Below are 72,089 nucleotides of genomic sequence, written 5' to 3' on the forward strand. Positions count from 1 at the left end.
ACTAGCAATGAAGGACCAGGAAGAGGGGCAACAGATACCATATTCTCCTCGGGCAGGACTGAAATTGGATAGTTGGCATCAAGTGATCCTCCATGATCATTCAACTTCGGGATTTTGGGGGTTTTGCCCCTCTGTATGCCCTCTCCTCGCTTCCTTTTTGAAATTGTCCCAATCTTCTTTACAGACTTGTCCCGTGGGGCTTCCGGGGTTCCCCCTAGAGCTGGGCCAGTAGGAGCGTGGACATCGAAGGTAGGAGCTTGGGTATTCTTACGCATAGTTCTACTAGGGCGATCATGCTCCCCCCGTAGCGTGGCGCACCACCTCCCCCAAGGAGGGAGATCTACCACCCAATTGCGGGGCTTGATGGACCACAGTCCCACCATTAGCTCTCACTGGTGTTCGTGCTATGATCAGCTCTCCCATTGACATACGTTTGGCAAATTCGAACTCTTGGGATACTCTGTGCTCAGTCAGAGCAATTTCATGTTCCAAAACAGAGGTAGCCTTGTAATAAATTGATCCAAGGTTCCAGCTACATGACCCCCAGCCCCCACTATCCTGCTTTTTCCTGTACAACAAGACATTAGGTCTAGCTAGTGAAAGCACTGGAAAGAGGTGCAAACATGTTTAAATCGCCAACAGGGATGGAAATACAAATTGCTGACCTTATCTTCCAGGAGTTAGAGGGGTGGCCCAGCCCAGCCTCCACCGGTCACCAACGGGCACAAACTGGCCCGCCCTTGGCCCGGGCTTCACCCGGCACGCACCCACACGCGTCCCGCGTAGCGGGGGCCGCGAGCAGTATGTAGGCGGCGGCAGGCACACAGGTGATGGTGATTACGGGGCTCCTGGTCCTTGGATTTCCGAGTCTCCAGTCCCGTGGCAGCAAAGAAAGGGAACAGCACAAAACCTGCTACAAGTGTTTCAATAAATTGTGCACAATATATGAACCTGTGATTGTTGATCAGTTCATTTGAAAAGTCTCTAGGAGTTTTGTGATGGGGCTGACCTGTCCTCTCCGTTAAAATAAAGGAATCTTTTCTGGAAATCCTGACGATTCATTATTAAGTCCCACAATGCTCCCATTGTGTATAACTATATTTTTCTGTGATGAAAACTGAACAACTCTTGGGGATTCTCAGTGTTTAAACAAGAATCTTCAGTATCTAAGTTAGTACACAAGGAAAATCAGAAATGAATTGTTCAACAGCATTTATAGCACAAAAATTTGCAAAGGAGCCAGGAATTATAACAACATCGAGAGAGTCTTTAAAAAAATATGAGATATAAGACATTTCCTCTGGAACCATCATTAAATAAGGGACCTTTTCCCAAATAAAACCATTTACCACAAGATATGCAGTGTTATTCACAGCATAACAATAAAAACGTGATCTATTAGAAGAAGAATGGGGTTACATTTGCTAAACCATAGAAAACTGCACTTCTCATGAATATAGGGCCTCATTTGCAGGGTTTTGGCACAGGGCAGTGCCACAAAGAATCTTGCCGAGCTACCCTGCATCCAGAAAAAAGGCCAGGAATGCCATATGGCACATTCATGTCCTTTCCCCTGGTGCTGATGCACAATGGGCTGCCATGCGCCAACGCATGCACCCTTGCGACAAAGAAGGTTAACCTAAATTCTCAGCAGCAATTTCTATATGCGGAAACTATGGAATAGAATGACCAAGATCACAAGAAAGACAGTTGTTATGCCATTTATAAACCCACAATAGTGTGGGTCAAGTTTAATACTAGGTTCTACAAATCCTATCCCAATTCTTCATACATTACATAAGTAGAAATACTCAGTGGAAGTCTAAAAATGCATTGACAGGCCTGATTTTCTTCAACATGTAGGGTGCTAACATTGCAGTTACCCCATATTCCAGCCGCAAATGTAAATATTTTGGAGACATTTAGGATTGTAAACTTCCAAGTGGGGAATAATAGTTTTTTCCTTTCATTTTTGGCATGAGATAATATGATACCCAAAGCAGGAAGCAAAACACTTGTTTCTGACAAGCAGGCAGGCGCCCCAAGTACAATTAGTGTCAAATGTCACCCCTACATGTGGAAAATATGGGGTCCTTGCTATATGTTTGCCCTGAATCGCAAGGGGATATCAGATTTTAGGACGAAAGGCCATAGTGCATGACTTATTAACATTTGTCTCCAAATGTAACCTCTAAATATTCTGATCAGATGAACCAAGGAATGTTTTAAAGCCATTGGGGGTTCTGGACATAATAATGGCATCATCTGTATTTAGCAGGACTGGCACAGGTCTGCTATTGATCATTGGCATATCCTGCCTATCTGTTAGCAAGGAAGTGTTGGAGGGCGGATTCTTATCCAGGTTTTCTCTTACCAATCTTAAGAATCCTTGGTCGACTGGACCATCTGGTCTGCTAAGAAGTGTGAAGGGAAGAACAACAGGTTCATAATAACTTTAGAAACGACCAAATTAATCCAGCTCAAGAACCACTGACTACAGAATAAATTTTTAGGGGTTTATTACAAAGCCAAAAATAACTGAATATACAGGCACATCAGCAAGAGGTTGAGAAAATAAACGGCACTAATACAAACATAATCCTACGCAAGAGTCTCAGACGACTTAAGATAATGACTAAAGTTATCTCCAAAAGCATTACACAAATGATGACAGTCCCTGCTTGAAGCTTTGACTGCATTCGATCAAAGGAAAGAAAAGAACATTAGTCTGTCCCTACACTAATACTAAAGTCAAGTGGCATCCCCACATAGCATCCCTTCCAGGCAAGGGAAGAAGGTGTCACCAATGAAGACTTCCTAAGAAGTAAACTCACTTTCCATGGGTAAGCAGCCTAAGCTACTGAGCTTGTTCTAAGATGCTCCTTCTATTCTCCTGCCCTTCTCCTGCTAATCTAAACTAACTAAGAACAACAACTGACTCTCCTCCCTCAGGGCACTGTCCCTAATACGAAATCCCAAAAACTGTAAACACGCCCTAAACACACCCCTTCGGCAGGTCTTCAGGCTGTGCTTTTCCATCGAAACTGCATCTTTGTCCAAAAACCGTTGGTGTGTCCTTGGGTCCCAGGCACCTTCTCCGCCAAAAGTATCTTCTCCGCATTCCAGTACCTTCCCACATCTCTCGCTCCTACCATCCTAACTCCTAAAATGAAGAGTTATTCTGCCTAACTAAACGTGTGTCCTTGCACCTGCAACAGGAAGCCTGTGAACGAATTAGCCTTGTACACACACAGATCTGCAATGCAAAATTCGACTAAGAAAAGAGCCATCCCAAGGAAAAATAAATTTTCAGGCCTACAGTTTCTCAGCAAGCTAAGAACCACAGTTAGGCCTCTTATTAATGCTTTCATACATTTAGGCCTTTACACATCTTAAACACATTTCTAAACTACATTATGAACGTTAGATTCAAAATCATGTTAATGCATTACAATTTGCTCACAATAAGCAACCCTACATGTGCAACTTGTAACATGGTGCACGTTTAAACTTAATGCAACATCTCATACAAGTAGCAATAATTTCTACATTACTTAAGGCACTTTTTCATGTAAACACTGTTGGACTTGGCCCTTTTTCTCAGAATTTTTTCGCTTTTGTTGGACGCAACATGTCATGTGGATGTATTTCAAATGCAAATGTTAAATGCTGTGCAATGGTGTACACACCTATATCTCCCCCATGGCAGAGGAATGTATTGGCCATGTGTGGTGCGAGATGCAGTGATACATGCTGGCCAGTGGCGTGCGCAGAGTCATTTTCACCATTGTAGAAATGCACCTTTGTAAAATGTCACTTTTAAAATGGACGCCATTTCTGTCTGCTTGTGCCGCCTGACTGAGGTGGGTTAGCGGTCTAGTGTTTGAAGTGACAAGGTGCTCTATACTCCCCACAGTGACAGTTGAGGCTGGAACTGCCAGGGACCTTCTAGAAGCTTCCAGCCTTTCTGGTATTTGTAGAGCAGTAGAGATACAATGTGCTCAGTCAGAGCGTGGGCTTGAGAGTGAGGGGTCCTTCTGCCAGGGGTGCCGCCGCATGGGCCTGTGTGCTGACCCCTGAGCCCATCTGTACCCCTCCACAGTTCACAGGACCAGTGAGAGCCCACTGCTGGAGTTCAGGCTGCTGTACCAGGAGGAGTGCCACGTTACAGGGGATGATGGTTCCGAGGAGCTGCTGCCCTGTACTGATGAGTACCCACTGACCGCTGACCTGGCCTAGCACTGCCTGCCTGCTCTCCTGCCCTAGCGCCTCGTGAGCGCTACACCTGGGCCCTGACTGCTCCCTAGCGCCTGGAAAAGGAGAGCACTTTGACTGACTGCCAAGGAGCATCTTTGACTGCGCCCAGAAAGAGGTGAGGAGCGCAACCTGTTGTTCCTGAGTCTGCTGGTGGAACCTAGTGCCTCGTGAGCCATCTATGTGGACAGCCTGTACCCTCCCCCTGCCTGCACTCTAACGCTGGCTGCCCAAGTGGTATATGCAGATGGCCAGAGAGGAGCGTGGGCCCTATGTCCTTAAGTGGAACCCTTAATCTGTGGCAGCTACCCAGCGCCTCGTGAGCGCTATATTCGCATTGCTGGTGAGGAGCACTACCTGCTGTCCCTAAAGCCCCTGGTGGGACTGAGCATATCGTAAGCGCTATATTCAGGGTGCCAGGGGAAGAGGAGCTGAGGCCTGCAGCGCTGTGCTGTCAAAGCGCTATTTTTCAAATCCCCTGCATGTGCGTCGCATTGTGGTGCTGCCAGAGTTCCTTCTTCGTATTGACTGTGCTCTGCTTGCTGCCAAGGTGCTACAACTGTGCCCAGGAGAAGAGGAGCGGGCGTCTGCAGCGCCGGGATTCTAAAGTGCTACGAGGGGATCCCGGCGTGTGGGATTCCCCTCTGCCTGCTTGGTTGACAGGGGGCAGCTTCAACATTGTGGGGCACTCTTAATTGCAGAGTCCAGAAGAGGGACTCCATTTTCCCAGGCGCAGTGGCGCCAGACGTTACTCTGCAACTTTGGGGCCTTCGTGAGGTTAGAGACCCCTTTGTGACTGCGTAGTGCGCCAGAAATTCATCTGCCGCGTAGGGGTCAAGGACTGTAGGTTTTGAGGCCAGCTGACTGCGTGGATGTCTATGCTAATGGCTTATGCCCCCCTACCAATGTGATTTAAGCTAACGCAGGATGCCCCCATGTTGAATGCGGTCAGGCTAATGAAAGTTTTAGGCCTAGAGTTCACCAGCTGCAGAGATTGCTGATGTTATGCATGATAATACCTGATGCCTGTGCTAATGTGGTTAATAATGTATTCCTTTCAGGCTTGTGTTTATTGTGTTCGTGGGCTGGCCTGACATCTTATGCGAGGCTCATGCTTAATGCCCTATACCCCAAGAAGTTATATGCCTAGGGGAGGTCAATATTATTGACCTCGGTATAATCTACCTTCGATATTTCCAACTCGATATTTCTGTAGGTAGATATTTAGGAATCGATATTTAGACTGTGCACCCAATGGACTCTCTGTATACCCTTGAGGAATACGACACCAAGTTAACACACGGTTTGCAAGCCGGAAAGCAAAAAAATACTGATCAATCACGGTGAACTGCTCTGCTTCATATGGGATCTGAAACAAAATCACTGCTGGATTTGGTACTACCAGACAACATGAAACAACCATGTTGTTGACCTTTCTCAGGTCCTGTACAATAATTAATTTCCCACTCGGTTTCTGCAATCCCATAATAGGCGAGTTACATGGACTACCCATTATCTCCTTCAGTATCCCCTGATTAATCATGGAATCGATCACAGGTTTTATCCCTGCAACCATTTCTGGTGTCAGATTATACTGGGGCGTTCTTGGGAACTCAACATTCTGCTTAACTTGATTTTTGATGGGTCCAACTCCTTTGATTAATCCTATATCTTCCCCTGTGAAGTCCCACACCTTTTGCGAGACTGAATCCCACAAATCAAGTGGAAGTTCTTCCACTATCACTAGAGGGTACATCTCCACAGACAAGTGCTGGTTCACAACCTTAAAGGTGGCATCGTCGTCGTTGGTTTGCAATTCCACTCCCTGAGGGGTGTAATATATTGTGCAATTGAACTTGCACAGGAGATCTCTCCCTAACAGACAGACAGGACTTGAGTCGCACACCACAAATTGATGCCTTTAGCGAAAAGTTCCTATTCTCACAGGAATCGGTTCAGTCAATGGATTGGTAATGTATTTATTTGCAACGCCTACAACTTGGATTGATTGTCCCGCGAGGCATCAACATCAGCTTCTACAAACGGTCCCCTCTGGTCTACCTCCAAGACTGCCCCAAGAGTGTAGTCTTCCTCCCCCTTCAGGCACCGTCATAACAACGGGTCTGAGTAGTGCTCATCACTTTACTCAAAAAGAGGCATCTGCTAGTAAGCCCGAGTCCCTTGCGGAATCCTCGGTGGCTGGGGTACTTGTACTTGTGGGGCCTGCGTCCCCCCTTTCATCGATCTCGGCTTCATTGAAGTGTTTGCCACTTCAGGCACCTGTACTACTTCTTCTTCCTGCTGCAGCTGATTTAACGGATTTACGGGGCACTCGCGTCTCCATTGTCCAACCTGGTGACAAAGGTGACAGACAGTGGTCTTTTTCAATATCGTCACATCTACTCTTACTTTGGAGTCCTCAGCACTTCCCTTCCCCTCGTTCTGGCTATTCTGTTTCCTCCCTAGGGTTCCTCCACCTGACTGCGTCTGAGCTCCCCTATCTGCCGCTTGCATCCGAACTAGCATAAACTTGTCCTTAAGCTTCCTATGCTTCAAATTCACTTCATCCCTGCAATACCTAGCATACCGCAGTATTTCATGTATCGGTTTCAGCAAATCAAATGCTGTTGGATCATAAGGTCAATCTCAGGTCTCAAATCCAGAACAAACGAAGAAACAAACTGTCCCATATCCTTGGGGTTCATCGTATCCGAGCCACTATATTTCTTAAAGACTGTCTAAAGCATCTCATAGTATTTATGCACTCTTTCCTTTGGATCTATCTTTACCCAATCAATATCCTGTGGAGACACTTTAGATTTCAACCATGTAATCGCTTGCTCATATTTTTTCATAACAATCGGTGATGGGCCATTCGTGATAGCATCTCTATCCGGCTCTGAAGCAGGTCACTCAACTGCAATTTTACATTCTGCCCACAGATCACTTGGGACTACAATGCCAAACAGTGTATTCAAATTGATCCACAACACTTTCGAAATTTTGACAAACCACTCAACCTGCTTGTACCACTCGACTGGACTCTCCCTCAGCTTAGGTAGGGAAATCATTTGTGAATGCTGCTTAATCACCTCTACTCCAAGGCACATGCACATACCCTGCACTAGCTACTTCTCGTAAAGGGTAGTTCCCTATTTCTGACCTAGCCCTGCCACACTCTTCCTGGTACTCTTTTTCTTGGACCATCTTTTTTCCCAGTTGTCAAGTCTGTTCCATGCTCGTATCCCTATGATCAGTTCTCTAGTGTGAGTCTTTAGCCCAATGATGCTCTTTTCATCCAAGTCTTGGTCAATGTACTGCAACCTGTGACTACCTTGTAACATCTTTATTTTAGACAGAGCCACCTCAAACCTGTTTGCCAATTCAGTTAGTTTCTCATGTGCCGACCTTGCTTTGCGAGTCAAATCCTTTGCCACAACCAGCAATTCATCTGGGTCATAAAGTTCCACTCTCTCCAGTGGTAAATTTTCCTCAATGATCTCATCCGCCTCTGCTTTTAACCGCATCACATCTAACCTCATTGCCTTTATTGCTGTTTCAGTGTACCTCGACTGCATGTGCCACTCGCCTCTCTACAGTTGTTATCCCGTTCTCGGCACCTATTCACTTCAGATGTATCTCTAAAACCCATCCTGTTCTCACACCATTCCCTCCTATGCTAGACCTCCCCTCAGCTCTTGTCTGGGATGCATTTCCACTCCTCACCTGGTCTGGATCATACATCGACACTATGGGACCAATGGTGACCGGCACCGTAAGGGCATCCAGTAACCTCCTAGTATCTGTGTTCTCTGGATTCTGCGTTCCCATTCCTCCCATCAAGAGTTTCCCCACTGCACTCGGCGGAGCCTGTGATTCAACTGGCTTCCTCCAGCAGGGCTGATTTTTCCCCCTCTGACTCTGGGTTGTATGGGGTGGTCTCTCAGTTAGCAGCCTTTCTATCAAGCTATCGTCTGTATCACTGTCATCTAACTCTTCAGCCTTCTTCTGGGCATTCCCTTCCTTGACTATCAGTGGGTACAGCTTGTCTCCCTCAATTGTCTGTACTCTCCATCTTTTCTCCAAGGCATCCCACCTTGCATTGTGAAATGCCCTGACCGACCTTTTCACTCTTTCTTGTCTCCTGTCCCTGTTTCTTTCATTTGCCACCCTAATCCATTACACATTGCCTCAAGAAAACATAAGCCTCAGTTACTTAAGAAGGCACTGCGTTCTCTGAGAAACAGAAGCTCACAATGACCAGGTTACCTTTAATTAGCCTACACAAGAGATTTCCCAGGTATGCATTTTTCTATGCTTGCCTATGTCCATTATTTTTGGATGAAATCCCCCTAATTCCCCCTACTTCAAACTCTTTCAACCTACTCGATTAGCAAATGAAGTATCAAGTGGATTATAATCACTAAGAGCTTGATTTAGATCTTGGTGGAGGGGATTATGCGTCACAAACATGGCATATATTCTTTCCATCGCATTACAAGTGCCATAGGATATAATGCACTGGCATCCTCCAAGATCTAATCATGCCCTAAATGTTTTGGGATTATTAGCAGCCTCCGCTATGATGTTGACTACATCCCTGGAAGCAGAGATGTAATCAATGTTCATACAGGTTCGTCAACCAATAAAAGTGGTCACCTTGGGGAACAAAGGGCCCACATATTAAACAGCGATACATAAATTGTGTGAAAGTACGAGATTGTACAACTACTTGCCTCTGAGATATCTAATAGATGGCTAATCGCTGAGATCCCTCAAGGTAAAGGGATTAGTTGCTGTTAGCAGGCTGGTGGTCCATTATTTAGCATTGATATCCCTCCATCAGTACATTAAAAGGCTGACCTAGAGAAAAGTGCTTATTGCACAACTCAGTATTCAAATCAAATTATACATTAAAATTCAAGTTAAATCTGTCAACAAAATCATCATTATAAAAATTGATCAAAGTAGGGCTAAAGTGATCAGACTTCTGACGGTTGGCTGGAGACATAAATAGGGTAAATAATGTCATTCCTGGTTGCCCCCTCCATGTTGGTAAAGGTGTTGAAAGTTTACTAAAACATACACAGGGATAAAAAATGCCCTCATCTTGTGCTCAGGCCTTTTGTAGCAAACCTAGGTCCAACCAATGGGTGTAGTTGGTCCAGTCCTCATTATTTAATTTAGAGCTTACCACTGCAATGTTCCAACTAAATAATTTAAGTTCCCAGTCACTTGATGACACAAGGCTTTCGGTGGCTATATCAACAACACCTTGCTCCCTTGATTGAGCAATGGCCACAGATTTGCAAGGTTTAGGATGTAATAGTCACTCATTATGAAAAGAGCCAGCACACAAGGCAAATTGGTTGGATGCTGGCATACAAGCAATGTTCTCCTCCAATGCTGATAGACCCCTGAGATGGTACATCCAAGGAAAACCGAAGGAATCCTTCAGAGCTGAGTTCAAGTGTCTATGAAAGTAGCCCGGGATAACAGTTTGACAGTCCACAGAGACAAAAGGCCAAATTTTACTGCGTCTAACAAACCACCTGCCAGATAACATTTTCTAAAGTTAACTATGACACAGTCACCTTCAAAAGCATTGGCAACAGGCCAACTTATGCTGATCTCTGCACCATTAGAATATCACTGTAATCTTAACTCTTGTGCTTACCATTTCACTAGCAGCCAATGTCAGACTTTATTTTTTAATTGTTCACTATTTTCTGTGGCCTAAAGAGTTTAAGGGGGTACATCTATTAAAAGGATAATATAGAGGCATGCAGGCAGTGGAATATGAATAAATGAAGGTTCTTCATGAGATGACTCCACCTCATCAGCTGGCTCCGCTCTTATGACCAATTCCTCCCCAAGGGACATAAGACCCCACAGGCCAGGGCAGTGAAGTTGCAAGCTCCCCCTAAAACTATGAATTGAGGGAAGTACTGGAGGAGCAACTACATGCCTAGATGTTGTTCCAGGGGCAAGCAGTATTGGACAAGTGTAGGAGTGCCATGGAAGCAGGGCATGATATACAAGACCTTGCCCCCACGTTTTGCAAGCAATGTATTAATAGCCCCTAAATGTTCATGCATGGGTTTGAGACTAACATCTAAAACATATTTGAGTTCAGTGAAAGCATTTAAATCTAGAAGTGGTGACACCAAATCTACCTCCTTAGATGCTTGACAAGGCTTGTGAGGCTTTCAGCTATGTTCTTCCAAGGTTTTTTAGAGCGCCTGGCATCTGGTCTAGTGTTTGACATAGGTAACCAAACGGATGAGTGAAAATTTGCAGGCATTGCCGCTGCACATAATTTAGCAGTTGAGTTACCAGGGCGGTGGATGATTTGGGCTTCTAATGCAGTTGTGTTTTGACCAGAGAAGGCAGGAATCAAAACAAGGAAGGAAGTCGGGGCTTCACAGCTTAGAGAAAGTAATCTTTCTGCAATTTCAATTTATTTTATATTCACCCCCACTGTGTGATTTAGAAATTACTTATTCATTGTTGAAGGCTACATCAATGGGTCGACCCTGGGGTAACTTACACTTGCCCATTCCTCCCAGTGATGAAGAAAATTGTGTAAAAGATGGGTGACCAAGCCAAGCCTTGCCTGACCATAGATGGGAACAGACAGAACCACTTTTGGCCTGGTCTTGTCCCTTGCATTCTCCCATGTGCAATGCATGCGATTCCTCTACCGTAGGCTGGTAAATATTTTGTATGCGCCTGACCGGCCCAGCAATCAGGGGCCTCACCTCCTCGCAAACAATGGATTATGGATCATAGAGTTCAGTTCTCCAGTGCTCCTTTTGGTGTCCTATGACTCAGTGTGGTGAACACTTTTTTTATGTGCTACACTGATGCAGAAATCAACAGCCCCACCTCAAGACAAACAACAGATTATAAGCTATAGAGTCTAGCCCTCTACTGCTCCCCTGGACGTCCCACAGTGAATGCAAAAAGAAGCAGTCCACCATCTCCTGCCAAATAACGGAATTTGGGCTAAAGAGTCTAGCCCTCCACTGATGCACTGCTAATGTTGGGGTCCCAAAGATTTGCATGGCTTTACATGGGATTTTATCCCAAATGTAATGAAAGGCAGGTCATAGGTTTGTCTTGCATTACCTTGCATCTGGGAGGCATAACATGAGTGTAGCATGGATGGAGCAATTGTGTTCCTGTGCATCCACTCATGTATTTGACACAAACTCATATTTACTAAGGTCACTAAACATGGGTATGCACCGCAATGGTGCACCTATCAGAGGCTGAAGTTCGAAGGTGAAAAAATCTTCATTCCTCATTCCTCGTTCCTTCCTCTTTGCATGTATGCGGCATTCTTCACCATCTATAAAAAGTGGGTAAGCCTCTAAGAATAGCTTTTGTTTATGAAGGTATCTCTTCCTGCACAAAATCTATTCAGACCACAATAAAGGCATTCTTGTGTCACGGTGCAAGGGCACCTGTGTTGGTATTAGGGAACTTGTTTTGATGCAAGGCCGCAAGAAGTATGCTAGTGCTACGAGAGAGAAGAACTATCTATTTCTTATTAGATATGGTACATTTCTGCTCTCTCTTTTTGATGCAATGCAGCTGAACTCCGTACAGGCTATGTAGCCAACAACATCCAATACCCTAGTGGTCAAAGCATGTTTAATCATCTGAAAAGTATTCAAATATAGTAGTTAAATATAACAGTTGTACTCCCAGACCAGACACGGAATCCCTGTACACCTTAGGGGTGAAGACAGGATGGTTGTATGAGTTGAAGGTATGAACTGCTCCCACTACCACTAGTGATTGCAGGTCTTTCAAACCGCTCAGACAGTGGCTATTTTTCTGTGGCCAGACCCAAAGGAATCTAGAGCAAGTGCCAACAGCAATCAGTGTACATTTGAACTGGATTACACTTGGGATTGGCCCATCATAGCTGAGAAAGATATCCCGAAGGGTTTATCAGAGATAGTAAATGGAGTCTGCACTGGTGTTGCAAATGTAGAGTGTTTTATCTGTTGACAAATAAAGCACTGTGCACATATTTCTTTGTGATGTATATGTCCACAGGTATCAAAATAATGGATACATTATAGGGTTAGGAGTATTTAGAAGGAAAACGATCAGGAGTTTTTTCTCCTTTCAATGTTATTTGTTTTCGTGCCAAAATGTCTGCGTTGATCTCACTTTGAGATCAGGTTACAGCAGTAGCAATCTTGAAGGTTTGAATTGCTCTCCTTGCTTCTAAATTCTGCTGAACAGTTCCCTTTAGTGCGAATTCCTTCCCATATTTCCTTTTATGGGCCATGCTGTGCTGTACATGGACCAAAGGAAGAGTATTCTTTAAGATAGTCACCTTTCCCTAGAGTTGCTCACTCTTTATTGACTTCCCTTTTGAATTTCTGAAACAGATTAGGTACCAAAGCAGTGAATCTATGTTATATATATGAACACAAAATGCGGAATCTGACATAAGAAACATGGGAACTGATGGAGCTTTTTGTGTGGCAAATAACAGGGCATTAATTTCTGCGAACTGTGCAGTTGAATCATCTTAGACGTTAGTGTGTGTATGCGTATCAGCTTGAAGTCTTTAAATATTACCTGTAGTCTTTGTAGATCTGTCTGTGTAGATCACACTCTTGTACTCATGTATAGGTGAAACTTCAGAGTTTGTGATGTTTTTTGTGTTTTTTGCAAAAACGTTTGAGTAAAAAGCATGGAGTCACATTCAAACTTTCCATAATTGTCATTGTGAAGAAGAGGCTCACTGCGTTCAACACAGGTGTGGAGCCTGAGCATTTGAATGGCTTGCCTCAGTGGCTACTTCTAATGTAGATATTGGAGAGACAATAATAATCTGTTTTGCCTGAACCAAAGGATTCTCTTTTAATATTACTACCTATACTTCAATGAGAGCTTTTTCGGTTAGAGTGAAGCACTCCTCCGCAATAGAGCAGTCCCATCTTTTATGTGCGGAGTCTGAGCAGCCATAAAAATACTACTAGTAAAATACCTTTGCGAATAGCAAGCAATTGTGAATTTACACAAAAGTGTAACTTTACCTTTGTGAATCAAGCCCGTAGTCTATAGCATGTCTAGTTGCAGTCCACGGAAGATAGCAGTGAACTCAGAAAACCTGGGAGTCATTTAATCATTTACAGGGTTCACTCACTCAGCATTCTGATGCAAGAAAGCTCTACTGAGTTGAGTAATCCCATTAGGGCTTGTAATATTTTGTGTGTGAAGAGGTTGTAAATTAGCACAATTCATATTTGGGGGCCAATCCTTAAGTCTCACTGGCTAATTCATATCCAAGAATAATCATAATTAAATATGTAATTTTAGATTTCTTAAAAGGTCATTTTATAGCAGTATTGAGCTACCAAGGTGACTATTTTTTTTTGGGGGGTGGAAATTTTATATAGCATGAACTTGACCTGAATGTATGATAGAGCGCTTTACATGAGCATCAGATGGACATATTCATTTTGTTAGGCACGGGGAAATTAAGTGACTTACCCAGAATGACAGGATGTTAAGCATCCCTGCCAACACTCAAACCTGGTTCCCCAGATTCTAGGTCGACCGCTGTAGCCGTTAGGCCACATCCTCTCCAAAGTCCAGCCAGCTGTCTAGTCAAGTCATAATCAGCAATATACATGTCATCTATATATGGTAGCACCTCAGGAACTTCTTGTGAGATCTCTATAATCCTTGCTGCAAACAGCCCAGGACTTTTCGTATACCCCATGGTCAATCTCGCATAGGAATACAAAATAATTACTGCTTAAAAAAATGTTATGAACTGCGATTCAGGTGCTATATTTTAGCTTAAGAATCCATTCGATATATCTAAAGTCTTTTAATATTTTTTCCTTACTACGTCTCTCATCAGCCTAGTACAATAAGCGTTTTGTGCAGCATATGCGCATGTATGTGTATTTACATTTTTGTAATCTAATATAATTCTGTTTTAGCTATCAGGTTTTAATATGGCAAAAACAGGGCTATCCTTTGTGGATCTACATAGGCATATCTTGATATTGTAGCTGATTGAAATAACTTGTATAGAATCCATTCACTGCTTTCTGCCCTTTTACTGTACCCAAACCCTTGAAAAGAAAGAGAGGAATACTGACACTAATCCTGCTTTTTATTTTATCAGGTGCCTGAAATTTATAACACTTCTGCTGGACAGATACATTGCGTAGATCCTGTCCTTCATTTTTGTTTTGGTTTTTGCTTCTTTTTAAAGTCTGGTGCTGCCTTCTCATTGCCCGAACCCTCAATCTAATTTTTAGCTTGGAGATGCAAACCTAACATACCACAGCACACAGAGAAATACACTTCCGTCTTGAATATTGCCCAATAATTGTATTCCTTTGCAGTCTCATACTTATTCTGTATTTGCTTTGTAAAAGCCATTTCCTTCACCTATCAAAAATTAATTAACAATATGCCTGACCCCCTTTTGCAACTACATATGTATTGGGAGTAAGACTGGCAGGAGACCCTGACCTTCCCGAAAGAGGTAGCAATCTCTTCAAGGCTAAGGCTGAAACAACTTAAAATACTACACAGAATATATCTTTCAGTTATTGCTCCTAGTCAAAATGGGAGACAGGGAAGATTCTGCATATTAGATCCAGTGTAACCAGGAGGGTACATTTATCAACATACTCTGGGATTGTATACATGTTAAAAGATATTGGGCGGGTGTGCTCCGCTACTTGGAAGAAGTACTTGGAACAAAGATGCGTACCAGAGATCTTGAGGTGCCTCCTAAATATCTGGGAGCCTACAAACCTAAGTAGTACAGATAAAGTCTGGGTGATGCAGGGAATAGTAGTTGCCAAGAGAAACATAGCAAAAGCATGGGGAGCAAAAGAGGCATCAACAGTGAATGCCTGGAAGACGGATATGGACTGGTGCATGGTAACAGAAAAGACAGTGTACGCATCTTGGACTGCCCTAAGAAATGGGCATAAGTATGGAACAAGTGAAACTTGTACAGCGGGAACATTTGTACGCCCCCTCACTCTAGGGCCTCCTCCCCCTGGGGTAGTGAGTAGCAGTATAGGTAGGAGACATGAAATAGGTGAAGTAAGACACTATGTGATGTGATGAAGCAATGTTCAATAAATATGTGTCACTCTCTGTATGCATCTAAATGAAAAATGACTGTAATACAATAAACTTTGTTTTCAATAAAAAGAAATGTAAAAAAAATAATGCAGAAAAAATGCTAAATGTGCAAATAAATAATTCTATAAAATTCTCAATGAATCTCGTGACCCAAATTGCCTAGAAGCAGCTCATCCTGTTACTCAAGAGTTTACAGACAAACTGGCAAATCATTACATGGACAAAGCAGACAAGTTGGACTCATACTTCAAACAGAGACAAAGCATCAGCACTAACCCTTTTACAAAGCCGCAATCCAAGAATACTCTAACCCAGCCTCTCCGTTCCTTCCAACACATTTCACATGATGAATTTATGGACCTGGTCAAAGCAAGCAGGCCTGCAGGCAGCCCTTCTGACCCATGTCCACCGCAAACCTTCAAGACAATTCTAATAACAACCTCTGCTGCCACTCCAGTCAGGAGAATCACCAACAACTCCTTAAATACCAGAATATTTCCAGAAGAACTCAAAAAGTCATACATACCCCTATTACTAAAGAAAACTAACTTGGACCAGCTGAACCCTGAGAACTACAGACCGATTTCAAATGGACCTTTCATGGGCATACTCTCAAACTTCCAAACGGGATTCCATCCAGGAAGAGGCATAGAATCTGCCCTCCTTGCCATCTGGAATGACCTGAGGAACACAGTTGAATGCAACAAGGTTGCTGCACTACTTAGACCTCTTGGCTGCCTTTGACACAGTTGACTATGACATTCGGCTACATAGACTCTACGAAGCCAGCATAGAGGGGACTACTCTAGACTGGATTGTGTCCTACCTTCGCAACAGAACTAATGTCATCCATACCCCACTTTTCTTGTCCAAACCATACTTCATAAAAGCAGGGGTCAAGGCTCTATTATCTCACCAATGCTTTTCAACATCTATATGGAATCATTACTGGCACTGATCAATCAATTTCACCTCACTTGTTATTACTATGCAGATGACAACCAAAATACTTCTTCAACTGCAATCTCCAAAAGACATTGAAAACTCGCCAATTTTCAGCTGTTTCAGAGCTGTGGATCAATGGATAACGTGGAGCCATCTCAAACGGAATGCTTCCAAAATGGAAATACTCACGTGTGACAATTGGAAACATCACGGCCCGCTCGCCGCGTGGTCTGATGATCTGGGAACACTGCCTAAAATATCAAAGGAAGTAAGAAGCATCAGAATGACCATGGACTTCAAGCTGTCAATGAATTCCCAAGTGAACAAACTAACAAGATCACACATTGTTACTATAAAAACTCTCCGACTAACCTTCCCCCATTTTGGATTTCCACTCAAGGTTCAGGCTACCATCTCCCTTGTTTTGTCCATACTGATTACGCCAATAGCCTCTACCACTGATCACCTTTGAAGACCATGTAAAGACTACAACGGATTCAGAACTCGGCTGCCAGATCTATATAGTATGAAAAAAAGAAGCCTTTGAGACTAAGGAAAGCACTATACAAAGCTTCTTGCCTCATAAATATTTGGTAGGTAGAAGTAGTCTAAAACTTCTAGGTGTAACTACAATGAAGAAAAGCATCACATTTTTTAATAAAAACTTTATTGTTTTTCATACTTTATAGACAAAAGAAAAAGGCCCTGATGAGAATCCAGGAACTGGTTTCCTGGCTTCGAAACGCGTCGGCAGACCAGAGGAGTCAATGGCCAAATATAGCTTAAAATAACATCAGTTTGTATATTAAAAAATAGTGATTAAGCTTCATTTATTGGCATACTCCTCGTCCTTGCGATTTTGTCTTACATTTATTGAAATCAATTGTATATGAACTCATGATGTGTTGTCTTTGTTTGAGAATTTTCTTTTGGATGTATGATGTTAGAAATCAACTTTAATGTATATGTGTATTGCTTTTTTGAATGTGTATAAGTTGTAATGTACAGTAGTGTAAATATATAAATGTACAGTCATTCCCTTTTGCCATTTAAAAAAGAAAAAAGGTTTTGAAAGAAAAAGTAAAAATCGAATGGTATAAAATAAAAATACCTGGTCAAACTACAAGAGTCAGAGTTTGGCCTCTATAAATTGAATTGTATAAAAGCAAGGGTGGTGTAGGCATACTTCTGTAACTTTCAAAATATGGCATTTTCGGAATTGTGTTTTAACATCCAACTTTAACATTAAAGAGTGTTTTTAATTGCCGTTGTTTAGACACCAAACTCGCCCTGCTCCCAAGTGAAATGTAAAAAGGAAACCCAATGCTATCCTATGGAAGAGCTATGATTTGCAGTATTAAAACATTAATTTAAGAGTTTTTCACTACCAGGACATGTAAAACTTGAAGGCACATGTCCCATTTTTTAAATACACGACGCCCCTGCCCTCTGGGTTCCTCAGGAGCTACCCTAGGGGGGGATCTATATATATTGAGAAAGGAAGGTTTGTGCCTGGTATATGTTGAAATGGCAGTACAAAACTGCATACACAGACTGCAATGGCAGGCCTGAGACACGGTTTCAGTGGGGCTACTTAAGTGGGCGGCACAATTAGTGCTGCACACCCACTAGTCAAGGAACAACCAAGGGCCTTGACTCTACTCAGAAAAGCTGAGTCAATATAGAACAAACCAAAACAAGTGCCAGTACTGAGCTCTATTTACCACTCACTATATCTCTGGTGCCAATGCAAATATGTCATAGGTCCCACGCAAGATCAATTTCTCATGACTTTTTATTTGGAATCTTTAGTCTATTTTTCAATAAATACATACAAATACAAATGAATAAATGATGAAAATAATACAAATAATGCAACAAACCATTTTTTTAAAATCCACTATTTATCAAAAGACACCACAACCACTCAATACTCTATGACAACCATTCAACATTCACTCCTGACACATAACCAACTCCACACAATCATCAAGTTCACCTACGGGTTGAGCCGGAAGAATTCACAGTTATTTTAAAAATCTAAACCCAGAAGGGAATAATACGCACTCAGCCAAACAACACAAAGGATTTGCCACCAATTAGAATCAAGGAATGCACAAAAACACAATAAACAAAGTTGGCAAAGAATAAAGTGCATTACAAACAGCAACTAAATTCAAATATGTTTGTTTGACCAAAAGTGTGCAAGGTCGACGCGTTTCGAACCATGTAGTTTTCAGGGTTCTCCTGAGGACCATCAAACTCTTATTCGTAAGTGAAAGACGATACAACGTTTTCAGTGTGTATTATAATGTCTTCCATGATCCTTATATCTGCACCCAATCTCTTCAAGTCAATAGTGTCTGGTTTCCAAAAAATTTCAGTTCGTCAGAAATCTGCGATCTGCGGCAAACAGTTGTTAGATGTAAATCACTAGATAGCCCACGCTATAGGAATCAATCTGAAAAAGCAGGGGAGTCCACTGTGCAAATCACCATTCGGCGTCTGAAGCCAGCCGAAACAAACCGCTGTCCTGCGAAGGATTGTGATTTGCACAGCGGACTCCCCTGCTTTTTCAGAATGATCATTATCAACTCAGCCAGTGATGGCAGTTTTTTGACACAGGCTTTATGATTTGATTTGATTTGTGGTTTTGTAAAGCACGCGTATGCCCATGGGCGTCTTGGCGCTAGAGAAACATATGACTAGTGCGGTGAGGGGAGGTCTCACTTTAAGGTAATTGCCATTAATTTGCAGAAAGCGCTCTTTGTGTTTGGGCGCTTAACATGCTGCTTTCATTCCTTAGGTCAAGTACAACTTCAAACTCTTGTGAATCTCAACCGCTTCAGGAAACTGCATATTCCAAAATGCTCTTCTAATGTGTGGTATTTATGTGCCAGCAGTATGCTCCAGACACGCAAATTGATAGATTGCTCTTTGGGAGGAGGAGGCTGATGCGGCTAATGAGTCATTTGGAATGTACCTGAGCTTGGAATGGGCGGCTGGTCCCGAGAGCCATAGCAGTGCAACAGGTCTGCGAGGCAGGGGCCTGCCAGAGGAAGCCTGTTCCCTCTTATTATTTAGGAGGTGCGGTTGCTTGAGGGACAGACTCTGGGGCCAGGAGGCAGTGCAGCCCACACACCCAATCCTGCCCTATGCCATACCTCCTTCCCCACCGACATAGGGCAGAGAAGTCAATCAATCAATCAGTGGCACTTATAGAGCGCGCTACATACCCGTAGGGTCTCAAGGCGCTGGGGGGGGGGGGGTGCCGCTACTGCTCGAACAGCCAGGTCTTCAGCTTCTTCCTGAAGGAGAGGTGGTCTTGGGTCAGGCGCAGGTCGGGAGGGAGGGAGTTCCAGGTCTTGGCGGCCAGGTAGGAGAAGGACCTTCCTCCTGTCGTCGCTCTTCGGATGCGGGGGACGGCGGCGAGGGCGTGGTTGGCTGATCGGAGGTGGCGTTTCGGAGCGTAGAAGTTGACGCGACTGTTGAGGTAGCTCGGGCCTTGGTCGTGTAGGGCTTTGTGTGCGTGGGTGAGGAGGCGGAAGGTGATTCTTTTGTTGACGGGGAGCCAGTGAAGGTCTCTCAGATGTCCGGAGATGTGGCTGGTTCGTGGGATGTCGAGGATGAGTCTGGCTGAGGCGTTCTGGATCCGCTGGAGTCTCTTCTGGAGCTTGGCGGTGGTACCGGCGTAGAGGGCGTTGCCGTAGTCCAGTCGGCTGGTGACGAGGGCCTGGGTGACGGTCTTCCTGGTCTCGGTGGGGATCCACCAGAAGATCTTCCGTAGCATGCGTAGGATGTTGAAGCACGCCGAGGAGACGTTGTTGACTTGCCTGGTCATGGAGAGGGAGGAGTCCAGGATGAAGCCCAGGTTTCGTGCATGGTCTGCCGGTTTGGGTGCGGTGCCCAGGGCGGGAGGCCACCAGGAGTCGTCCCAGGCGGAGGGTGAGGAGCCCAGGATGAGGACCTCCGTCTTGTCCGAGTTCAGCTTCAGGCGGCTGGTCGTCATCCACTCGGCTACCTCTTTCATCCCTTCGTGCAGGTTGGCTCTGGCGGCGGCGGGGTCGTGGGTCAGGGAGAGGATCAGCTGGGTGTCGTCGGCGTAGGAGATTATGCTGAGGTTGTGTTTGCGTACGATGGCCGCGAGGGGGCTCATGTAGACGTTGAAGAGGGTGGGGCTCAGAGATGATCCTTGGGGGACGCCGCAGATGACGTCGGAGGCCTCTGACTTGTACGGTGGTAAGCGGACTCTCTGTGTTCTTCCGTCGAGGAAGGAGATGATCCATTCCAGCGCCTTGTCCTGGATTCCGATGTTGCCGAGGCGCCGTACTAGGGTGCGGTGGCAGACCGTGTCGAATGTCGCGGATAGGTCTAGGAGGATGAGGGCCGCTGTTTCTCCATTGTCCATCAGGGCTCGGATGTCATCGGTGGCGGCGATGAGGGCGGTCTCGGTGCTGTGGTTGGCTCGGAAGCCGGACTGTGAGGGGTCGAGGGATCCGTTCGTCTCGAGGAAGGCGGCCATCTGTTTGTTGACGGTCTTCTCGATGACTTTGGCTGGAAACGGGAGGAGCGAGATGGGGCGGTAATTCTTGAGGTCGGTGGGGTCCACTGTTGGTTTCTTGAGTAGAGCGCTGAGTTCGGCGTGTTTCCAGCTCTCCGGGAAGATGGTGGTGTCGAAGGATGTGTTGATGATGTCTCACAGGTGGGGTGCGATGACGGCGTCGGCCTTGTTGAAGACGTGGTGAGGGCAGGGGTCGGTCGGTGAACCGGAGTGGATGGAGTTCATCGTGCGGATGGTGTCTTCGGTGCTGATCGGGGTCCAGGCGTGGAGGGTGGTGGTGGGGGGTGGTTGATCGGTCATGGTGTGCGTTGGTTGGTTGTTGAAGCTGTTGTGTATGTCCGCGATCTTGTTGTGGAAGTATGACGCGAGGGAGTTGCAGAGGTCTTGCGATGGGGTGATGTCGTTGTTTCCTGCGCTGGGGTTGGAAAGCTCTTTCACGATGTTGAAGAGTTCCTTGCAGTTGTGTGCGTTGTTGTCCAACCGGTCCTTGAATGCTGTTTTCTTGGCGGCGCGGATCAGCTGGTGGTGTTTCCGGGTGGCAATTTTGAAGGAGGTCCTGTTGTCCGGTGTCGGTTCCCTTTTCCAGACTTTCTCGAGGGCTCGGCAGTTCTTCTTGGAGCTCTTGAGTTCATCGGTGAACCATGGGGCCTTCTTGCTGCCGGGTCTGCTAGGCGGGGTCCTCAGTGGGGCGAGTTCGTCCGCGCAGTTGCTGATCCACGTCGTGAGGTTGTCGGCGGCCTGGCTGGGGTTCGCTGAGCTGGTGACTCCACAAATGTGAGAGTAGTCAGCTGGGTGCATGTGGTGCAGGGTGCATGAGGGCTGTAGCTGCAATGCCACAACACCAGGTATGCTACATTTCTAGCAGAGTGGCAGATGCGTTCCAGCCACCTTGTCTCCTAGAAATGCCCTGTTTGGCAGAGTTCATGGCGCACAAAGGAAAACCTGGAGCCTGAGTTGGGTTGATAACTGGAGTCGAGCATGTGTATCAAAACTCTTTTATTAGCGCTATCACCAATTTTGCAATGCATGCCTCAATGTGGATGCAGTCACATGCGAAACACTCTTTAATGTGTCCTAATCGACAATGCAGTCACATGCAAGCAAACTTTTCTTGTGACTTTGCATTTATAGCCGGCATCTTTTCCCTCTCCACGTCACACTAAAATCACTTACGCCAACACTATCTCTCATCAATTCCTTCCATATGCCCAACATTAATTAACTGCTTTTGACTTTTATCATTCTGTACGCAAAGGACTACCTTTAACAGAGTGCTAAACACAATTTGAAATCCATTGAGTAAATGAATTCCTTCTCTGTACTCGCCTGTTCGCAGAAAACAAATCTGGCATCCTCTGATAAGACCAATACGAATATATATCTCTAAAGTAGAAAACACCCAACAATTTAAGCTTTTCCTTTAGAAGTGAATGCGAAGTTTTGTAGTGATCCTGGCCTAAAGTTCAGTCAAAGAAAATGCTTGGACGTGCAACAGTTAGTATACCAGTAAGAACATTTATGTAATAGACAATTATGTGCCCGTGTATTGGACTTACTAGAAGCAACAACTCAATAGGTTTTGGAATTAGGGAACAAATGCAATTTTAAGTGATGCACCACTTTTTCATGCTCCTCACCCTGGAGGCTAGGTGCAAATGAAGATTCCTTCACTGGTCTATTTCTCCCCCTCTATCAACCTATTGTAGTATTTACGCCAAAAAGACCACAGGGCTTGGTTCCATTTAACTATGTTGTTTTAGAGTTCGACGATTTTCAAACTTTTGCTTCAGTCTTTGCATTGCTGCATTCCATCTAACTTTTCATCACCCTAGAAGTTCAGTGTTTCTTTGCGAAAGGATAGTTCTGTTAATAAAGAAAAGAGATATGTATGGTTATATATAGCCCTGGCTAAAATATATTTGTTCTAAATATCTGCAGCTTTTATGTGATGTTTTTGGTAAAACGTGTATAAGGGATTGGTGTAAAGGAGGTCGGAAAAAGAAAATCTATTGTTGAATAAGGATTACTTTCCACTCTTAAAAGACTTTTGTGGATAACCAATAAAGAAGAAATAAGGAATACAGAACAAGGGGGTACCATGCGATAGTCTGCCGAAACTGTAACCAATGTCTGCGATACAACCACCTCGACGGAGATAAAAAACAAACCTCAACGCGAAAAAAAAGCTTGATGAGGAAATCAGTGAAAAGCAACGCCCGGCCTGTAATACACACATGGCAGACAGGAAAAATCACTATAAAAGTAGAAAAAACACCCAAACACAAACTGACCAACACCCAAGCACCATGGAGGCAGCCGGAGCAGGCGCAGAGGGCGAGCGCAACCCCGCAAACACCCCGGACGACCAGCCTGGGACCTCGGGGACAGGGAAGGGCAAGGACAAGAGGAAGACGGAGTTCAGGACACAGGAAAACAGGATCCTAGTCACGAGCTGATGGAACACCATCAACAACTGTTTGTCACCTCCAACGTGTCATTGGGCACCAAAAATGGGATATGGTGGGATATCGTGGACAAGGTGAATGCCCTCGGAGAGCGCAAGAGGTAAATGGACGAGGCTAATAGGTAATGGATTGACATCAAGCAAAAGCCCAAGGAGAAACTTGCAGCCAACCAGAAGGCAACAATGCAGACTGGAGGTGGAAGCCCAGTACCACAGATCATGCTGGATGACATCGAGGAGCTGGCGTCGACAGTCATCATTTTGGAGACTGTGGCTGGAGTCGGGGGACCAGACACTGCTTGACATGACACAACACAACCGCAACAGGGTGAGTGACCACCAGGTACTGGGGGGACGGGTGGAGATGGCCACAGTGGCACACATGCACAATCAAGCAGAGCACAGTGCACACCCACAATGACTCTGGGTCATGGCCCTGATCTACACACTGTCACAATGTACAATGCCATGCTGTCTGTATGTCAACATGTACCATGCGGCTACATACATGTGGACACATTGTAATACACCATCTCCCCTTCACATTGCAGAGGCACCGTCACCACCTCCTGCACAGCAGTCCCAGCCACTGTTCACTGATGGCTACCAAACTGGACGCCATCCATGTGTGTCTAGGTCCCATCAGGGACCAGCTTCCTTCGTCCCTAAGGGACACCCACGGTCCGCTCCATGGTCTCCAATGAGCCCTGACTGACATCGCTGGAGTCATGACTTGGAGAGAAGAACACCTGTCTGCTCAGACAGGCTCCAACAATTCCTGCCATCAGCTGGCACACATGCAGGGGCTCAAGGAGGACATGGTGCGGATGGAGGTGGAAAGGATGGCAGCCACCGCTGCACATCAGCGAAATGTAGTTGGGATCTACCATGCCCTGCAGATCCCCATCATGGCATTGCTGCCACAAGGCGTGGTGCTGATGAATGCTGCTGCCCTCACACTGTCCACATCTCTGCCACCTGGTGTGTCAGTGCCAGCACCTGATGTGTCACTGCCACACAGTGCGGCCGACAATCCTCCTCTGGCTCCTGATGTGTCAGTGGCACACAGTGCCGCAGCCGGTACTGCAACACCTACAGGTGGGGCAGAGCACACCTACGAGGACGAGGACGTGGAAGGCATTGTTGTCAGAAGGAGGTACTATCATTCATTTTCGCTACCTGGCCTGTTTCTGCTTGGTGCCGCACATGGCCTCATGACCTCCCACTGACCCCCGATACACCCCGATGCACTCACCTTGGACCACGACATGGTCTGCCATATACTGTTTGATTACCAATGACACAGGGACCAGACTGCGGACTGCACCCTTCCTCTTCCGCAGTACCTATCATCCCCGGATGGACTCTGGCTGACCCTACATGGGCCCATATTGTGTGGTGTGCTTGGCATGGCCCCTTACCAATCCAGCTGTAAAACTCCACTGGATTTGCAATAAACATCCAGTAACACACTGCTGTGTCATGTCTTTCATCATTCATGTATGAATGTGTCGATGAAAGTAGGGACAGTGATTTCCCTTACGTCAATGATGCTCATCTAGTGGGATGCCAGTCACTGTGTACTACATTGTCTATTGTGTTCCGGGTGCCGTGGACACTGCAACAGGGTAACAGGCATTAGTCACTTCCTTGTCTGGACATGGACTAAACCACACCCAGAGACCCAGAGTCATTGTTTTTTTTTAAACCTTTATTTTTAGTTTTTTTATCAGAATACAAACATAGGTACATATCATCATTGTCCAGTACATGTGGTATCTCCATTCCGTTATTCACATAGAGCAGTCTCAGACATATCGAATCTCATTAGCATAGCCCTTTCCCCCCCGCAGGTCTGCATCAGTTCAAGACTTCACTACAGAACACATCTATGAGCCCCATGCCAAATAACTTTTCGAAACACAATGTGCCAGCAGGTCAAAGCAGCAATCCATTACATCCACCATTGCCATCATACACCAATTTGGAGATAACATATTACATCTGTTAATTACAGAGCATCAATGTATAGCATCATCCTCGTGCTGTCCCTTATCATAAACATCATAATTATGGGTTACATTCTTCTCTACAGAACCTCAGCATCTTCGTCCCCATCTGCCTCTACCCTGTCCTGTTCTTCTGAACTGCCTACATGGTATGTCTGAAGAGGCCCCCAGATATCTTTAGGCCTCCTCGCTGTAGGCAGTGTCTCAGCATGAACTGCGTGTTGCTCCTGGCAGTAGGTTAAATCTGAGGGCCATTCCTTAAATTTCGGTGCTCTTCCCCTCCCCCAATGACAGGCAACCCTTTGTTTTCCATGCAGTAAAGCGATGTCAAGTAGTTTCCTGGATTGCTTAGGTATCTGCATGGTATACCCCAATAGCATGATGAGTGGGTCCCTGTCAAATGTGTGGTCTATCATGGTCAGTAGCCCCCTCGTGTACCTGCGCCCAGAAGCCCCATACCGCAGGGCACTCCCACACCAAGTGCATAAACCCTGCTCCTTCTGCCTTACAGCGTGCACATCTGTCGTCAGACGCTAAGTAAAACCAGAGTTTCATTGCTGGCGTATAGTAAAGTCATTGTAGAATCTTAAAGTGGATTATCTTAAGCCGGCAGCTGGTCGATATGTTAGCAGTTATACCACAACAATAACTCCATTGCTCCTCCGATATATCGTGTCCCTAGTCCACGCTCCATCGTCTGCGAGCAGTGCTATTGACCCCCTGACTTTGAGCTCTTATACCCGCATAGATACCAGAGACTGTGTGTCTCCCATCTGACGAGCTCAACATTCCATGCAGTGGAATGACGATCTCAGGCTCCTCTGGGTAATCTGGCAAGACCTCCTTAAGTCCTTGTGTCATTCGAACATAATAAAAAATGTCTAGTGGTGTGGGATGTGATCCTTGGAACATCTGTTCCCTGCTGCGAATCTGCCCATTCAAGAACAGATCCCCCCATGTGGCAATCCCAAGGCGCCTACACATAACTTTAAATCCAGTTTCCTGTAACAGTGCCATCTTGGGATGGTATTCCAGTGGCATATATGGGGAGTACAAGAACTTTAGCTGTAGTTTTTTCCCTATCCTCCTCCAGGCATCTATCATGCTTGTCACTGTGGTGAGCGGTGTCTCAACTGCTTCCACCGGGCCATGTATACCCCCGAGTCATTGTTGCCAGCCCTGTGCTGGTCCGGCGTATGCCAGGCTAGACCACTCCACTTATGCTCTGAGGGGGGCCACATAGCTACCTGTCACAGGCGTACTCGCTGGTGGTGTGCAGGTCACTGGTCTAGTTGTCAGCATGTCACGGCCACTCCCTGAGGGCAGGTTTGCACACACACCACACCCATCCAGCACAGGAAACACAGGCCATGTGACCCCGCAAATATAAGGGGCCGACAACATCACATTCCCCTCTGCTGGTGGTGACTGGATGATGGATGCTCCACGGTGCTCAATCATAAAGGGCCCATGAGTTGCTGCGCACAGGGTTGGTGGCACCCGAAGCCTTGCAGCCGTCATGGGCCTACCACCACGTGGCGATGACTGGTGTTGCACAGGGTTGGTGGAACCCTCAATAGCTGAGCGGGGGTGCTGCCTGGGATGATGACATGTGCACTGATGTGGTCTCCGCCATTGATGACTCAGGACTCAGCATCATGTGTGGGACCTGCTGGGCCTCGGGTCGGGCCCGCATGATGTGGACCATGCCATTATGGCGTGACTGGGCCCTGGAGCTTGCACGGGCATGTGGTGTGCCTACGGATTGACACACCGGTGGCAGCAGGTGAACAGTGGGGCCTGTGTTTGCAGGTGCAGCGGTGTCGCTCTATCTCTCTCCCTTTCTTTCCTTCTCTCTCTCTCACTCTCTCTCCCTTCCCTCTCTCTCTCTCTCCCTTCCTTTCCTTCTCTCTCCCTTCTCTCTCTCTCTCTCTCTCCCTCTCCCTCCCTTCTTTTCCTTCTCTCTCTCTCACTCTTTCCCCCTTTCCTCTCTCTGTCTCTCTCTCTCTCTCTTCTTTCCTTTCCTCTCCTCTCTTTCTCTCTCTGGCTCACTTTCCTTCTCTGTTTCTCTGTGTCTTGCTCCTTTGGAGTGCACATGACACACGTCCTGAATTTGTGCTTTCTTTTCCAGGCAGTGACGTCGAGATTGTCCCTGACAGACCCGACAGGAGTCTTCCGCATTGGTGTTTTGTGTTGTGCTTCAATAACGTTTTTGGTTGTTACTTCAGTGCTGTGTGACAATTTCTCGTTCTTCTGGCCAAACATGTGTGTATTTATTCTGGCAATGTGCGTCATCATGCGTTTCTTGTGGCTCTTGTGTCATGCACGATATGTGTATGTCCGGGGGGGGGGGCGGGGTGGTGGAGGGGGATGTTGAGGCCCTCATGGGTATTGGAGCTGCATGATCATTGTCTCCATGGCATCTGTGGGTCTTCAGGTGTGGCCTTTGGCTTGGCACCCTTTCATGTTGTGGGTAGTCATCCTGCTTAGCACCAGCAAAAGGCAGGTGTTAAATCCCTGGTACTATTGCAGCTTATCACATGTTTTTGTGCAGCTTTGCAAATCTGGCAGTTCGTTGTGAAAGTGGTGTTGTGGTTACCTTGTGTATTTTTGCACGGGAACATCTACTTTGCATCTCATTAGAGTTTGTTGGTGGTGTCCACCGTGGAGAAACATTTTGGGGCAGTTATCACGGGAATACAGGTGATGTCTGCAGTTTGCTCCAGCTTGTGAATGAAGTGTTAGATCTATCCCCACTTTTGATGGGTTAGAGTGGGGATAAATCGGAGTTACATCCTTGTTAATATCCCCCATCATCTTTCCGCTGACAGATACCATTTCTTTGATAGTATAGTCTCCTTTAGTGTTGCCTGTTGAAAGAAACTATAACAAACCCCAATTATGTTGTACTTATTTGAAAGTGATCCAATAAAGCCCTGATCCCCGTCCCCCGGCTTATTATTTATTGGGTTTTCTCATTCTCTAATCCCATACATTGTCTCCTCCATTTTCAAGAAGCAGTCCATGTTTCTTAGAGACGCTAAGAGTCCATAGACAGACGGAATTTAAGTGTAATTGCTATATCTCTTTCATTCAAGCAACGCGCCCAAACCATTAAAGTGCTGCCCCCCCTCCCTCTGTGACCAAAAACATAATATTAAATTGGGCACAAATAGAAATACAAACGATTTAGATATGTGAATGAGCAGAAGTTTTTGCATGCTAGCTCTAAAATGTTTGTAATTATGACTGCCAATAAGAATAAGTAAATATACCAAAACGTGGGGCCTTATTTGGATCTTGGCTGTCAGTGCTTAATTTGAGCTATTGGTTTCCGGTGCACGCAACAGCTCCTAATTGTCAATATGAACGCTTATAACAGTCTGCAACATGGTGGCACTATTTGTGTAATACACACATGAGCACAACAACAGTTTGTTATTAATTCAACATACTTTAAAATAGCTATTACCTGCCTTCCAAGCCATTCCTTCACTTTTAGGGGCCTGGAATAGTCCGTATGGCCACACATGTAGGGACTTCATGGTTTGTAATTGTGCTGTTTCTGTAATAGGCGGAGCTGGCAGGAGCTGAGGGATAAAACAACGATTTCCCCTATAGTAGCAATATAAGTTATATATGTATCTTTGTTAGCATGATGTATCTATATATTCTTAACGTTTTAGTAGGCATGAGGCCTAACAAAATTTGTTTTATTTAGGTTGATAAGGGCATACGCTACTCGTATGTCCTGTTCACATTGAGTAGGCCGAGAACCACACAGACGCCATCTTTGCCCTGCCTTTGTTAGACTCGAACAGCGATCACGTGATTACTCTCCAATAGTCGTTAGGTCCCTGTCTGGTTCAGGTACTGAGAGCAGCTGAATGCACACTATTCTTCTCTTCCCTGGGACTCAAGGTTGCATCTGGCTTTGGGTGCGATAAGCGCATTCCTTGATGCGCCATGCCTGCACTCCCAGGCACCGGGACGAAGTGAGTCACCCCTCCTGACCTTCCCCAATAATAGCTAAGCAGAGCTTTGAACTAATCATGTGTGCCATATATGGTCTTTCCTCAGGGTCCAAGACCTAAGTAGTATTCTTCCATTTATGGTGACTTCATGTGTTGAACTGAAAGTATATATGTGCTGTATTGACTATGAGCCAGCAGTCGTCTCCGCGCACCTGATGGGTGAGGATTGGAGAGGCTCCTCTATCAATCAATCAATCAATCAAAGACATTTATAGAGCGCACTACTCACCCGTAGGGTTTAAAGGCGCTAGGGGGGGGGGGTGCCGTTACTGCTCGAACAGCCAGGTCTTGAGCTTCTTCCTGAAGGAGAGGTGGTCTTGGGTCAGGCGCAGGTCGGTCGGGAGGGAGTTCCAGGTCTTGGCGGCCAGGTAGGAGAAGGACCTTCCTCCTGTTGTCGCTCTTCGGATGCGGGGGACGGCGGCGAGGGCGTGGCTGGTTGATCGGAGGTGGCGCTTGGGAGCGTAGAAGTTGATTCGGTTGTTGAGGTAGCTCGGGCCTTGATCGTGTAGGGCTTTGTGTGCGTGGGTGAGGAGACGGAAGGTGATTCTTTTGTTGACGGGGAGCCAGTGCAGGTCTCTCAGGTGTCCGGAGATGTGGCTGTTTCGTGGGATGTCGAGGATGAGTCTGGCTGAGGCGTTCTGGATCCGCTGGAGTCTCTTCCGGAGCTTGGCGGTGGTTCCGGCGTAGAGGGCGTTGCCGTAGTCCAGTCGGCTGGTGACGAGGGCCTAGGTGACAGTCTTCCTGGTCTCGGTGGGGATCCACCAGAAGATCTTCCGTAGCATGCGCAGGATGTTGAAGCATGACGAGGAGACGGCGTTGACTTGTCTGGTCATGGAGAGGGAGGAGTCAGGATGAAGCCCAGGTTGCGTGCGTGGTCCGTCGGTTTGGGTGCGGTGCCCAGGGCGGGGGGCTACCAGGAGTCGTCCCAGGCGGAGGGCGAGGAGCCCAGGATGAGGACCTCCGTCTTGTCTGAGTTCAGTTTCAGGCGGCTGGACGTCATCCACTCGGCTACATCTTTTGTCCCTTCGTGCAGGTTGGCTCTGGCGGCGGCGGGGTCGTTGGTCAGGGAGAGGATCAGCTGGGTGTCATCGGCGTAGGAGATTATGTTGAGGTTTTGTTGGCGTGCGATGGCCGCGAGGGGGCTCATGTAGACGTTGAAGAGGGTGGGACTCAGCGAGGATCCTTGAGGGACGCCGCAGATGACTTCGGTGGCCTCTGACTTGTACGGTGGTAGGCGGACTCTCTGTGTTCTTCCGTCGAGGAAGGAGGTGATCCATTCCAGTGCCTTCTCCTGGATTCCGACGTTGCCGAGGCGCTGCACTAGGGTGCGGTGGCAGACAGTGTCGAATGCCGCGGAGAGGTCCAGTATGATGAAGGCCGCTGTTTCTCCGTTGTCCATCAGGGCTCGGATGTCATCGGTGGCAGCGATGAGGGCGGTCTCGGTGCTGTGGTTGGCTCGGAAGCCAGACTGTGAGGGGTCGAGGGATCCATTCGTCTCGAGGAAGGCGGCCAGCTGTTTTTTGACGGTCTTCTCGATGACTTTGGCCGGGAACGGGAGGAGCGAGATGGGACGGTAATTCTTGAGTTCGGTGGGGTCCGCTGTAGGTTTCTTGAGTAGAGCGCTGAGTTCGGCGTGCTTCCAGCTCTGAGGGAAGGTGGCGGTGTCGAAGGAGGTGTTGATAATGTCCCGCAGGTGGGGTGCGATGACAGCGTCGGCCTTGTTGAAGACGTGGTGAGGGCAGGGGTCGGTTGGAGATCCGGAGTGGACGGAGTTCATTGTGCGGACGGTATCTTCGGTGCTGATCGGAGTCCAGGCGCGGAGGGTGGTGGTGGGTGGCGTTGCTGCGGTCGTGGCGTGCGTTGGTTGGATGCTGAAGCTGTTGTGTATGTCTGCGATCTTGTTGTGGAAGTAGGAGGCGAGGGAGTTGCAGAGGTCTTGCGATGGGGTGATGTCGTTGTTTCCGGCGTTGGGGTTGGAGAGCTCTTTCACGATGTTGAAGAGTTCCTTGCAGTTGTGTGCGTTGTTGTCCAGCCAGTCCTTGTATGCAGTTTTCTTGGTGGCGCGGATCAGTTGGTGGTGCTTCCGGGTGGCAAGCTTGAGGGTGGTCATGTTGTCCAGTGTTGGTTCCCTTCTCCAGACTTTCTCGAGGGCTCGGCAGTTCTTCTTGGAGCTCTTGAGTTCGTCGGTGAACCATGGGGCTTTTCTGCTGCCGGGTCTGCTGGGCGGGGTCCTCAGAGGGGCGAGTTCGTCCGCGCAGTTGCTGATCCACTTCGTGAGGTTGTCGGCGGCCTGGCTGGGGTTCGCTGAGCCGGCAGGAGGGTGCTGGCTGTGATCTTGTTCCAGCTTCTTCGGGCAACCTGTTGCTGGTGGTGGTGGATCGTCGTTCTTTTGAAGGTGAAGTGGACACAGCTGTGGTCCGTCCAGTGGAGTCCTGTGGCGTGGCTGAAGGCGATGTCTTTGCTGGATGAGAAGACGGCGTCGAGTGTGTGTCCGGCGAGGTGGGTGGGGGTGGACACCAGCTGCTTGAGTCCGAGGTTGTCGAGGTTGTCGAGCAGGGTGATGGTGTTTCGGTCGCTGTTGTTCTCCAGGTGGAAGTTGAGGTCCCCCAGGAGGATGTAGTCAGCGGAGGGGAGGGCAAGCGGGCTGATGAAGTCGGCGATGTCCTCGCTGAATTGTGTGCGTGGTCCCGGGGGTCGGTAAATCAGGGTGCCTCTGAGGGTGGTCTTCGGGTCGGTGTGGATCCGGAAGTGCAGGTGTTCGGCGGTGGTTAGGGTGTCGTCGGTGTTGGTCGTGATGCGGATGGTGTCCCTGTGGATGATGGCGATACCTCCTCCCATCTGGTTGGCGGTGCGGTCCCTCCGGGTGATCTTGTAGCCCTCTGGGATGGCGATGGCGATGTCGGGCGCTGAGGAGGTGTTCATCCAGGTCTCCGTGAGGAAGGCGACGTCAGGGGCTGTGGTGTCGAGGAGGTTCCAGAGTTCGATGGCGTGTCTGTGGACAGGGCGGGTGTTGAGCAGGATGCACTTGAGGTGGTTGCTGCTGGTGTTCGGCTTGGCGGGTGCTGGTGCAGGGTAGGTCCGGATGCAGGTGAACTTGCAGGCGTGGCAGCTGAAGGGTCCGGGGGTGTGCTTCGGGGTGGCTCGGTGACATCCAGGGATGCCGCCGGTGTTGAGTGCGATGAGTTCGGCGGCGTTGTAGGTCAGTCGGGTTGTCTTCTGTCGGTGGGGGTCTATAGAGTATCTTCGTATAATAAACGATTCAACTTTCTTCACTGCCAACTGACTGGTTATTTGGTAATTAGTATCGGGGCGATTGGTAGGTATAGCTCCTTATGTTATTTTTTTGGTACGTCAGTTGGCGACTCTGGTGGGACTCCACGTTTGGGGTCGTCCTCCCGTAACCGGGTAAAGAAGGACAAAGAATGGGGAGCTCTGGTCGAGGGGGTGGACTGACCAGCGATCCTGACTTACTCCGCACTCGCGATCAGGGAGCCCCAGCTGCTGGTGACCCTTTGCCGGAGTCCTACAGGTGTAACCCAGGAACTTGACTGTGTTGGTCTTCAAGAGTTGGCAGTAGAGAATACGCAATTGTACCTGAGTGCACCAGGTGAGTGTATTGATTATGGTGTTTTTGGAATGCGCTGTTGAGCGGCGCTTTGAAGCAGTTAACTGTATTGGATTGGGTGGTCGGTGTACCAGAGAGAACTTTGGGGGTCTGACGGGCAGCATCGTGGCTGCACGGGCAGATGCTCCACGGACTTGTTTGGTGAATAATAGAGACATTGATCGGATGCCTTGGTGTGGCACGTGTGGTGCGCATCCAGCCGGACTGCTCTCGGAAAAGCCCGTGGTTGTACCTGGGTAGCCTTTGGGACACATCTGAAGCGACGCTAAGGCAGCGGGCTTAGTCAGAATAGTCCTGAGGGTGAACCAGGAAGATCGCGGGATGGTCTGTAGGTCGGTCTATGGTTAACCCCTGTCCGACGGTCTCTTGGTAGTCTTTGGACTGCCTGATTTTGGTATCTGTTGGTCTGGAAGTCTGAATTGATTAGTTCTCCATGAACGGTAGTCGACTGGCTCCGTTCTTCTGTTTTAGAAAAGACAGGTCGTTTTGAAAAATTTCTTTTTGAAAATACTTATGTATGTATTGTCTTGTCTGTATTTTTGATTTTGAATGATGAATGGAATGTTGAGAATGTATGAACATGGCCATGTTTGAAAGATCGTTTTTCTGAATGAGATTGAGTTGTCAGTGAACAAAGATGCCGTGTTTAGTGAATTATGTTTTGAATGTTGTTGCCGCCGAAAAGGCACGCGATTGGATGAAAGCCAGCCTGCCCCGCCAGAGGGTAGCCCGAGCTATGATATGTATGTTAAACATGGTATTGCACCCATTTTGTTTAATGCGCTGTGGCACAAATATACTAAAGACAATGTGGAACTGCAATGGCCTTTAACTGGGTCTTTTGATGAGAAAAAGATGCATTATTTGCAGGATCGAATGTTTTCAAAGCGTAGTCAGCAGGCAATGTTTGATTCTTTAAATATGTGGCAAAAGGAAGCAAAGCGTAGACGCATTAGGGAGGAGAAGTTATGTAAGATGAAAGGAGGTCAGACCATTACACAGAAAGCTATAGCTTATGATAAAGACCAGACTGAGAAAAATATTGATTGTGCAAATAGGCAATTCAGGTTACAGGTGGATAAAAGGTATGTAACTAGGACTGAGCCCGAAGATGTGTTAGAGGATTTATTAGATGTGCGTCTACCTCCCCCTATGCTCCCCAATGTATATATCCAGCGGTCCCTTTTACTACAGCCACGGCCCCAGCCACTGCGGCGCCCGTTGTATCTATTTCTCCCACCCCTTTGGGAACTTCTCATGTTCTGTCCACCTCAACATTTGGAACAGTTACTCTAATACCTGATGCGTTGTCCTCTCCCACCATGTCCACCGTTGTTTTGTCTCCCCCGACTCCAGCTTGGGTTTCTCAGTCTTCGAGCACGACCCCAACCCTAGCTGACCCAACTCCCTCTCATGTTCTGGGAAATCTTGGCGTACGACGGTTATATACTCGATCAGCAGTAGGGCTAGATGAGAAACAGATGATTGCGAATCAGGCATTTCAATGGATACGGAACACTATTTACACTATACCTGATATATGGAGTACCCTTAGAGACTATGAGCCTGTTATGCAGCAGCATGCCCTGGAGCATATGGCCACCCTTCTTATTTCCCTATGGGAACAGTGTTTCCCAAACGGGAGAGCCCCTCAAGTGTTGTATGATATTCTGGATCGGACCCATAAATTTGAGTTAGGATTGGAAGATGTGTACAGGAATGTCGGGATTTTATTGAAATATCGAGAGCGGCTATTCTTGAAATGTCCAAATTGGGACTCTCAGCATCCTATGCGGGAAGTCCATCCTATTTACCACCCCGAAATACCAGAAGTAAGAAACGATCAAGATCAAGTAACTAGAGCACGTGTGGTGGCACGACTTCAGGAGCAATGGGTCTATACCCCCTGGAAAAGGAGTGAGATCCTTTCCCTGAAGTCGCAACTTCCAGACCCCTGTAAAAATCCTTCTGCTTACTATAAAGAGCTCACCGAGGCTGCCTCTTCAGCTGTTATGACCCTGGCTGACATAGAGTTATTTTTTGGTTTGCTAGTCCCTGTTGATGTGTGGCATCAGGTGCATGATCAGGCTCATGCCACGGAGTTGGGAGGGACTTGGGAGCAGATTAAAGAATGGGACAAGGATCGGAAGCCCGGTGATAAACCTAAACCTGAAATTCTGGCTTTACCGGGTCGGATTATTACCTACATGAATTCCTTAATTCCGCCCCAAAAGGTAGATTGGGACAAATCAACAGCATGCAAACAGAAAAAAGAAGGACGAGAGCGTTTCAGATTTCTTCACCAGAATTGAATGTGCGTTTATTGACTTTAGTGGACAGGATTTGTCAGTGGAAGGTGGTATACGATTATTCGTTCAGTGTTTTGTGACAAATCTGTTACCTGAGATCTCTGCGCAGCTACAAGCTGCTGAGTGTACTTGGACCACTTCCACACCTTCGGTTATACTGAGCATGGCTCAGTATTACGAGCATAGGGAAAATGAGAGTAAGAATAAGTCAGAAAAGAAGGCAAAGGATCTTAAGACACGAGTATTGTTACAGCAAGTAATCAGGGACCGAGGCTGTGTCGGAGGCGGTAGAGGGTCTGTCCCGAGGGGGAAGGGTAGTGGATGAGGCAGAGGTCCAGCTGTTGCTTTGGGAATAAACCAATGCACTTACTGTAAACAGGAAGGGCATTGGCGAGCTCAGTGTCCATTGTTGCTAGCGCAGAATGGGACAGTGACAGGGAGAGGGAAAGGTCGAGGTTGTGTGGATCGAAGTGATATGCGAAGAAAAGAAGTAACGCACGGTGAGTCGGAGAAGAATTACTTTGATAGTCCGAGAGGAGGGCAGTATTACAATGAAGATTGTGTGACTGATGGTACCGATGGGTATACTTACACATAGGACAGCCACGGACAGAGTGGGGGCCAGGTGTCAGTACCCGTTGATCAGCGAGGGCCCTATGTGAAGGGGCGATTAATGGGGACTTCTGAAGACTTTCTAGTGGATACTGGTGCAATGAATAGTTCTATTGCTCGTTCGCTGGTCCCAAGGGCTGCTCTGTCGGGGCAGAATAATGTTTCGGTGGGATTTTCTGGAATCCCGGTGGTGAGCCCCATTTCTAAACCTATCCCGATTACCATAGGTCCGTCACAGTGGACTCCCCGTTCTTGTTAACATCTCACTGGGGAAAAAAATATACTGGGGTTGGATTTGCTAAAGAATCTGCATGTGAAGATTCATTGTCCCCCTGATGGTGTGTACTTGACCATACAATCTCCTAGTAAACATACCCTGCAATGCTTTGCTAAAAACGAACCCCTCCCTCTGGAGCTCGCTGCTATCCCATCGACCGCTATGGGTGATTGGGGATACAGATGTTGGTCTCTTGAGGATTCCACCTGTTTCTATTACACTGAAACCAAATGCTCGTTTACCGCGTATACCTCAGTACAAAATTTCACCGGCTGGTGAAAGGGCTCTGCTCGCTATTATCCAGGACCTGATTGATAAGGGCGTAGTGGAAGAAACGGCTGCCAATGTAGGTATTAGTCCTATACTGGCGATTTTGAAAAAGGCCCCTGTTGACAGCGATCCCAACTATGTTGATACTTATCGTTTTGTAATTGATCTACGAGAAATTAATAAAATAGTGGTGCAGTACCCCGTGGTTTCGGACATCACTACTATTCTCACTATGATTCCTCCCACTGCCAAGTATTTCTCAGTTATCGATCTAAAGAATGCTTTCTTTAGCATTTCGATCCATCCTGATAGCTGTCATATTTTCAGCTTCTCCTTATCTGGGCGCAGCTTCCGGTTTTGCCGCGCTCCCCAGGGGTACACTGAGAGTCCTAGCATTTATAGCCAAGCTTTGAAAGCAGTCTTGGATGATTTGACCCTGCCCCCTGGTAATGTGCTCCTTCAGTATGTGGACGATCTGTTGGTGGCTTCGGATACTGAGGAAGGTTGTAAGGAAGACACTGTTAAATTATTGTCTCACTTGGCAGCCAATGGCAATAAGGTATTCCTTTACAAATTCCAATATAGTCGACAGGAGGTGACTTATCATGGTCATCTACTGTCGAAAGAGGGGAGGAGCATAACCCCTGAACGTGTGACTACCATCTGTAGCATGTCTGTACCTCGTACTCAGCGTGATGTTCATGCATTTCTTGGTATAACCTCTTACTGTCGCCAATGGATTCCTAATTTTTCTCTTCTGACTAAACCTCTCTTGTATTTAACCACTAAAGATATGCATGAACTTCTACCTTGGACTGATGAGTGTCAGAAAACCTTTTGTGCTTTATGTACACGAGGTGGACGGTTGTTCGCTTTCTGTGTTAACACAAGGATTTGGTGGTAAGCAAAGACCTTGTGCTAATTTCTCGGCGGTACTGGATAACCTCGCCAGAGCACTTCCGAACTGTTTAAGGGCTGCTGCTGCGGTCGAGCTAGCCACTCGACAGTCGGCAGGACTCGTTCTGAACACTGACCCGATGATACCGCACGCTGTGGACACATTATTGAACAAAACGAAGACCCAGCACCTTACAAGTGCGCCTATTACTGGATACGAATTGACTTTGTTTGCTCCCCATATTACAATTAAGCGGTGTGCCACTCTGAATCAGACGTGAGTCCCTTGCTCACTTTGCCACTGGATTCAAGCAAGCCCGGCTGAAGGCGGCTGTAATGCCAGAAACCGGTCCTGGGAAGCTTGATTCCGGTCCAGGGAAGACATGGCTTGGCAGTTCGGGCTGGACTGTTCCCATGAGGCACGGGGTCAGACTGATTTGCATATGGCCATGTCTGAACTGGGGTGACGGAGTGAGCTAAAGAACGGTGATGGATTAAACCCAGATCAGTTGACTGGGGGTGAGTGTTTGTATTGTCAACGCTCCGTCCATCATCCCCTTTGGTTTTTCTTAGTTCGCCCTAAGTTGGCAGGGTATGCTCAGACGTGAGTCCCTTGCTCACTTCGGCACTGGATTCAAGCAAGCCCGGCTGAAGACGGCTGTAATGCCAGAAACCGGTCCTGGGAAGCTTGATTCCGGTCCAGGGAAGACATGGCTTGGCAGTTCGGGCTGGACTGTTCCCATGAGGCACGGGGTCAGACTGATTTGCATATGGCCATGTCTGAACTGGGGTGGCGGAGTGAGCTAAAGAACGGTGATGGATTAAACCCAGATCAGTTGACTGGGGGTGAGTGTTTGTATTGTCAACGCTCCGTCCATCATCCCCTTTGGTTTTTCTTTGTTGGCCCTAAGTTGGCAGGGTATGCTCAGACGTAAGTCCCTTGCTCACTTCGCCACAAGATTCAAGCAAGCCCGGCTGAAGACGGCTGTAATGCCAGAAACCGGTCCTGGGAAGCTTGATTCCGGTCCAGGGAAGACATGGCTTGGCAGTTCGGGCTGGACTGTTCCCATGAGGCACGGGGTCAGACTGATTTGAATATGGCCATGTCTGAACTGGGGTGGTGGAGTGAGCTAAAGAACGGTGATGGATTACACCGAGATCAGTTGACTGGGGGTGAGTGTTTGTATTGTCAACGCTCCGTCCATCATCCCCTTTGGTTTTTCTTTGTTCGCCCTAAGTTGGCAGGGTATGCTCAGACGTGAGTCCCTTGCTCACTTCGCCACTGGATTCAAGCAAGCCCGGATGAAGACGGCTGTAATGCCAGAAACCGGACCTGGGAAGCTTGATTCCGGTCCAGGGAAGACATGGCTTGGCAGTTTGGGCTGGACTGTTCCCATGAGGCACGGGGTCAGACTGATTTGCATATGTCCATGTCTGAACTAGGGTGGCGGAGTGAGCTAAAGAACGGTGATGGATTAAACCCAGATCAGTTGACTGGGGGTGAATGTTTGTATTGTCAATGCTCCGTCCATCATCCCCTTTGGTTTTTCTTTGTTCGTCCTAAGTTGGCAGGGTATGCTCGGACGTCAGTCCCTTGCTCACTTCGCCACTGGATTCAAGCAAGCATGGTTGAAGACGGCTGTAATGCCAGAAACCGGTCCTGGGAAGCTTGATTTCAGTCCAGGGAAGACATGGCTTGGCAGTTCGGGCTGGACTGTTCCCATGAGGCACGGGGTCAGACTGATTTGCATATGGCCATGTCTGAACTGGTAGGCGGAGTGAGCTAAAGAACGGTGATGGATTAAACCCATATCACTTGACTGGGGGCGAGTGTTTATATTGTCAACGCTCCGTCCATCATCCCCTTTGGTTTTTCTTTGTTCGCCCTAAAATGGCAGGGTATGCTCAGACGTGAGTCCCTTGCTCACTTCGCCACTGGATTCAAGCAAGCCCGGGTGAAGACGGTTGTAATGCCAGAAACCGGTCCTGGGAAGCTTGATTCCGGTCCAGGGAAGACATGGCTTGACAGTTCGGGCTGGACTGTTCCCAAGAGGCACCGGGTCAGATGGATTTGCATAGGGCCATGTCTGAACTGGGGTGGCGGAGTGAGCAAAAGAATGGTGATGGATTAATCCCAGATCAGTTGACTGGGGGTGAGTGTTTGTATTGTCAACGCTCCGTCCATCATCCCCTTTGTTTTTTCTTTGTTCGCCCTAAGTTGGCAGGGTATGCTCAGACGTGAGTCCCTTGCTCACTTCGCCACTGGATTCAAGCAAGTCCGGCAGAAGACGGCTATAATGCCAGAAACCGGTCCTGGGAAGCTTGATTCCGGTCCAGGGAAGACATGGCTTGGCAGTTCGGGCTGGACTGTTCCCATGAGGCACGGGGTCAGACTGATTTGCATATGGCCATGTCTGAACTGGGGTGACGGAGTGAGCTAAAGAACGGTGATGGATTAAACCCAGATCAGTTGACTTGGGGTGAGTGTTTGTATTGTCAATGCTCCGTCCATCATCCCCTTTGGTTTTTCTTTGTTCGCCCTAAGTTGGCAGGGTATGCTCAGACGTAAGTCCCTTGCTCACTTCGCCACAAGATTCAAGCAAGCCCGGCTGAAGACGGCTGTAATGCCAGAAACCGGTCCTGGGAAGCTTGATTCCGGTCCAGGGAAGACATGGCTTGGCAGTTCGGGCTGGACTGTTCCCATGAGGCACGGGGTCAGACTGATTTGAATATGGCCATGTCTGAACTGGGGTGGTGGAGTGAGCTAAAGAACGGTGATGGATTACACCCAGATCAGTTGACTGGGGGTGAGTGTTTGTATTGTCAATGCTCCGTCCATCATCCCCTTTGGTTTTTCTTTGTTAGCCCTAAGTTGACAGGGTATGCTCAGACGTGAGTCCCTTGCTCACTTCGCCACTGGATTCAAGCAAGCCCGGCTGAAGACGGCTGTAATGCCAGAAACCAGACCTGGGAAGCTTGATTCCGGTCCAGGGAAGACATGGCTTGGCAGTTTGGGCTGGACTGTTCCCATGAGGCACGGGGTCAGACTGATTTGCATATGTCCATGTCTGAACTAGGGTGGCGGAGTGAGCTAAAGAACGGTGATGGATTAAACCCAGATCAGTTGACTGGGGGTGAATGTTTGTATTGTCAATGCTCCGTCCATCATCCCCTTTGGTTTTTCTTTGTTCGCCCTAAGTTGGCAGGGTATGCTCAGACGTGAGTCCCTTGCTCACTTTGCCACTGGATTCAAGCAAGCCTGTCTGAAGACGGCTGTAATGCCAGAAACCGGTCCTGGGAAGCTTGATTCCGGTCCAGGAAAGACATGGCTTGGCAGCTCGAGCTGGACTGTTCTCGTGAGGCAAGGGGTTGGACTGATTTGCATATGGCCATGTCTGAACTGGTAGGCGGAGTGAGCTAAAGAACGGTGATGGATTAAACCCATATCACTTGACTGGGGGCGAGTGTTTATATTGTCAACGCTCCGTCCATCATCCCCTTTGGTTTTTCTTTGTTCGCCCTAAAATGGCAGGGTATGCTCAGACGTGAGTCCCTTGCTCACTTTGCCACTGGATTCAAGCAAGCCTGTCTGAAGACGGCTGTAATGCCAGAAACCGGTCCTGGGAAGCTTGATTCCAGTCCAGGAAAGACATGGCTTGGCAGCTCGAGCTGGACTGTTCTCGTGAGGCAAGGGGTTGGACTGATTTGCATATGGCCATGTCTGAACTGGTAGGCGGAGTGAGCTAAAGAACGGTGATGGATTAAACCCATATCACTTGACTGGGGGCGAGTGTTTATATTGTCAACGCTCCGTCCATCATCCCCTTTGGTTTTTCTTTGTTCGCCCTAAAATGGCAGGGTATGCTCAGACGTGAGTCCCTTGCTCACTTCGCCACTGGATTCAAGCAAGTCCGGCTGAAGACGGCTATAATGCCAGAAACCGGTCCTGGGAAGCTTGATTCCGGTCCAGGGAAGACATGGCTTGGCAGTTCGGGCTGGACTGTTCCCATGAGGCACGGGGTCAGACTGATTTGCATATGGCCATGTCTGAACTGAGGTGACGGAGTGAGCTAAAGAACGGTGATGGATTAAACCCAGATCAGTTGACTTGGGGTGAGTGTTTGTATTGTCAATGCTCCGTCCATCATCCCCTTAGGTTTTTCTTTGTTCGCCCTAAGTTGGCAGGGTATGCTCAGACGTGAGTCCCTTGCTCACTTCGCCACTGGATTCAAGCAAGCCCGGCTGAAGACGGCTGTAATTCCAGAAACTGGTCCTGGGAAGCTTGATTCCGGTCCAGGGAAGACATGGCTTGGCAGTTTGGGCTGGACTGTTCCCATGAAGCATGGGGTCAGACTGATTTGCATATGGCCATGTCTGAACTGGGGTGGCGGAGTGAGCTAAAGAACGGTGATGGATTAAACCCAGATCAGTTGACTGGGGGTGAGTTTTTGTATTGTCAACGCTACGTCCATCATCTCCTTTGTTTTTTCTTTGTTCGCCCTAAGTTGGCAGGGTATGCTCAGACGTGAGTCCCTTGCTCACTTTGCCACTGGATTCAAGCAAGCCTGTCTGAAGACGGCTGTAATGCCAGAAACCGGTCCTGGGAAGCTTGATTCCGGTCCAGGAAAGACATGGCTTGGCAGCTCGAGCTGGACTGTTCTCGTGAGGCAAGGGGTTGGACTGATTTGCATATGGCCATGTCTGAACTGGTAGGCGGAGTGAGCTAAAGAACGGTGATGGATTAAACCCATATCACTTGACTGGGGGCGAGTGTTTATATTGTCAACGCTCCGTCCATCATCCCCTTTGGTTTTTCTTTGTTCGCCCTAAAATGGCAGGGTATGCTCAGACGTGAGTCCCTTGCTCACTTCGCCACTGGATTCAAGCAAGCCCGGGTGAAGACGGTTGTAATGCCAGAAACCGGACCTGGGAAGCTTGATTCCTGTCCAGGGAAGACATGGCTTGACAGTTCGGGCTGGACTGTTCCCAAGAGGCAACGGGTCAGATGGATTTGCATAGAGCCATGTCTGAACTGGGGTGGCGGAGTGAGCAAAAGAATGGTGATGGATTAATCCCAGATCAGTTGACTCGGGGTGAGTGTTTGTATTGTCAACGCTCCGTCCATCATCCCCTTTGTTTTTTCTTTGTTCGCCCTAAGTTGGCAGGGTATGCTCAGACGTGAGTCCCTTGCTCACTTCGCCACTGGATTCAAGCAAGTCCGGCTGAAGACGGCTATAATGCCAGAAACCGGTCCTGGGAAGCTTGATTCCGGTCCAGGGAAGACATGGCTTGGCAGTTCGGGCTGGACTGTTCCCATGAGGCACGGGGTCAGACTGATTTGCATATGGCCATGTCTGAACTGAGGTGACGGAGTGAGCTAAAGAACGGTGATGGATTAAACCCAGATCAGTTGACTTGGGGTGAGTGTTTGTATTGTCAATGCTCCGTCCATCATCCCCTTTGGTTTTTCTTTGTTCGCCCTAAGTTGGCAGGGTATGCTCAGACGTGAGTCCCTTGCTCACTTCGCCACTGGATTCAAGCAAGCCCGGCTGAAGACGGCTGTAATTCCAGAAACTGGTCCTGGGAAGCTTGATTCCGGTCCAGGGAAGACATGGCTTGGCAGTTTGGGCTGGACTGTTCCCATGAAGCATGGGGTCAGACTGATTTGCATATGGCCATGTCTGAACTGGGGTGGCGGAGTGAGCTAAAGAACGGTGATGGATTAAACCCAGATCAGTTGACTGGGGGTGAGTTTTTGTATTGTCAACGCTACGTCCATCATCTCCTTTGTTTTTTCTTTGTTCGCCCTAAGTTGGCAGGGTATGCTCAGACGTGAGTCCCTTGCTCACTTCGCCACTGGATTCAAGCAAGCCCGGCTGAAGACGGCTGTAATGCCTGAAACTGGTCCTGGGAAGCTTGATTCCGGTCCAGGGAAGACATGGCTTGGCAGTTCGGGCTGGACTGTTCCCATGAGGCAAGGGGTCAGACTGATTTGCATATGGCCATGTCTGAACTGGGGTGACAGAGTGAGCTAAAGAACGCTGATGGATTAAACCCAGATCAGTTGACTGGGGGTGAGTGTTTGTTTTGTCAACGCTCCGTCCATCATCCCCTTTGGTTTTTCTTTGTTCGCCCTAGGTTGGCAGGGTATGCTCAGACGTGAGTCCCTTGCTCACTTCGCCACTGGATTCAAGCAAGACCGGCTGAAGACGACTGTAATGCCAGAAACCGGTCCTGGGAAGCTTGATTCCGGTCCAGGGAAGACATGGCTTGGCAGTTCAGGCTGGATTGTACCCATGAGGCACGGGGTCAGACTGATTTGCATAGGGCCATGTTTGAACTGGGGTGGCGGAGTGAGCTAAAGAACGGTGATGGATTAAACTCAGATCAGCTGACTGGGGGTGAGTGTTTGTATTGTCAACGCTCCGTCCATCATCCCCTTTGGTTTTTCTTTGTTCGTCCTAAGTTGGCAGGGTATGCTCGGACGTCAGTCCCTTGCTCACTTCGCCACTGGATTCAAGCAAGCCCGGCTAAAGACGGCTGTAATGCCAGAAACCGGTCCTGGGAAGCTTGATTCCGGTCCAGGGAAGACATGGCTTGGCAGTTCGGGCTGGACTGTTCCCATGAGGCACGGGGTCAGACTGATTTGCATATGGCCATGTCTGACCTGGGGTGGCGTAGTGAGCTAAAGAACGGTGATGGATTAAACCCAGATTAGTTGACTGGGGGTGAGTGTTTATATTGTCAACGCTCCGTCCATCATCCCCTTTGGTTTTTCTTTGTTCGACCTAAGTTGGCAGGGTATGCTCAGACGTGAGTCCCTTGATCACTTCGCCTCTGGATTCAAGCAAGCCCGGCTGAAGACGGCTGTAATGCCAGAAACCGGTCCTGGGAAGCTTGATTCCGGTCCAGGGAAGAAATGGCTTGGCAGTTCATATTATGCTGCATGCTACACAACATGGCAGTGCGGAAGAAGGTGCCTCTCATACAGGATGACGATGACCAACTTCCCCATCTGTGGTGGATCCTGGCCTGGGCCACGAGGCCAGTGATGATGATGATGAGAGTGACGTCCGCACACAGCTTTTCAACAACTTCTACAGCTGAATGTGAGTTCCCAGGGTTGATATGTCAATGTCTTGACTTTGCCTGAGATGTGTGGGTGCTGCTCAGTTGCTGTTTGAGTTTGTCCATGTGGTACATGACTGGATGCGTGCAGTAAAGTGTCCTGTCAGATGGTCTGTAGTTCACAATTGTGTCGACATGCTAAGCTGTTACTGTGTAGGTTTCTTGTGACATGTTTTGTGCATGTTAAATGCATTTACATCCTGATCTCCTGTGCTTCTGACTGTGTCTTATGTCTGGCCTTCCCAAGGTACTTGCCTGTTGCTTGGTCAACTCTGACACCCAACAACCAGAATCCAATGCCAGGGTGGAACTTCTAATATCCCACCATGTGATGTACCACACATCCCTAAAGCCCAATTCGACGACACTTGTTGACCATGTGCCCACTGTCAGGTGGATATACCTTGCTACTGTTGTATAATAAACTTGTAGCTGATGTGTGATGAACCTGTGCTTCACTTAGTTATGTGTGTTGTTTGTCTTCACCATTTGACTGACATGTGGATACCCCACCTGTGGGCTTGTTAGCACTGACCGTGTATAGGTGTGCTGTCTGTGCATTCCACTGTATTTCTGGCAAACATCTTTGTAGGCAATGTGTCAGATGTCCATGGTGAGTATGTGTTCTGGGGCCCTATTGGTGTGTCTCACTCATATGTGTCACATCCACATGAGTCAAATGACGGTAATGACATTGCTGTAGTAGTTGGCATGCACTGTGTTTTTCGGCATATCATCAGGTACATGACACATACCAAGTTGGAATCACAACATAGGCAAGTATAGTGTAATGGTGAGTTTATTTACATACATGTGTGGATATAGTGCACAGGATTGTGTGTGCTGTACATAGGGTTTTGAATCCAATGTTCACAGATGAGTTGAAGTCTTGGTAGATGAAATGTCCAGAGTGAAGTCCACATTTGTCACCTACATTGGAACAACATGAACCCTCCATGTCATGTTGGGGAGGTGTGTCATGTGCAACAAGGTGAACACTTTGCACACAAAGGCCAATATCCAAAACAGGTTCTGGGTTCCTGGGGGATGAGCATGGACATTTGTGGCTCACTTGTCCTTCTTCTTCTGGGGGGATCCTCAAGTGCAGGCGTTGGTGGTGCTTCGGCCTCTCCACCAGATTCACCCTCTCTCCCTGTGGCATTTGCAGATGTTGCAACAACAGATGATGTGGGCACATTACTGCTGATCTGGCGGAGACAAGTCAATATGTCGCTATGCACCGCAGTAGGTTTGTCCCACAGGGCCTCCATGCATGCATGGTGGCCAGCCTGCTCCTGTTGCTTGTCCTTGAGGATCCCCACTACCTGGCTGAATCGCCCGGTGCTATCCTGGTACGCATCTATGATACGTAACAGTTGGGGGTCATCATGCAGTCCAGACCCCTCTGCAGGCTATGACCTCTGCCTAACATCCCTCCCACCACCCCTAGCCACACGGGCAGGACCTGCAGTGCCACACACTGGTGACCCTGGGACACCTTGGGTGTTGCTAGTGGTGTAACTGTCTGTAGCTCCCTGGGTGGCCGGTGTCCCTGTGCAGTTTGGATCCTGTGTCCTAGGTCTGTCCGTGTTGGCGGGGGTGCTCGGTCTGTTTGTGGATGTTCTTGGCATGGGTGCAGGGGGTGCAGATGTTTCTGCTGCTGGGACTGCATGGTGCCTCACACCGGAGGTGCCAGGTTGTTGGTCATCATCTGAAGAGGACAGAGCCAGATCCACACCAGAGAGCTCATCCTCCACCAAAGTCTGGGCCAGGGACTCCTTTTCACTTGCAGCCTTGTCCCCAGGCCCATCTGTGTTTGGAAGAGAAAGACATTGTCACTCAGTTATGTTACTACAGGCATTAATGGTTCACATATGTATTTTGCAACGAGGAGGGAGGAAGAGGTACAGATCCATTCAGCTTGCAATGATTAGTACTAACAATGAAGGAGGGGGAAATGGATCACTGGTCCTGTACAACCAGGGTATTTCCATATTTTCATTCCTTAATAAATACCCTCATATACGTACACAGGAATGGTGCGGTACATCTTGGTTCACCGCCTCAGTGTACTGTAGCAGCATTTTCATTGGGTCACCATTTTTGAAAATATGCTGTGCCTCCACCTGGAGGTAGACTGGCTGCTTTGCCAGTAGTGTCCAGAGCAGAAAAAGGATCTGGGATCGAATTTATGACGTTACAGCGCATACATTTACAACGCATGCTTTTACAACGTAGTTTTTACATCACAACCTCCTTTACAATGCACTCTATTACATCGCATGACACTACATCACATTTTTAGAAACTACCTTTACAACGCATTCCATTACAGCGCATTATACCTTTACAATGCATACCATTACAAGGCATACCATTAAACTGCATTTAAGGTAAGTATTGTATAGTATAGGGGTAAAAATTACTATTCTAACTCCAGGGGGTGCAACAGTAGGGTAAGTGTTGGATAGTTTAGGGGTAAAAATGACTATTTTAACTCCAAGGGGTGCGACAGTAGGGTAAGTGTTGGATAGTGTAGGGGTAAAAATTACTATTCTAACTCCAGGGGGTGCAACAGTAGGGTATGTTTTGGATAGTGTAAGGGTACTATGCATTGTAATGGTATGTGTTGTAATGCTGGGGTAGTAGTGACATGCGATGTAGTGTCATGCAATGTAGTGTCATGCATTGTAATGCCTGCATTGTAATGACATGCTTTGTAAAGGATGTTGCAATGTAATGACTGTGTTATAAGTGTAGTGCGATGTAATGGTTGGGTTGTAAAGGATATTTCCCTCTGGGATCACATGGGGCTGCAACATGTTGTTCAACAGTGCACAACCTTGGCGCGGTGGATCAGTGGCTGGATCCACACATGCAACAGCTTTGTTTGTAACTTCGTACATCACAATGTTTAACTTTGCCTTTGGGTAATGTGATTGATTTTGACTCACAGCACTTGAGCACAGACACGCACTCTTAATTTTCATTTCTGGACACTACTGGGAAAGCATCCAGTTTACCTCCAGGTGGAGGCACAGCATAATTTCAAAAATGGTGAACCAATGAAAATGCTGCTACACTACACTGAGGCGGAAAGCCAAGATATCTTGCACAACGCATGTGTACGTATGTGAGGTTTTCAATGGAGGCAACACAATACGTAATGACCCGGGTTGCACAGGATGAGTGAACCATTCCTCCCTCCTTCATTTTTGTAACAATGGTTCATCTACATGACATTTGCACCGGGACATCAGGATGCGTGCCTGTACACTGCATTGTCTTCAGTCGTCACAGACAGAGATTGATATTGTTGTTGCACATTGTCCAGCCAACATGAAGCCTTTCAATGTGCATGTTGAAGTGTGTGCATGCCCAGCTCATGTATGGATTTTAATGTACATGGTCCTTGGTACTCAATGGCCATTAGGTGGCTGACACAGGAGTGTCATCCCTGTTCACATTTGAAGCTGCTTCCCTATGAGGGGGTGTGCCTGTGTTGACAAGATGGCTGACAGTGCAGTCCTGGTGTTTGTTGGTGGCCAATACCCTGCAGGGCCCTGTGCTCCCCACAACAGAGCCCAGTCCCAGAGTTCTTGCCAGTCCATTTCCACTCCCTGTGAGGTGAGCATGGTTCAGTGTGAGCTTGCTGGCCTCGTGGGTGGCTGAGGATTGTGAGTGACTGCAACTACCACCCTGCTCTGGGCTACACACCCCTTCCCAGCATGCCCTCACTTCCCTCCTTTTGACTCTGGTTCCCTGTGAGGGGTGTGGCAGCAATGGCAAGATGGCTGACAGTGTTGCCCTGTTGTCTGTTGGTACACAGTTCCCAGCAGGGCTTTGTGCTCCCCACAACAGAGCCCAGTCCCAGAGCTCTTGCCTGTACATCCCCCCGTAAGGTGAGCATGGTTCAGTGTGAGCTTGCTGGGCCATGTAGGTGGCTGAGGATTGTGAGTGACTGCAACTCCCACCATGCTCTGGGCCACACACCCATTTACAGCATGCCCTAACTTCCCTCCTTTGGACTCTGCTTCCCTGTGAGGGGATGTGCCTGTGCTGACAAGATAGCTGACAGTGCAGTCTTGGTGTTTGTTGGTGGCCAATTCCCTGCAGGGCCTTGTGCACCCCATAACAGAGCCCAGTCCCAGAGTTTTTGCCAGTACATCCCCCCCTGCGAGGTGAGCATGGTTCAGGGAGGTGTTGATGGTCCAATTGGGAGGGGGAGCATTATCTGTGGCAACAACCCCATTATGCTTTTGGATACACTCACTACACCAGCATACCCACTATTCCTTCCTGTGAGTCAGCTTCACTGTGAGGTAGTGGTTTTGGTGGCTGGTTTTGGTGGCAGAAATGTCTGACACTATTTATTTAGATTGGTTCCACTGGCTTGCTCTATTTGTTGACTAGCCTGCACCTCTTGGGCTGATTGGCTTTTGTTTACTTTGCCTTTGCTATCAGTGCATGTATTTACTGACCCCTTAACAGTGATGTGTGTGTATTGCAACACAATATTGAGTTTATTGGTTATGTACTCAAAAGGCTCTGGTATGTCTGGTAGGTCATGCATGCTCTCTGGTGGTAGCATGTCCCGCAGCTTCTCTTCCCAGGACCTGAAGTATACTGGTTTTGCAGGAGGGCCACTGCCAGTGCGATGGGCCAACTCATAGTCCTTGCGGCTGAGGTTCTAGACCCTCCTGCGCACATCATACCACCTTTTCTGGATGTCGGTCTTTGTGTGCAACATTGGTGCCTGTGTGTTCACCTTGTCCACAATCCTCACTCACATCTTGGTTTTCTGTGACATGGGGGTCCTTTGTACCAATGTACCAAACAAATGTGGCTCCACTCTGAGGATTTCATCTATCAGTACTTCTAACTCACTGTCTGTGAACTGCGGATTCTTCTTAGGGGGCATGGTGATGGGTGGTGGTGGGGAGTGATGTGTGGGTGTGGGTGCAAGTCTGTCTGTTTTGCTAGGTGTATGTGGGAGTGCTTTTGGAGGGGTACTGATGGTGTGAAGGTTGTTTGATGGGTGAGTTGTGTGTTTGTCTGTGTTTGCTGTCTGAAGTTGTTATGTGCTGGCTGGTTTGTTGTATTTGCAAAGGATCATGGTAGTGATTTTTTGACTTTGTATAGGTGGAGTTGTTGGTATATCTTTGTTGTACTTTGTCAATGCTTGATTGGTTCTTTTTTGGTGTTTTTTCCTTGATGCTTTGTGGGCATGTAGGAGACGTTCTTCAGACCGAGTCGGACACTCATGTTGGCTCGTGCGGGCTGCTCCGTGTCTTTCACTCTGGCTTTGTTCTGTGTTGCATGCGAGTCGGTCGCAGGTGTCTCTCTCGCTTCAGGTACGGGATTTCTGTGCGTGTCGGTCATGTGGCTTTTGCTCCGTGTGAGTCGGTCAGGTTTCTAATGCATTGCATCATACTCGGCGTGTCGGACTTCGCAGATACGTTTCGGCCGGGTTCATTCCAGGTTTGTGTCGGTCAGTGCGGCTCATGTCCAGTTTCCGGCCGGATTGCTGATTTCTGTTCGGCTCGATCGTACGGCTCGTTTTCTGGACGGGTCGGTTGTAGATCACGGGCTTTACATCGTCCTGCACAGGGTCGTACGGTGCCTGTAGGTGTCGGTGAGACTCTGTTTCCGGTCTGAGTCGGATTTCCAGCCAAAATCGGATTCGACCCCTCAGTGTCAGTTGGTACATTTCCAGTTCAAGAGCTTGCCAATATGGAAGAAGGGAATATGTCCAAAACAGTAAGATATCATTGGAAAGTTATCATTTATTCATGTCATCAGCTGGAGTCAGATCTAGACATCCCACATCAATAACACCAAGAGACAAAACCATGGCAGCATTACATTTTGTAGACACCGGATTACTACAAACCACGTTTCCAGCATCCAGTGGAATGTCACAACCAAGTTTCAGTGGTGTGCCACAAGAGGTATGTCCCACAATGAGGTGACACATCAACACCCCCATACACTTTACACACAATGATAATTTTACCAATGTGAAGGGAGTGTATCATTGATTTTGCACCACTGCCATATGTGTTTTGACCTAATGATGGCATACATATTGCTTTAGTACCAATACACGACAGAGAACAAGTCCAATGTAATCTTCAAATCTCCCATTCAAATCTAGTGCAAGTTGCCTTGGTGCAAGGTTTGTACATCCAAAGTCTGTCTCTGTCTTTCCCAGGATCTCCCTAGGTTCCCTTTGTACTTGGAAACAGCACCAAAAACCTGCAAATGGCACAAATCTGAAATGTCCTAATGAAGATGACATAGTGAAGGAACCTACAACAGATCAAAAATAAAACATTACCAATCACACAGAACATGATGGCCACATTACAAAGTCAAAAAGAACAATTGATTGTCAGAAGTCAGAACAATGTCATACATTCACCCCAGTACAGAAATCTGGGCCTAAATCCATAGTTTTTTTGCTCACCATGCCATTACAGTTTGGACCCAGCCATATGCAAATCAGACTTGACCCTGTGCCCAATGGAAACAGTCCAGCCTGAACTGCCAGGCCAGGTCCTCCCTGTACTGGAAACAAGCATCCTAGGACTGGTTTCGGTCTGGCTGATGAAGGGTGATGCCCTGAAACCGGTCCCATGATGCTTGTTTCCGGTCCAGGGATGACCTGACTTGGCAGTTCGGGCTGGACTGTTCCCACAAGGAACAGGGTCAGGGCTGATTTGCATATTGGTGGGTCCAAACTGGGGTGGTGTTTTGAGCGAAGGAATGAAACCCAGATCCTTGTGACTGGGAGTGAATGTCTGCATTGTCCAGCATTCTGTTCATCAATTGTTTCTTATGCACATTACAAAGTCAACGTTTTGAGGACACAGCTTCACAAAACAATCAGGAATACCCAATGTAACTGACCACAGTCATCAATATGTCCACACTTTGATCTACAACAACCTTTGGCCTGATTTTCCCTGATCTTGCCCTTCCAAAGTACCAACACATACTTCTCTCATCACCACATCGATAGTTGGTGTAAAATGCTTCTCGAATGACCAGAGCTGCCCGAATCCCCCCCTGCGCCTTGAGACCCTCAAAGTTGAGTAGTGCACTCTATAAATTCCCTGATTGATTGATTTATTGACATGTGAAGATATAATTACACTCATGAGAAGAAGATGTCAATAGCATCTAGACGTATGTCAACTCCTTTCTCTTCATCGCTATCATGTTCATTTGGAATATCAGGATGCTCACCCGGATCCTCTTCATTGTCTCCACCTTCTGCATTGTAAGGGATGTTCAGTCGCAAGGCAATGTTGTAGAGCATGCAGGCCACGGTGAGATGACACACCTTAGCGAGTGAGGAGAGGAGGGCTCTACCAGTTTTGTCAAGACAATGAAACCCGGCCTTTAGGAGCCAAAAAGCCTGCTCCTCTGGCCACCGTGTTCATGCATTGGCCTCATTAGAGCAGGTTTCTACTGGTGTTGTTGTATTCCTCAGGGGTGCCAAAAACCATGGCCGGTTGGAATAAGCTGAGTCTCCTAGATGGAAGACATAAAAAGGCCCAAAATAATGAAATACAATTCCGGATTATGCAAATAGCAATACCCTAACCAATATAATGAAAGATTGTACTGACCAACAAGCCAAGCCCAATTTGAGACAGTTGCAGAGGTAGGGGCTATTCCATATTATAAAGGGAAGAGAAGACAAAATGGGCATAGACTCTTAAGTACAAATCCGACAGGCAGATAACTTGGATGTTAATTGAATGGAAGTTCTTTTGATCCCGATAGACCTGTTCTCTGGTGTTTAGTGGCCCTAAGACAATATATATGCCATCAATTGCTCCAACCACATTTGGTAGGTGACACAAACCGTAGAAGTCGCCCTTCACATTGGCTAAATCCTACTGCTGTGGAAACTGGATGAAGCTGTTGATGTGTCTCATCATTGAAGATAGCACTTCTTGTGCCACACCACTTAAAGTTGGTTGTGCCATACCACCAGATACTCCCCCAGTATAGAATGAAGTCTACTGAGTTGTGTTGTTTTCTGCTTAATTTTGCGTATAGGTTGAGAACCATGTCACATGGGCTGCATGGGTTGGTGTTACTAGTCACCTACAACTGAGTCAATGGAAAGTTGTCTGTTGTAAAGTGTTTTGGATTAATGTAATCAAAGTTGTGAGTAACTTACATGCCATTTTTCTAATTTTCTAATAATTCTGTTCTATTTTCTTCTTTCTGTATGTGTATTTGTATGTCCAATTTGATGCTAATTTACAACTGTACCATTGATATGGGTAATTATGTTAGCTTCTGAAAATAGGCAAAGGATCAATAGTCCTGAAGATGAACTCTTAACTAATTGAAGTTCGAAACGTCGTCGACAAAATACACAAATGTCACTAATCTATCAGTATTTGTGTGTGCATATGTGTAGTTTATGAATAGTCTGTACATATTTTATGCCAATCAGACTGCTTTTTGTTTTGCCTAGAAAATTTATGTTGTATGTCTCCCTTTGGTGGAGTGTGTTGAGTCGGGCACCGGCTGGTGTCCCACTTACATCTTTTAACAAAAAAATTAATTTTTGATACGAATTTTTCATTAAATGTAATTAAACTGTCCGGCTGGACATCAATATAGAACTATTTAGTCTATTTTGTATTGAATCTACTTAGTTTCTTTAGGGACCACTGTCTCTGTGAAAAAAAGTACTACCCATAGGTCCCTAACGATTGCACCTTGGGTTCCCTTGTGTTGTAAAATATACCACCAGATACTGCCACAGTGTATTGGAAGAATACTGTGGCCGCAAAATGAAGTACATACATGATTTTGACAATTAGTGTAATAGATGTGGGATTTCAGTTGTAAGTCTGAAGATCTGGCTCGAGCTGGTGACATACATCCAGTATAGTTTGCCTATTCAACCTGAACTTCTTGATTATATCCCTTTCTTCCATGGTGGCAAGGTCTTAAATTGAGCAGTACAGCAGAGCCTGTCGTCTCCTCACTCTCACATTTTTTACATTATCCACAGCAACATATTTGATGAGTAACAAAAAAGTAATGTATTTGGAAAAACTGTATATGTGTTAGCAACATTTGCTTCTTTTCCTTTCACAATCACAAATGACAGTTATAGACTTGATATGTATCTGAAAAATAAATGTGTAAAGAATCCATTTGAAATTTATTATTTATACTTAATTGTTTATCATTAATGTTTTTTCCTCCAAAAATACCATCAATGGAGGTGTACACAACGGTGTGCTAATATTGTGTTTCAGCAGAGTAATGCACTAGACATAAATGTTTATTTAAAAAAAATAAGTGTCCATCGAAGTGTGAATATTCGAACAAACAAGCCCTCATTTGGATTAGTGGTAGCACACTTAACAGTCACTAACAAACTAGCTTGAAGCTTGAAGTCCTAGAATGGCTGGTGCCTGAACTCGCCGCTAGAACATTTGGAATCAGATGGCAGTGGCGGAAGTTAACTGTGCAGCGGGTGTTAACCTCCATTACAGACACAGCCATATGCTCACATTGGTGAACGTAACAGTAGAAGGACAATGGCTGTGTTTGTCTACACTAAAGATCACATACATGTGTACATGTATGCAGCTGTTGGAAAAAAGCTCACTTGCTTCCTAACACTGTTGCTAACAAGACCTCCTCTACTTTTGCTGTTGTTTTTCACCTCTGGGAACAGCCATGCCGGTCCAACAGGAGAGAGGGCCCCTGCATCATGCAAGAAGAGGTGGAGTTGCTGGTAGAGGAGGTCCTTTCCCTGTATGGCCAGCTCCATGGCTCACATGTACATGTGTGGCATACATACATGAATCTGTCTTACTTGCTCTTTTCCACTTACACAGTTTATAATGTCCCTTTGAGTTCTAGAGTGACATGTAGTGATTGATGTTAAGTGTCACATAATGTGGTTTGACAATGATGTTAGGGATGTATATGCACTCTCCAATGAATATGCAACACCATCAATATGTGTTGTATGTTTAAAGCCCTTGATTCAAATTGGTGTTTATGTAGAGATCTATATATGTATATATATAATGCACTTGTGATATGTTTCCAATTCACATCATGGTGAATGGTAAACACATCATATACTCTTTGCACCTGGAGATATGTATGTACTGTTTAAAAGACTTTTGAAAATGATCTCGGCTCTGTATATAGTCCCACAAAGCACTCTTCCTAGATCAGGTATCTTACAAATGTAGTTTGGGAGCTACCAGTAGTTCCCTGACCACTTCAGAGTTGCACACAGCCTTGAGGTCACTTTTTAGATAGGCACAAGGTGACCCTTGTAATGTTAAAGTTGGGAAAAGGAAAGGTACATGTGACAGCATGATCCTCAGGCTGCAGATTGCAAGGCCTGTAAATGAGCAGTGCTCATTCAGAATCATTGGCCAAGCCAGGGCTTAGTCACAGGGTCATACAACTGATGCATTGAGGTACAGCTGTCAAGAACAATATATCATTTGAAGTCAAAATGCAAGGTGCGATTAAAATGGGCCCCAGAATGCTTTTAAATGGACAACAGTTAAAGGGAGAGTTCCCGGACTTCTTGAGCTAACACCTTCTTTTCAATTTACTGACATTTCAAAGAACGGCATGTTCAAACTTCTGCCGCCTTATTCACAGTTTCCACAATTCACTGTGTCATAATCATGTTTATCCTTCAGTAGCTCCAAATCTTTGGCACTGATCAGAAGTAGGTCACATCACATATTATGTAGGGGTCCCTGGGTTAAAGGATGGTACAGGCCTGGATTTGTGTGTTTAGACCATGACATGGAACGAAGATGGGCAACAGGTCAATATTAAAGTGTGTTGTGAATCTATCTAGGACCCTAATCAAGATATCCCCGATTCATGCCCTTATATGGTTATAACAAAACATATCCTTATAAAGGCTTAGGAATCATGTCCATATCTAGTCATAGCCCATGCAGTCCAAATACGGCAAGGCTACTCCCATAGACTCCTAGAAAGTACAACGCGTTCTTTAAACAAACCAAGCCTCCAGCAGCCCGGGAAATCCCCCTGCTTTTGTTTTAATTTGCACAAGAACTCCTGGAGTCCAGAAAGAACTGTTAGTTCTTAGTCACGTCTTATGTCCAACCTTACGTCAAACTCGGCACCTTTCAGGTATAAATATACCAACAGTTGCCTTAAGCAAACACACGGTGGTTTGGAGCAGAGCGGCTATGTACTTGCCCGACGCCCAGCTGATGCGAGTGCCGAAGGAAGCCGACGCTCCCATTTGACGCACTGAGAGAGACGCTGTCTTTTCTCAAGCCGAGAAATCCAGCTCCGGGATTTTCCAGTCACCCTTGCGGGTTGCTGGGAGATTGAGTCCTGAGAGAGAGATACAAGACCTCCAACATTCTATTACCAAGGTACGGAGCTGACTAAACCCTTAAGAGAATTCTTGATTCAGATTCTTGGCAAAAACCAACTTAACTTAAACTGCAACTTACTTACTCCTTCCCACGTATTAGGCTTAGGTCAGGTACACCGGGGTAGGCATATCTTAGAAGCACCAGTTGAGTACGTTAGTCAATGTTTTTATGTATGTATATATTTTATCCGTTTTAAAGTATCCTATGGCTAAGAAACCATATCAATGCTTTTACAGTATTATTTCATAATACTCCTTTTACTGTACGCACTTTACTTTATGATAAGTTTTGCAATTGTGGCAACTAATTTCTCTTGCATGAGAAAGAAGACTGCTCAATAAATAACACCTTTTATTGAAAACGCCCGTCTCTCTATTTCTCTGCACTCTGGTGAAACTAAGCATGCACGATTGACTGAGTGAACTAACTGTCTATTGTTTTCACACAACTCTAGAGATATACTCTTTATTCTGAGGGATCAAAGTCGTCATGTTTATGCGGTTGTCAGAAACTAATCCCTTCTTGTCTATTCAGGAAAGTTAACCCCTTCCTGTTCACTCGAGAAAGTTTCTAGTGACCTCTGAGCTAGCTGGCAAAACTAATTAGGTCTAACATAGTCAGTAGAGACCTAGATGACCTCAGTCCTACGTCTAAACTGCTGTTTATGTTATTCCAATGTGCAGAGCCTATTGGGAATATAGGAACTACACTACAAGTGTGTATGAGGATATTGGTTTAGGTCAGCCTGTGACAATACTCATTTTGTATTGTAACTCATGAGTTCTGCTATTGATAGCAGTAGACACATTTTGTGACAGTAATACAAACAAAAAGTCACAATACCATTGTTTGTTGTTTCATTTCATGCATCCATACAGGCTAACGCCCATCAGAAGCGCAACATATGGAAGGCCTTCACCAGGATGGTGTAGACCCTTGGGGTCTACAAGCAGCTTGGTATCTATTGCCACAAGAGGTGGGAGGACCCAAGAATCTGGACCCGCAAAATCGCAGAACTCCAGCTCAGGAAGTCCTCTCAACGTGGGAAATGTGCTCGCTACACCCTGACCTACCCAATGGTCCACATTCTTGCAGTGGCCTATTTGGAGCTTGATGAGCAGTTCAGTGCTCAACAGCAGCAGCAAGAAAGTACGACCCATTTTTCGTTACAGTCAGGATTTTTGCCATCAACATACAGGGTGACCCATGTCCGGCGCTCAGCAAGAGTTCTTGACGGTGTGCGTTTTCTACAAGGTGATTGGTGATTTGCTTTCTCTATTGTTTTTGGATAATGATCCCACCTGATTCCTGTCCACAACCAATGGACTGTTCTTAGCAGACACATGGCTAAACTCCACATATGCATCATGTTGTTTGATGTAATAAGCGACAGTTGTAACAAACAGGCAACTGGTCTTTATTGTGTCAGGTGTGATGCTCCTTAACTGATGTGAATGAAGTCATGTCAGCCCTATTACAGGTGACATAGCATACCAGGCACATATGAAACAGTGGATGTACCAACCATCACATTGGTACGTTGGGATTTTACAAAAACCAGAGTGAGCATGTGATCCAACATGACTAGTAACTGCAGAATTGATGGCTACATATTGGTATCAAGACATATCCAAATTGTATTCACCCTCAGAAATACTATTTCAGGAGGAGGAGCTTCGCACGCAACCGAGATGGCCGCGTGAGCACAAAGCTCCCGAAGACCCTCGCTGCCTCCCGCATTTATCCTGTACAATATCCTGATTTGATGGAAGATCATTGAAGACACAACCCGGCTGATGTACTAGCAGGTTTTTGGGTCGGAATCGGACGCAGGGTCCCCGAGTTTTGCCGTCTTGAAATTTGCGGCCTTCTCCATGGGACAGCCTGGACCTTGAGTTGTAACAACGCCCAGGTCGTAATTTAACAACAACGGCTTGAGGGGATCAGATCACAGCCTCACTTCACTTTCGGTTTCGTTTCTCCGGCGCACTGCCTCATATCTGCGGTGTGTCTGTTGATCAGACGAGCTCCGACACCAGCTAATTGAGCTTCGAGCTGGCGACTGTTTGTCTGTGGACTCAAGTGGCTCAATTTTGCCTCCTGTATTCTTGTGTGTGAATTTTAAGGAGCCATTTGGACCAGATCCCAAGCCTCCCTCTGGGGCGCCAGACTCGCCATGACGGGCAAGCCTGAGGGTGAGAGACGGAAAGTCAAGACCACTATCCGTGGAGGTTCAACCCAGACGAATGTCATGGACCGTTATACACTCTCTAAAGGATCCCCTGGTGGCGCACCTAAGACTCGTGAGGAGGCTGTTGACGATCCTGCTGTATTGGCGGACTTAACGCTACAAGACGTGATGGGCGCCATTGCTGGTATTCAGTCTTCTATTGGCCAACAATATGAAGCCTTGGCTCTGAAGTTGGACACTGTGGCTATTGATGTTAACCTCATTCGAACTGATCTGGCCAAGACGAATGAGAAGGTGAAGTCCTTGGACCTAAAGACATCCAGCCTTACCACGGATGTGTCCGACTTGCAAACAGAAGTGCGCAACCTTAGATCTGCTAATTACTTTTTTGCTCGTCGCTTGGAAGATTTTGAAGGCCGTGCACGGCGCAATAACGTGTGTATTATTGGGGTCCCGGAAGATTCTAGTCCACTCGCCACTGATCTTCGAGTGGAGGACCTCATTCTTAATCATCTGGCACCCAAGGGCCTGAGAAAATTCTTTGCCATCGAACGCGCGCACAGAGTGCCAGGGGGACAGGCGAAGCCCTGTTTCCCCCCCCACGTCCGATTATTGCACGGATCTTCAACTTTAGAGATCGCGACGCCATTTTGCAGGCGGCACGGACAAGCGGCCCTACGCAGTTCGAGAACGCTGCTGTGAACTTTTATCCGGACTTTTCTCAATCGGTCCAGAAACAACGTATGGGATTTCAAGGTGTGAAACGGCGACTAAGAGACATGGAACTAAAATATGCTATGTTATTCCCGGCCCGACTGTGTGTTGAATATAACAATCGAACATTCTTCTTTGTCAGGCCTGAGGAAGCGAGTGATTGGTTGGACACTTTGCCGACTCGCCGTGCTGGCCAGGAACATGCTGGTGGTGCTGAAGGGGGACTGACGGACCAAGAATGATTATGATGCCTGTGTCGGGAACACTACTCAACGTGACCAGCTGAGGCTCACTGACTTTTTTGATCATTCCATTCGTATCTTGGGAGGTCGCGGGGATGGCGGGACCCTTTCCTCCTCTGGGGTTTTCTTTGTGTAGATTAGTTCTTTGTTTGTAATTGATAGGGCGACAGGCACACTGCAAATTGGGGTGGCTTTTGAGTCGGTGCAGGGGTGCAGGGTGGGGGGGAGTTGTGTTGGGAACCTTGGGGGGAGGGAGGGACATGTTCTGGGATTGTTTGTTTTTTCTTTTTCAAGGCAAGGTACTTTCATTATTTTTGACATTGGTGTGATGCTCGTTTTGCGATGGGAGTTCGTTGTGGATCTGGATGGGGGGTAGAGGGTTGAGGGTATTATGCTGGAACGTGAATGGGTTGGGTGATCGCATAAAGAGAGGGGTGGTTCTGCAGTTGTTGCGGCGCCTTTCGCCTGATGTCGTTTTGCTACAAGAGACACACTTGATAGGAAACACTTGTCACGCTCTTAATAGACGGGGTTATCGTCTTGCTGCCCTTTCTGGATTTACAACTAGTTCTAGAGGAGTGGGTATCCTGCTTAGGGTTCCCTCCCCCTCGAGGTTGATGATGTGATCTTTGATGCCAGGGGTCGATATGTTGCACTGGTCGGGCGGTGGGAGGGGAAACCAATCTCGTTGGTGTCGGTTTATGTCCCCCCGGGCTTACAATCCACGACATTTACGGACCTGGGGCGGATGGTTCTGGGCCTCCCGGAGGGTGTTTTGATACTGGGTGGTGATTTTAACTCCGTCATTTCTGGCAGGATAGACCGCTATCCCCCCCGAGATCTTCCTGCTGCGCAATCCTGGTTGGGTGACTTCCTGGAAACCTTGGGACTCATAGATTGTTGGAGACTGATGTACCCAGAGCAAACACAGTTTACTTTCCATTTGGGAGCTCATGGTAGCCTTTCTAGACTGGACTATATCCTGATACTGGCAGCACTGTCCCCCTCGGTTGGAGAGATTAGACACTTGGCTCGGGGTATATCGGACCATTCCCCTATTTGGTTTCATTTTAATCTTAGCATCGGGACCGAAGGGAGGGTGGCTCCGATTAACCGCTGGTATCTTCTTAACCCTAAGACTCGCACTGAATTGATTAAATCATTTGATCTGTATTTTACTGAGAATGCTAGTTCTGTATCCTCGCCTGTCTCGTTGTGGGAAGCTTTTAAGACTGTGATCAGGGGACAGGCATTGTCTTTGGTGGGGTGCGCCAAGAAATGTAAGAATGAGGCAATTGTTCCGCTCAAAACTGAAATCACAGACCTGGAGACTGCATTGAAGCGGGAGGTGTCTCGAGAAGCATTACATGTTCTCCGCCTTAAACAATTAGAATATAAAACTTTGGTTACTGATGCGGCAAAGACGATGAGTCGGGAACAGCAGGGACGGCTCTATGATGTGGGTGATAAAGAAGGGAAATTGATTGCCTGGCTGGACAGAAGGGAGAGAGCGAATCGAGTGGTTCCGGAGATTGAGACATGCGGTGGTGTGAGTGTAACTGACCCTGTTGAAATTGATGAATGCTTTGCTGATTATTTTCGAGAGGTCTATACCAGGGTGTCCGACAGGCCCGAGGAGGATTCGCAGTTGTTGCTTCGGGCTATAGCACTTCCATGTTTGTCGGAATTGGATCGGGACTGTTTGGATGCCACGCCCTCGGTGGATGAGGTGGCTCTCGCGCTACGCTCCCTTCATTCCGGCAAGGCTCTGGGTCCCAATGGCCTTCCTGTTGAACTGTATAAGTTACGCCCTGATACTTTAGCTCTCTATTTCCGTGATATGTTTTTGGCGGCGCGAGATAATGGCTCCCTCCCTAGAGATCAGCGTCTTGCGACCATTGTGGTGATCCACAAGGAGGGTAAACCACGAGATCGCTGCTTGTCTTATAGACCCATTTCGCTCTTAAATGCGGAGCCCAAGATCCTCGCCAAACTGCTTGCTAATCGTCTGATTACGGTTATTGGCGACCTGATTCATCCGGATCAATCGGGTTTTATCCCGCACCGTAACACGGCATTAAATTTGCGACGTCTGCATGGTGTTCTCGCAAGGGCCCGACGTTGCGTGAACCGGCCATCTTGGCGTCCCTGGACGCCACGATGGCCTTTGATACAATCGAGTGGTCTTATCTCTGGGCGGTACTCGCCAAATTTGGATTCGGCGCAGGTTTTATTGGTTGGGTCAAACTCCTGTATGAAACGCCACTGGCACAGGTGGTGGTTAATGGCCGCATCTCCGTGCCTTTTACCCTTGGGAGGGGCACGCGGCAGGGTTGTCCATTGTCTCCGCTCCTCTTTGCTTTGGCGTTGGAACCGCTCGCCGCTTGGCTACGGTGGGAACCTTCAATGAAGGGTATACGCTGGACACCCGAATTTGAGGATCGCATTTCCTTATACGCGGATGATATTTTATTGTACCTTACATCTCCCCAAAAATCGCTCAACGTATTGTTTGATGTACTTAACTCCTTCGGGAAGAACTCGGGCCTAATCATCAACTGGTCGAAATCCTACATTTATGTACTTGCGGGTGATGTCCCTTGTTTGCTACGGGGCTGTCCTATTCAGTTGTCGCAGTCTGGCTTTAAGTACTTGGGTGTGTTTATCTCGATGGATCCGGCGGTTCGCTATGAACGTAATTTGCTCCCCCCACTCCAAGGGTTACGCTCCGATGTAGCGCGTTGGCGTAAATTACCGTTATCTCCCCTAGGGCGAGCGGCCCTTTTTAAAATGATGTCCTTACCGCGGTTCCTATATGCCCTCCAGAATAGTTTTGATGTCATCCCGTCGAAATATTTTCGGGAAATAGAATAGTTGCAGAGGCAACTAATATGGGACGGATGCTCACGCATAGCTCTTCCGAAATTGACACCTCCCTGGTATGATGGCGGTATAGCGCTCCCGGATATGCACAGGTATTATTGGGCTTCCAACCTCGCTGCCATCAACCACGGGATGTATGGCCCGGCGTTGAATCCAGCATTTGAAATGGATAAGTGGCTGCTCCCGGGTGGTGATTACTATAGGGCACTTTATTCGGGACCCGCCCGTTCACAACTCACGGGACCTACCGATATAGCCGTGCGGGTATGGCATAGAGCAACGACGGCTATGGGATGGAGTGATAAATTAACTGGTGCGACACCGCTCTATGCCTCTGCGAAGCTGGGTGGCCTATGGAAGACGAAGGGCTTTGATAAGTGGGACATGATCGGTATTGGTAAAGTGCGTGATCTCTGGGTTAAAGGGAGGGTGAAGGCCTTCTCGGATCTGCAAATAGAGTATAAGCTGAGTGACAGGGAAAAATTTCGTTATATCCAGGTACGCCATGCTCTGAACTCTGTGTTGCCAGTGGGTAGTGAAATTCCGGATTCCTCCCCCCTCGAAGATCGTATACTGGACGGTTATGTGCCGGATAGTCCTATCTCACTGTTCTATAAGAAAATGATTAATGACCGATCGAGTCTGCTCGATCGCCTCTGTGAGGCCTGGATTGCTGATGGTATTGAACTGGATGACGAGGACTGGCAGTCCGCGATCTCCTCTCCCAAGGAGGTGGCGATTCTGGCCCGCCTCCGTCTGGTCCAACTCAAGATCCTCCACAGAATCTATGTCACCGGTCCCCGTCTGATCCATATGGGCTACTCCACGGATGGCATGTGTCGACGTGGGTGTGGTCTCCTTGGCACCTATCTCCATATCATATGGGAATGCCCTGAGGTGATGTGATTTTGGAAACGTATTGTCAGGAATATTAGGGCGGCTTGCGGTCTAGGGCCCGCCCCACGGCATGAGTCATGCTCGAGGTATTTGTGTGGGAAGATTCACAGTTTTCCCTCCAGGGGGCGCTGGTGGTTCGTCTGCACAACCTACAGAAACATATGTAGAGGTATATGCTGATGTGTAATGTAAATGTACTTGGAACATGCTCTTCATACCCTTTAGTCCGCCTAATGCGTGAGATTTGACTGTCTCACGCGAAATGCGTGAGGTTTGGCGACCTCACGCGAGATGCGTGAGGTTTGGCAAGCGGTATTGAAAACCTCACGCGAAATGCGTGAGAAACGGTAAGCGGTCGCGTTTAACATCGGGCGTAGCCACGTTAACGTGCGCGACCACGCCCAGACCTCTTTGCTCACTATTCTTAGGATTTTGAGGGAGTAGCAGCGTCTTCCAATAGCTCTGAGTGGAGTTCAGAGTATTGGAAGCATTTTCTTGGACTTTGCTTCCGGAAGTGGTTGGCAATCCTGCTGAAGGTCCTTTGGGAAGGCGCAACCTGCTGTGGAGGTATTTGGGAATCCTTTGCAGTACCAGTAAGTTGGATCTCTGAGGCCTAGGTTTCTTCGGCCACGCCCTGTGTATCAGTAGAGTAGGTCGTACTCTACAGGTAGGACATTTTAAGCTATTTTCTGGGCCAACATTTAAAGCACATTATAGTAAACTTGTTTAAATGTGTTTTTGAGTCTTTTATCTGCGCAAATTACACATTCTTTGTTCCCTGTGAAATAATTCTCTGAGAGCTTAGGCTCTATCTTGTTGGGTCTTTTTCTTATGGTTTCTTTGGTCGCAATTCATAACAGTCGCAGTACGAATTGACATTACAAAAGAAAGAATTATTTAGTTAAAGAAAGGATATTCAAGTGAAGGTTTTGAACTTGAGATTATTTATGTAAAAACTGCATCAGAGGTTATCCATGTAAAAGTTTATGTTTTACTAGGCGAAGAGACATTTTTGACTGTCATTGTAAAGTGGTTATTTACAAGAAAGGTGTCATTTCGTCAGTGTTGAATCTGAGACCCAAATGTGTTTTCTTTTAATGCTTAATTTAAAGGAATGATTTCATATATGTTGATTTGGAGTTAAACCCAGGTTAAAGACAAAAGGTCTTTTATTGAGGGGTGAAATTTTAGTTCTTTAAGTTGTTGCAGAGTTCTTAGAATATTAGTATAGACTTGCAGCACTAACTTTTTCTTTTCAGATCTCCTTCCCTGCTGTTCCCTACCCAACTCCCCTGACTAACTTTTCCTTTTCAGATCTCCTTCCCTGCTGTTCCTTTCCCAACACCCTTTTCCCCCCGCTTGATCACTTCAATATTCTGTGTATTTACTACAATCAGAATTGGAGGTATCGAGAGGTGGGCCCCTATATCAACTCGACAGATCCTGAGGAAGACCTCGTCTGACAGAATAGTGAGCCCACGAATTCTTTTCCTCCTGATCTGTCGGAGTTGCTATAATGGCCACCTTAGATGATTTAATGGCGGTAATTGTAAAAATGCAAACTGATCTAAATGAAACCATGAATGCAACTGCGTTATTGGCTGAGAAAGTGGATAACATTCAACTTCAGAATACACCATTGCCTGATGAAGTTCGGGATACAGGTTCTAGAGCTTCCACTAATATCTCTGTTACTGTACCCCCGCAAATTCCTTTAGCATCCCCAGAACGTTTTACTGGAGATCCTTCTAAGGTGCAAACCTTCTTGACACAAATTGAGTTGCATTTTTCTTGCAGGCCTGCAGCCTTTCCTACTCCTCAATCTAGGATTGCGTTCCTTATATCCTACCTGTCTGGAGATGCCGCTACCTGGGCGGTTCCGTTGGTCAGACAGGATAGTGCCTTATTATATAACTGGAGACGTTTTGTAGGGGAATTTGAAAAGGTGTTTGATAGGCGAACTGTAACTTTATCTGCAGACAGGGAATTACTGCAGTTAAGACAAGGAAACAGAGACCTTATTTCTTATTTGTCCCATTTTAACAGACTGGTGGCCGAAACCTCTTGGCCAGAAGAAAAGAGAGCTGCTCTTTTTTATCAGGGTTTGCGGGATGAGTTAAAAGATGTTCTTGCACAAATTGATCCACAACCAACTGCATGTTCGGATTTGATTAATCTCACCTTACGACTGGATCATCGGCTCTCTGAAAGAAGGTCAGATAAAAGAAAGAGCGAGAAGCCAAATTGGAAGAATGAACCTAGACCTCGGACTCAACTATCTCACTCCGAATCCAGTTCAGAACCAATGGAGATCGGAGCTCTTAGACAACCATTATCTAAGGAAGAAAAAGAAACCCGACGCAAAAATGGACAATGTCTTTACTGTGGTCGCAAGGGACATTTCGTGAAGGATTGCTTGATGAAGCCAAAAACTAAGTCCTTCAGTGCAAACAAGGCGGCAATCCTAGAAAAAACAGATCAAACGTCGGAAAACTAGTTTGCCCGAGATGTCTAGAAGGGGATCTCTTGGGTACTATCGCTTACCCTTCCATAAACTCTTGTGTGTCTAATTACAAAGCTCATTTCAGGTTGGCAGTACAAATTCAAGTGACTCTTAAGATTTGGCAAATGGAAGTTTTAATCGACTCTGGTGCTACTGGGAACTTTGTTGATCTAGAAACTGTACAGAGACTAAGTATCATTTGCGAGAAAAAAGAAACTCCAGAAATTGTCCAAGCAGTCGATGGGAAGGTTTTGTCCGGAGGGCCAGTTACAATGCAAACCTCAAAGGTGGTTATGATCTGTGACGATTCAAAGAAACAAAGACATTTAGAAGAAGTGCAATTTGATGTGATCCAAGCTCCTCAATATGGGTTTATTCTGGGCATGCCTTGGCTCTGCTTGCATAATCCTCTAATCGATTGGCAAAAAAGAGAACTTGTATTCCTCTCAGAGTTTTGTCAGTCATCTTGTTTAAAAATCTTGGAACCAATTGTAAGTAAAATCGCAACTGCAGAAGAAAAAGAGACAATTTTACCCAAAGCATACAGAGAATTTCAAGAGGTGTTCAGTGAAGAGAAAGCAGCAAAACTTCCACCTCATCGAAGCTATGATTGTCAGATTGATCTTCTGCCAGGATCATGTGTACCCAATTGTAGAATTTACGCATTATCAGAAAAAGAAAACCAACATTTGAGAGACTATCTAGATCAATATCTAGAAAATGGTTTTATCCGTCCTTCTAAGTCTCCAGCTGCCTCCCCTTTGTTTTTTATTCCAAAAGCGAATGGGGAATTAAGAACTTGCATCGACTATAGGGCGCTGAATAAAATAACCATCAAAAATAAATATCCATTGCCGTTAATCCCTGTCCTTTTGGATCAAGTCAAAACAGCAGTGATTTATACCAAACTTGATCTCAGAGGGGCTTATCACTTGGTACGAATCCGACAAGGAGACGAGTGGAAGACTGCATTCAAAACTCGATATGGTCTGTTTGAATACTTGGTAATGCCATTCGGTCTCTGTAACGCCCCAGCAGCATTTCAATTCTTCCTCAATGATGTCTTACGAGAATTTTTAGATCTATTTGTTATCGTCTATATCGATGATATTTTAATCTACTCAGACTCTGTGGAAGAACATGAAGGTCATGTAAAACAAGTTTTGAAGACCCTACAAAAACATAATTTGTATTGTAAACTAACAAAATGTGACTTTCATGTATTTGAAGTGGAATTTTTAGGTGTCCTACTCACCCCAACAGGAATGAAAATGACTGATCGAAAGATCCAAGCAGTAGCTGAGTGGCCTATCCCAACTTCAGTCCGGGATGTACAATGTTTTTTGGGTTTTGCAAACTTTTACCGTCGATTTATTGATCACTTTTCTGCAGTAGTAGCTCCTATCACAAGATTGCTGAGAAAAAAGGTAAAATTTGAATGGTCTTCCGAGGCAAATGATGCATTTCAGAAACTAAAAAAGGCGTTCACAGCAGCTCCAATTTTAATGCACCCAGATGTTAAAGAACCTTTCATAATCGAAGCAGATGCGTCAGATGTGGCAATTGCAGCTATTCTTTCTCAAAGGCATCCTAAAACTGGTCAAATGCATCCGGTGGCATACATGTCACGAAAATTGAACTCAGCCGAACAAAACTATATCATCGCAGAAAAAGAGTTACTAGCTATCCTAGAAGCATTCAGAGAATGGAGACATTATATAATGGGAGCTAAATTCACGGTAACCGTTTACACGGATCATAGGAATTTGCAATTTATGAGCTCAGCCAGAATGTTGACACCCCGACAACTAAGATGGATGATGTTCTTTGCAGAATACGATTTCGTAGTAACTTATCGTCCTGGTCAAGACAACAAGAAAGCTGATGCTCTTTCTAGGAAAGATTCTTCTTTGCACAGGTTCGAAGGAGATCCACAAGCGATCATAAGCCCAGATAAAGTACTTTGCTTGATATCAGCCGATCAATTCCTAGAGAAAATACACGAAAACTTCTCTCCTAATCAATGGAAAAAATGGGAGAATAAGGAAGAGAATCAAACTATCAAAGAGGGATTACCATTTCATGGAAGGCAAATCTATCTACCAACCAAAGAACTACAAAGAACTGTTTTCAGTTGGTTACATTCTCACCCAATGGCAGGACATCCGGGTCCGAGGAAGACAGTGGAGAAAATACAAAGATTATTCTGGTGGCCAACTCTGCAGAAAGATGTGACTCAAATGGCTCAAAACTGTGAAACTTGTGCAAGATTCAAAACGGATCACAGTAAACCAAAAGGTCTGTTGCAAGTGCTACCCACTCCAACCAGACCTTGGGAACATATTTCCTTGGACTTCATTACAAATCTTCCGCAAAACAGTCAACATTCAGTTATCTTGGTAGTTGTAGACAGTTTAACAAAGTACGCACATTTCATAGCTTGTAAACGTTTGCCTACAGCTGGACAGTTAGCGCAAATCTTTCTAAAAAATATCGTGAAACTACATGGACTGCCTTCAGTATTGATATCGGATCGAGGTTCTCAGTTTTCATCCAAGTTCTGGCAACAATGGTGTCAATGTCTACAGATTACGTCAAATATGTCAACCAGTCATCATCCTCAAACAGATGGTCAAACCGAACGATTAAATCAAACCCTGAAGCAATATTTGCGATGCTATGTAACAGATTCAAAAGAGTCTTGGTTGGATTTGCTATGGTTTGCTGAGATAGCCTATAACTCATCACCTCATTCTTCTACAGGATCCTCTCCTTTTGAGGCCCTATATGGCTATATACCAAAAACAATTCCTCTAAATCTGCCCAAAGAAGAGACCAATGCACCCGCAGTTCAAGAGACAGTGCAAATTATGCAGAACATTCATCAGAAAATTCACAAAAGGCTATTACAAAGTAAAGAGAAATACAAGCAGCAATATGATAAGCGTCATCGAGCAGGACCAGTGTATTCTTCTGGAGATAAGGTGTGGTTATCCACTAAGAACTTACAGTTTAAACACAAAAACATGTTTCGTCCCAAATTCATTGGTCCATATTCAGTGATCCGTCAAGTTAATCCAGTGACATACAAACTGCAACTTCCCAAGAACTTGCGGATTCATCCTGTATTTCATACGTCATTGTTAAAGCCAGCTAGACAAGGTGTAACTCCCAAACCTGCACCGATCCTGATTCAGGGCAATTGGGAGTATGAGGTGCAAAAGATATTGGATTCTAAACGCAGGGGCACGAAACTATGGTATCTGGTTTCCTGGAAAGGTTACGGTTCTGAGAATGATTCTTGGGAACCGGCAGAAAATGTTCATGCCCCTCAGTTGTTACGCAGATTCCACCTCCTTCATCCTTCTAAGCCGGGCCCTAGACCGCTCTTGGGAGGGGGAGGTACTGTCAGGAATATTAGGGCGGCTTGCGGTCTAGGGCCCGCCCCACGGCATGAGTCATGCTCGAGGTATTTGTGTGGGAAGATTCACAGTTTTCCCTCCAGGGGGCGCTGGTGGTTCGTCTGCACAACCTACAGAAACATATGTAGAGGTATATGCTGATGTGTAATGTAAATGTACTTGGAACATGCTCTTCATACCCTTTAGTCCGCCTAATGCGTGAGATTTGACTGTCTCACGCGAAATGCGTGAGGTTTGGCGACCTCACGCGAGATGCGTGAGGTTTGGCAAGCGGTATTGAAAACCTCACGCGAAATGCGTGAGAAACGGTAAGCGGTCGCGTTTAACATCGGGCGTAGCCACGTTAACGTGCGCGACCACGCCCAGACCTCTTTGCTCACTATTCTTAGGATTTTGAGGGAGTAGCAGCGTCTTCCAATAGCTCTGAGTGGAGTTCAGAGTATTGGAAGCATTTTCTTGGACTTTGCTTCCGGAAGTGGTTGGCAATCCTGCTGAAGGTCCTTTGGGAAGGCGCAACCTGCTGTGGAGGTATTTGGGAATCCTTTGCAGTACCAGTAAGTTGGATCTCTGAGGCCTAGGTTTCTTCGGCCACGCCCTGTGTATCAGTAGAGTAGGTCGTACTCTACAGGTAGGACATTTTAAGCTATTTTCTGGGCCAACATTTAAAGCACATTATAGTAAACTTGTTTAAATGTGTTTTTGAGTCTTTTATCTGCGCAAATTACACATTCTTTGTTCCCTGTGAAATAATTCTCTGAGAGCTTAGGCTCTATCTTGTTGGGTCTTTTTCTTATGGTTTCTTTGGTCGCAATTCATAACAGTCGCAGTACGAATTGACATTACAAAAGAAAGAATTATTTAGTTAAAGAAAGGATATTCAAGTGAAGGTTTTGAACTTGAGATTATTTATGTAAAAACTGCATCAGAGGTTATCCATGTAAAAGTTTATGTTTTACTAGGCGAAGAGACATTTTTGACTGTCATTGTAAAGTGGTTATTTACAAGAAAGGTGTCATTTCGTCAGTGTTGAATCTGAGACCCAAATGTGTTTTCTTTTAATGCTTAATTTAAAGGAATGATTTCATATATGTTGATTTGGAGTTAAACCCAGGTTAAAGACAAAAGGTCTTTTATTGAGGGGTGAAATTTTAGTTCTTTAAGTTGTTGCAGAGTTCTTAGAATATTAGTATAGACTTGCAGCACTAACTTTTTCTTTTCAGATCTCCTTCCCTGCTGTTCCCTACCCAACTCCCCTGACTAACTTTTCCTTTTCAGATCTCCTTCCCTGCTGTTCCTTTCCCAACACCCTTTTCCCCCCGCTTGATCACTTCAATATTCTGTGTATTTACTACAATCAGAATTGGAGGTATCGAGAGGTGGGCCCCTATATCAACTCGACAGATCCTGAGGAAGACCTCGTCTGACACGTATACATGGGATTATGGATGAAGTTACAGGTGTTGTGATGATGCCGGAAGCCCGACAATGTTTGTTGAATGTATGGGGTCCGAATGACTATGATGTGTCGCAGCTTCGGTGGGTGACCCTGGCCAATATGGTTGCGAAGAGGGATATTGCTCAGTTGTGGGGATCCCCAAGGCCGCCTACAGTGACTGCTTGGAAAGAGAGTCTGGACTGGTGCATGTTCAGAGAGAAAACAGTGTATATGGCAAGAGGCAGGCCCAAAAAATGGGGGAAGATTTGGAACCCTTGGAACTTGTACAGTGGAGATATTTGTGCGCCCCCCACTCACCGCTATTCCTAGTCCTTCCCAGTCGCCCTGACCCACATTCCTTCTAGCTATGGTGTATTGTGTGGTTCATATGTAATTCTGCCTCTGCCTCCTTCCCCTTATCTGTATTCAAAGACTCTTTTCTCCTGCTGTAATGTATCTCCCGTCCTCTTTGAGCGCAGACCTAATGGCTGTATTATTACGGTAATGCCTTGCTTGTATGTTTTATGTTTTGTTTCTTTGTGTTTCAAATAATAAAAAGTTACACAAAAAAAGAAATACTATTTCATACATGTTACACAGTGACAGATTTGCATGATGTCCTACTGCTTCACAAATGTGTGTGTAATGCAGTCTACTTTTGGCTACATAATTGAGATAGGCATAACATTTCTGATGAAATACAGACAGGAATGTGTTCACAATTGTAACAGAGTACAAAATACTTCAAACCATTCCTCAATGTCCTTTGTCATATCTAGATCTACTGTCAATGATGGAGTGAAATGGGAAACCTTAATGTATTTTGGAAGATGGAATGTTCCACCACATATATGCATGTGTATCCCATCAGGAAAATTCAAATACAGGCCATACTCATGACTTGTTAATCAAATGTTCAAATGCATCAAGGTGTAATATGTTGCTGTTAGAACTGGGGGTTTCTAGTTGGCAGAGGTAGGTACCACTGTCCAAATAGGTGCCCTTGCTTCTAGTCAGGGTAAGAAGGATGCACTCTTTAGATAACCACTGCTCACCCCCTTGGTAGCTTGGCACGAGCAGTCAGGCTTATCAAAGGCAATTTGCTAAGTATTTGTACCAACACAGTAACACAGTGAAAACACCACAAACTGACTCCACAACAGTTTAGAAAAATAAAGGTATTTAATCTAAACAACACAAGACCAAAACAACAAAAATCCAACATACACAGTTCAAGAATATGGTTTCAAATAAGTTCTTACGGTTGCGTTAAAATAATCCACAGTTGCTTCACGTTTTAGCCAAAAGTACCTTTAGATGCGATAAAAGTTCCAAGTGAAAGCTGTAGCATTGAAAAGCAAGTGATGCGTCACTCCCGAGACCCTGGGAAGGCGATGCAACAACCCCGCTGGACGCAGCGGGCGTGTTTTGATGACTCCGGTCTGTATGGGGAGGGATGCGATACCTTGCGTGGATTCCAGTGCACAGGTTTCGGTGGTAGCGGCTCGCAAAAGGTACGATGCAACGATCTTCGGGGCGGCGACGATCTCCGGTGCGGCGACGATGCACGGCTCAGCGGCAATCTTCTCCTCTCGCGGCCCCTCGATGCGATGGCTCTGCGACAACTCTCGCAGCGATATGATGCGGTCCGCAAGCAAGCGGTGCAACGATCTGACCCAGTGACAGTAGGCTCTGCGACGATACTCGCAGCAATGGTAATCTTCCCGCACCCGGCTGGTGCGTCCCGCAAACGAAGGATGCGACGGCTCTGGCAGCAGCAACAGGCACTGCGACGATCTCGGCATTCGTAGCGGCGGGAATTTCCTCGCACTGA

This window comes from Lissotriton helveticus, chromosome 4_1, assembly GCF_964261635.1.
Source record: "Lissotriton helveticus chromosome 4_1, aLisHel1.1, whole genome shotgun sequence".
Classification (NCBI taxonomy): Eukaryota; Metazoa; Chordata; class Amphibia; order Caudata; family Salamandridae; genus Lissotriton; species Lissotriton helveticus.